This window comes from Thamnophis elegans, chromosome 3 (assembly GCF_009769535.1).
Source record: "Thamnophis elegans isolate rThaEle1 chromosome 3, rThaEle1.pri, whole genome shotgun sequence".
Classification (NCBI taxonomy): Eukaryota; Metazoa; Chordata; class Lepidosauria; order Squamata; family Colubridae; genus Thamnophis; species Thamnophis elegans.
In genome coordinates, this window is record NC_045543.1 from 124,368,535 (window position 1) to 124,440,623 (window position 72,089).

Consider the following 72,089-nt stretch of genomic DNA (forward strand, 5'->3'; position numbering starts at 1 on the left):
ATAGATAGATAGATAGATAGATAGATAGATAGATAGATAGATAGATGGATGGATGGATGGATGGATGGATGGATGGATGGATGGATGGATGGAAGGAAGGAAGGAAGGAAGGAAGGAAGGAAGGAAGGAAGGAAGGATAGATAGATAGATAGATAGATAGATAGATAGATAGATAGATAGATTGATTGATTATGGGTGGGTGGTGGATGGATGGAAGGATGGAAGGATGGAAGGATGGATGGATGGATGGATAGATAGATAGATAGATAGATAGATAGATAGATAGATAGATAGATAGATAGATAGATAGATAGATAGATTATGGGTGGGTGGTGGATGGATGGAAGGATGGAAGGATGGAAGGATGGATGGATGGATGGATGGATGGATGGAGTAGAGAGAGAGAGAGAGAGAGAGAGAGAGAGAGAGAGATAGATAGATAGATTATGGGTGGGTGGGTGGTGGATGGAAGGAAGGAAGGAAGGAAGGAAAGATAGAAAGATAGATAGATAGATAGATAGATAGATAGATAGATAGATAGATAGATTGATTATGGGTGGGTGGGTGGGTGGTGGATGGATGGAAGGAAGGAAGGAAGGAAGGAAGGAAGGATGGATGGATGGATGGATAGATAGATAGATAGATTGATTGATTATGGGTGGGTGGTGGATGGATGGAAGGATGGAAGGATGGAAGGATGGACGGATGGATAGATAGATAGATAGATAGATAGATAGATAGATAGATAGATAGATAGATAGATAGATAAAAACAAGCACACTATGAAGTACTTTGTTATATCTGTTCATTATATTGATAACCCATCTATTATCTTCGCACTTAGGGCAGCTTTCTTTGATATAGGTTGGGGGGAAAGAGAGGCAATTGAGCTAGTGAGCTTCAAAATGGTTCATTTTACCATCTTTGGATCACCATTATTTTATTTTTTCCCCTTTTGGGGAAAGTTGTTATATGAGCCCACTTCTAGAAAGGGCTGCTCATCTATAACTTCAGTAGCAGGAGTGCAGTTTTTTCAGGGGAGGTGGGGTTAGGATGTTTGCATGTAGAAAAATTGATTTGGTTCATATCATGATTTGGCAAATGAAAAATCAGTCAAGATTCTTCTCAGATGAACTTACAAATTTAAGCCATTTATTTCCCCTACTCAGAATAATTTGGAGGTCAAGAAAAAGCCATATTTTTTTTCTATTTGACAAAATTGTATTAAATTTCAGACATCCCTTTTGCTTAAGAACACCAAGCCTGCAAAATTAAAATTGTGTGTGTGTGTGCGTGTGTGCACACCTACATATACTAAACACTGTTAAAATATTGTGGATTTCTCCCCATTTTTATGTGTATCTGCCTATCTTGGTTCACATATTTCTCAGCAAACTTGATTAAAATTTGCTGAGACTTTTTCTGAAGAGATCAACTCTGCGAAATTCCATGTGAATTGTTCACATTCATCATTTAGATTATTTTTTTAAGTTTCATTTGTCTCATGATGAATTTTCTTATGCATATGACATTCAACCTACAACTACCTCCATTAAGAAACTGCATAATTTCATAAGAGTAAATCAAAGAGTTAGGAAATTATGATGGATGAAAATCAGTTTAATTTTATGTCAGGTAATGAGGATTTAATAGTTGCCAGCTAATGTAAGGTTATAAGCTCTAAACTCTAAGCTGAGACAATGAGGATGATTCATCAATATAGGTATAGCCTCTTTAAGACTCTGATGGGGTCCACACAAGTCATTTACCTTTTTAAGAGATGTCTATATATAGGAGGCCATTAGAGGGCGTTTTTCTCTCTCTCTCTTGTCCTGTATCTCATTTCTCTCCTTGTGTCCCTAGCTGAGTGATAAGGGATTTATCTCCGTGTATATGTCTGTATATATTTGTATATAAACCACTATTAATTGTCTAAACGCTTTGTGTGTTGTATGCTGTGTTTTGCTCTTAGGTTGATCTCATAATAATAGTCATGCTGCCAAAACTCTGCAATTTATTGTTTGTTTTCTCCCATATTGGCGTCACAGAAGGTGTAGTAGTCAGTGATGGATGTGGGACAATTGAAATGAAGCATTTGTGTAAATTCCTCATTTGCACACCTGGAATGCCATACACATTTTCAAGAACTTAGGTACATGTCAGTGGTGGGTTCTGGATCCTGTTGCAACAGGTACACTGCAACGGGGCCCGGGGTCCACTATATGAACATATGCAACACGCACGCAGCACTCACATGTGTACTTACTGCCCGTGATGCTCCAGCTGCTCAGTGGAGTGTCACGCAGGCACTGTATGTTCCGTGCACTTGCGCGAAAGCCCTGATCGGCCTCAAATAGCGGTAAGAAGGCGAGCGGGTGGGCCCTCTGGAGCACCGTACCAGAATGGTACCTGGTGCTCCCAGCAGGCACCAGTACACCCATACCAGGGCGTACCGGTTGTATCCCACCACTGGTACATGTGATTTAAAAGCTCAACAAGAAAAAGGATGATTCTAAGCAGATAAGTGATCTCTCTCCCTCCCTCTCCCCCACTCTCTCCCTCCCTCCCTCCATCTCTCCCTGTTTCTTTCTCTACTTCCCTCCTTCCCCCCTTCCCTGCCTGCCTCCTTCTCTCTCCTTAATAGGATTTGGTGTTTCTGTACCTGCAAAGTAGAAAAAGGAAACGAAAGCATTGAGGACAATTGGAAGTTATTTTTTTGTGCTGCTAGAAATTAATACAGAGCTAAGTGACTAGTTCTGGATATTCTATTTCTTTCCTGACCAGTCAACCTTCTTGTTCTCTCCTTCACATATATTTCCATGGATCATATGCCATTCCATGTATGAAGCAGAATAGGGATTGGACAAGATGATTTCCAACATCTCTTCCACCTCTTATGTTCTACACTCCCATCTTCTGACAAAAAGTCTGGGCTGAAATCTCCCAGTGATAGAAACTCTAACAATACTTTCAGAAAACCGAGTCTCTGTGGCACAGTGGTTGGAGTGCAGTACTGCAGGCTACTTCTGTTTATTGCCAGCTGCCTGCAATTTGGCAGTTCAAATCTCACCAGGCTCAACGCTGACTCAGCCTTTAATCCGTCCGAGGTGGATAAATAGAAGAGCCAGATTGTTTGGGGGGGGGGCAATATGCGGACTCTGTAAACTGCTTAGAGAGGGCTGCAAAGTACTTTGAAGCAGTATATAAGTCTAAGTGCTAGTGTTTAGTACTAATGGTCCAAAGTAAATGTAAACAAAATCTTCTTCAGAAATAAGAGTTTGATTTCCGAAGATTACATGGTGATTACTAGTTTTACATTTTAAGGACACAGGAGTATCTTTGGGGTCCAGGGCATCTTTTATCTAACTCAACCTTCTCCAACCTGGCACCCACCCAAATGTTATGGGACTACAACTTCCAAAATTCACAGCTGAGGTAGCCAAGATGTTGCTCTGCAAGGCTAGCCGGTGACTTAATTCTCCAAGTGTTCTCTATTTGTTGCCCAAATATTGTGCTGTTACTATTTGAAGAGGGGTGAGGGATGGGATCCAAAGCAAAACAAAAAGACAATCCAAATATATTGTTATTGATCCAGCTCACTCAGCAGTCTGCAATCTCCTCCAGGATGAAGAAGTCCATCCAAAGAAATGCAATTTCCAGTTACCAAAGATCTCTTGTCTTAACCAGACATATCTCCTCTCCTCTTAATTGAATTGGTTCGATTGCCATTTAGATGATGCAAAGGGAGGACCTAAAGTTTCTTTCTTCCCAGCAGATGGGGAAGGAGGGAGAGAGCCAGAAATTGATCTGTGGTCTGTGTTCCACATTGGGGGCAGGGGAATTTTCAGCTATTGAATCTGAGGAATAGGTAAGATGAGAAATAGAAGATACAATGCATTTCAAATTGCCTTCTTCCCTTCCATACTGCAGGGAACTAACACATGCACCTCAATAGAAATGTTTTTATGGAAGCCAACACTTGCAATGAAAGCATTACAGGTAGTCCTCGACTTACAATCATTCACTTAGTGACCATTCAAAGTTAAAATGGCACTGAGAATAGTGGCTTATGATCATTTTCCACACTTATGACCATTGCAGCATCCTCATGGTCATGTGATTTACATTCAGACCCTTGACAACTGACTCACATTTATGACGGCTGCAGTCTTCAGGAGTCATTTTGCTACCCTCTGACAAGCAAACCCAGGTTCACTTAACAACCATGTTACTAATTTAAGTAATATACAGTAATTTGCTTAACAAATGTGGCAAGAAAAATTGTAAAATGGGACAAATTCACTTAACAAATGTTTAACTTAACAACATAAATTTTGGGACTCAATTGTGGTCATAAGTTTATTGTTTATTCACTTGAGTCTTCTCAGAACTACGTTCTATGAAGCTCAGTCAAGTTGTTTGATTTGGGAACTCTCTACCTTTGACAGTTAAGTCTTGATGCCAAATGAATGACACAACTTAGAACTCATCTAAGCAGCAAAAGGGCTCCTTTCTTCCTAACTGAGCCAAGATTTATTTATGACTTATTTAGTTCTCTATTCCCAAGGCACAAGGCACCACAAACTAGAGCAGCCATCCTTTCCCACAATTCTCCTAACCAAGTTGATTAAAGATATAGCAGTTCCCTTTATACAGCCTAAACTTGGTTAGCACTTCCCTAAATTCTTTTTGTGCTTTGCATGTGAGCATAAGAGAACAGCCACATTAGTCTATGTTGGCAAAAAAATAAAATATCTGAATGAATCTGTTAAGACCTTTTCGGATGAATAGATTTTAAAAAAAGAAATCAACTTTTGGGAGCAATTGGCTTTTAGTAAGATTTTCTAATCAGGAAAGGTGCGAACAGATTCAGTTTTGCTTTTTGCCAGGTTTTGCGGGAGGCACGATCCCAGCCGTTGGATAACTTGATTATTCAAAGCGCAGGAATTAATTCTGGGGCGAATGAAACCTACTGTGGGCACTCGGGATTTAGTTCCGCCGCTCCCCCCACCCTCCCCCGAGAAGGACCAATAAAAAGGTATCTGCAAGGGAGGCGATCTGATCCCCCCTCCCCGGTCCCTTAAAGCAGCAAAGCCAGGCCTTCACAAGAGTCCAGGTGGTGCGTTTGTTGTCGGCCCCGTCTGCGAGGTGTGGCGGCTCCCGGCCTGGCAGGTCCGAGAGCCGCCAAGGGACGCGGGGGAGGGCGGGGAGGGGGGAGTCTCTCGAAGAGCCGATCCCAAGGCGAGATAAGGAGCCGCCGAGTCACCGGCCCTGTCTAGACTTTGGACCTCACACCAGTCAAACCGGAGCTGTTTGGATTAGCCTGGAGAGATCGACCAACCTGAGCGAGCCCCTCCCCCAGTTGCTCCGGCGTCTGAGGACTCGGAAGGGAGAGGGCGATCGCGCCGGGTCTGGAAACGCCGGCTTCTGCACCCACTCACCCCCGCCAGGGTCTCTCCCTCTGTGTGCGTGTGTGCGTCTGTCTGTCTCTTTCTGTGTGTGTGTGTGTGTGTGTCTGTGCCTCTGTCTCTCCCTCTGTGTGTGTTTCTCTCTGTGTGTGTGTGTGTGTGCGCCTGTGTGTGGTTTGTCTGTCTGTCTCTATCTCTGTGTGTGGTGTGTGTGTCTCTCTCTCTTTTTGTGTCCTCTGTGTGTGTGTGTGTGTGTATCCCTGTGTGTGTGTATGTGTGTGTGTCCCCTCTCTCTCTCTCTCTCTCTCTCACACACACACACACACACACACACACACACACACACACAAAAACACCGTTTCCTTCCTGCCATCTCGCCCCAGGCCAGGCACTTCTACTGCGAAGCAGCCGACCGCAACAGAGCGCAGAGAGCGCGCGGCTTCTCCCGTTCAGACGAGACCAGGAATGCCTGGAAAGAAAGAGCTGGGAAAGAGAAGGCGGAGGGTAACCTTTCTTGAGGAAGTGGAGACGTTTAGGAGGCCTATATAAGTATCAAAACGCCAAGCCGGGATGACGATGACTAATCCAGATGGGTTGAAAACATTTCGGGACAAACCGCGCAATTTATGACTGAATTAGTCAAGCGGAACAAGTTGAGAGAATTTTAAGAGCGGCCAAACTCAAACAGGTCGCAAGCCCTCTTTTACGTTAAGGGGAAAGGGTAGCTTTTAAATAAAGCTTTTTTCAACTATGCCCCCCACCCCGTTTTGAAACCACGGAGCCAATGCTGTTTCTGATATAATTCTAATAAAGATGCTGAGGAAATGAGCCCATCTGAACAGTCCCGCTGAGAGAAGACAACCATTTAAACTTTTTATCCATGGGGATGGTAAAGACGCGCCCTGCTTGAATTCCTTCAGGTTGCTTTTCACGCCATTGAAGATAAACTGGGCCGAGAAATAAACCTCACTTCCACTAAAAAAAAAATGGAAAGAAGAATTAAAGATCAAATCTAAGCAGAAATCCACTGTGAACCTCGTGATTTCAAGAACACACAATTACTAAGCCGCCATTTGTTTTACTGGATTGTTAAACGGTTGGCTGCGTTTCTACCATACAAGAAACCGCGATTTCTCAGCTACGACGACTGGATTCACACGAACACACCGAGGAGAAACAGCGTGAATCTGACCACTGGGCCTAAGCGTCTTTTTCCCTATGGGGGCGTCGAATTGCCACTTTACATCCCCCCCAGGCTAAAACTAAACCCAAAGCCGGTCAGCAGAAATGTTGCTATTCGGATTGACGCTCCCGATGCGAGGTGGTAGCCGGGGACGGTGGGAATTGAAGTCCTGGATCTCGGCGGGTAACGGCCTAAATAGGAATCCAGCAGAGCGTCTTTTGGGAATCTCCTCAGGGCAGGGGTGTCCAAAGTTGGGAACTTTAAGACTGGTGGACTTCAACTCCCAGAATTCCCCAGCCAGAATGGGGAATTCTGGGAGTTGATGTCCACCAGTCTTAAAGTTCCCAACTTTGGACATCCCCGCCTTAGGGAGAGCAGACTCAGCGGAGGCCCGGCTATTTTTGGAAACACTTTTTTCGCGTTTAATGCCAGGGTCATCGCGGGGTAGAGCCCCGCGCCAGCGCTCGGGCCCGGATGGAAGGGTCCGGAAGACCTCCTACCGATCCCGTCCGATCCCCTGCCCGCCTCCCTCGTCCGTCTCACCCACCTCCCTAGTTTCCCCCGCCGTTGGTTGAAGCGAGAGATCTTCCTTCGTCCCACTTTACCCGCGACGCTGCTGAGGCCCGGGGCGGCGTTTGTGGCGCCTGGACTCCTTTTCAGTCGCTCAAGCTCTGTTATCAAGATAACGACGCGAAGGAAAACAAGCCGCGCTGAAGCGGATCTCCTCTCCCAGCGCCCCGCATTCATGCCTCGCCGTCCAGCCTCGCCTCCAGCCCCTCCCACCCGAGCAATTGGCCTGGTCTCATGGAAAGACTTACCCCCCCCCCCAATTTCTATTTTGATTAGGCGGGGGTGATGATAAATCCCACCCCTCCCCGCCCGGAAAACAAGGCAAACAGACGAGGCTGTGGATCGATCTCTCTTCCTTGCGTTGGACGGGTCCAGTTCGACTGGCAGTGTCTTTTCTTCAAACCTCTTTCTTCAAGTTTGAAAAATAGTTCTTCCTTGTTTATGTAAAACAGATATAGCTTGTTAGGCATGGGTCCCAAACATCAATGGATTACAGGTTTAAATGCCTTTTTTTTTTTTTTTTGGCTCTTGATCCTTTTTGGGGAAAAAGGGCCGAAGAAAAATCTGCGCACAACCTAGCAGAGTTTGGGAGCTGCCACGCTGCAGTTTGGATAACTATCCAGCCAAAATGTTGTCATATTGATTTTAATGGAACTGCAGACCGGTGAAAAACCCACGCCTTGAAATGAAAACAGAAACCACCTCTTCAATTAGGTCTCTGAAGTTTTTCGGAAAGAAACAAATAAAATTAATTACAATTAAGTTAAATTAAAATAAAACTGCATGGTAAGTGGGTCCAATATCTTGCAGACATCCAAGGCTGAAATCCATCGCTATAGTGTGAAAATTCTCCATCTATGGAGTACTTGGCGTTCGTGAGAACCCCCTGCTCATTTAAATTAAACTTGGATTATTTATCCAATTCATGCCACGATCGAGACACATTAAGAATAACAACAAAGCAAACAGTTCGCCTACAATTCAAGCAGGCTGAAGTTAGAACGGTAAAACTGAGGTCCTTCAACTCGAGATAAAAAGAAAGCCTGCTGCAATAAAAATCAAATTGGAGGGCTCAGCAGGAGACCTGTCTCCAACGTCTGCGCCTTGCTTCGGGATCTTATTGGATTGTGTAGTCTCAGCCTACTTGGTCCATCTAACCCAGATTTCTCCATCTTTTCCCTTCCCCACACCCCAGCTCACCATGACAGGAACTAGCAAGTTATAATGAGGAATCAGTCACCCAACACACAAAGCACCCTGATATTGAGCTAACCCCAACCATGTTCCTCCAGAAGTAGACCTACTGCTAGGAAGAAAGGAAGGAAGGAAGGAAGGAAGGAAGGAAGGAAGGAAGGAAGATCTCTTTCATGCCCCACAACCCCACCCCACTCTAAAGATGTTCTGGATTGCAGTGGCAAATCTTCAAGTTTCTAACCCCACTACTTTATTTTGAAGGAGAAACACATCTTCAAGAAACCACAATTCTGAATGGATAGAATGCAGCACTGCAGGCTACTTCTGCTGCCTGCCAGCTGCCTGCAATTTCGCAGTTCGAATCTCACCAGGCTCAAGGTGGACTCAGCTTTCCCTCCTCCTGAGGTCTGTAAAATGAGGACACAGATAATTGGGGGCAATATGCTGACTCTAAAAACTGCTTTGAGTGGGCTGTGAAGTACTGTATATAAGTCTAAGTATTATTGCTATTGTCTCCTTGGGACTGTTTTGCTATCCCTTGCTCTGCTTAGGATGGTCTTAGATAAATGTATACTATGAATCTTGTTGCTATTTTTCAAGATGCTTGTTTTTTTCAGGCAAAGCTAATAGCGTTTGACCTGATTCAGAGGACACCATGTCTGAAGAAGTTTCCTTAGAGTTAAGGTAATTACCAAGCATGACTAACGCTCTAAGCACACTTCTTTGGGAGCAAACGCTGTGGCACCCAATGAAACATTGTCAAGAAGAGAGAGAGATTAGTAGCTTTGGTTTCTACTCTATTTACATTTACATATACATTAAATTCATCTCTACACTGAATTTAAGTACTTTGGGGGGTGGTCTTACTTCCTCATAGGTGAACACAGCACTGCAGCTTTAGACAACTAATATCAGCACTGAAACCATATTTTTAGATGACATTGATCTTTGATGGCTGAAATGCTTGAAATGAAATCTTTTCTAGGAAAATTTTTCACTACAGGGAAACAGCAGCTGATGAATCCAACACACTCACCTGAAACTGAAATATAGTTGCTGTCCAACAATGCACGTAAAGTGGTCCAGCTTTAGGAGGTTATTTTAATCAAAGCCAATTTTTTTTGGGGGGGGGCTCCCTTCATTTTTCATTTTTGCATTTTCCCTTGAATTTTTCATATTATCATCTTTGGATTATCTCCCGACCTTCTGTGTATTCTGAATACTCTTCATTATTTCATGGCATTGTTATTCTAGAGTTACTTTTCTACAACAAATTCCCTAGAATTCAGCATAATTATTTTTGAAGATAGAAACCCCACTCTATTTAGCTAAAAAGCAATAAGGGATCAAAGCCTCCCACCAAAAAAAGCCATATAAAAACACTGAGAATGTCCCTTGCTGTTATTCTCTCTCCCTAGCATTTCAGGACAACATAGTGATAATAACAAAATAAGAATGTTTTCAGAGTGAATTCAATCTAAATGTAGTTTTGGTAGCTATAATTTGGAAACCCCTGGCTTGCTGTTGCTTTCTCTCAGATGAGTTTTCAATTTCTTCATCTGTCCTATAAGCTAGGGAATTCCAAATGATATTTCATTGAATTATTAAGCAGGCCTAAACCCGTATCAGGTATGTACATAAGAGATTCCAGGAGTTAATCTGACACAACCTCTGATCTTCAAACTCAATTTCCCAATCAGGTAAGCTAAATGCTCCTTCTCTGGAAGATAGAATAATATTCCTTCATCAAATCCTCAACATTTAGCAATTACCTAAACAAAAAAAGGGAAAGCAATCCCTCCAATAAATCAACAAAAGAAGAACAGACAGAAAAAGTGGTCCTCTCTGGTCCCTGGTCCATCAGATCAAAATGTGCTTCACATTACAGAGCAGACATCTAGTACCAGACCTAAGAGGTTGGCCATATGTCTAAATAAAAAGCATTAGCTAGCATCACACCCATTCAAGATCAATCCTGCACATGCATGGGGGCAGACACACACGCACACGCAGAGAGAGAGAGAGAGAGAGAGAGAGAGAGAGAGAGAGAGAGAGAGAGAGAGAGAATCTCTGTGAAAAACCCAAGTTTTTACTGCTTCGTTTTTAAAGGAAGCCACTCTATTGGGCCAGGGAGGAATGGGAGAATCAAAAGGCCATGAAATATTTATTGCAACAGAACCCAACACTGAAGCAAAGGCCCAGGGGCACAATGACATTAATGCAGCAACCTAGCTTCGAGCTACTTGCTGCAGAACTGAGACACTCAAAAGAACCTGGAGTTCTGGGAGGTCACAGCAGGCAGCCAAAGGTCCCCTGTGTCAGATAGATTCTCTGGGAACATGTTGGTTCGTTGGGATGCTCATGAGATAATAGTTTGCTTGGTGCTTTACCTGCAAGAAAATCTTTCTTGTAGGTTTGTTTCAGAGCTATGCTAGAAGGATGCTTGAGGCATTTTTTTCGTTGAGAGAACTCCCTGCACGTTCCATATTCAGAAGTCTGCCAGGAAAATGTTGAAGGTTCACACAAGACACTTTATCTGGTCTTTAATCCAAATTGAGCTGCACAATATCTTGGATCGTAAACTAATCAACTGGCCTCAAATATCTACAGACTAAGTATACAGGAAAGCCTTAACCATGATTAAAGCCAGCTAAGTTTTCCAAGCTCTATTTGACCTGGGTAAGCACCTTTTCTAAATGCAATGAGTCACAGTCCCTTTTACACCTAGAGGGCATATCTCCTCCCTTACAGGTGAAGTCTACACTCAATAATATCCAAGACAAAGAGGTCAATCCCAGCTCCAGAAATTGGTGGAGCTGGAACAATTAGGACAAATAATCTCAGGAGAAATGATCAAATTGGACAGGTTACAACTTTGAGATGTTAGAACAAGGTGGTTGATTCAATGCCAGAGAAAATAGTTAAAAACAACTAATTATGCATTTTACTAGATAGCCCTGTTTGATTTCCAAGGGAAAACCATCATTGCTCCCATATAAAAACAAACCCCAGAAAATTAAAATCTGGGTGTTTTCCACTTGAAAGGTTATGATCCTGCCACAAGCTTAACCAGTTACTCAATTATCTCAAGTTGTTGGCATTACTTTCTGGCATAATAGCATATGTATATATGTATGCCTATATGTAAATATCTGTGTTTGGAGTTCACCTGTGTGAATCCAGACATATATGTACAAAACTCTTCTTCCCTCCAGACCAACAAAAGTGTTATGCATTGAGCTCTTGCTAACTTTTGTTTTTGACTGTCTAAGAAATATTGTGTTAGCTCTCCGAAGCATCGCTACTTCAAGCCAAGATGTCCGGGCAGTCAAGTTATCACCATTTACACTCCAACTTTTACATCCGTTTATCAATTCTCCCTTTACAACCATCACTCTGTTAGATCTGCTCAAGCCCCTCCGATCCCAACCCAGCCATCCCCACCAATGAAACGCTGCAGAGCCGATCGTTCAAGTAGATCTCTCTGGAAGGCACAAAATCTTCTCAAAAGGAAACCATTTGTTCTGCTCTACTGCCATGCTAAGAACAGCCCTCCGTTGGAAGTTTAGGGGGCTGACTCGAGAGGACCAAATCCTTAGTTTGCAGCTCAGCTCAACTTTCTCACGCGAATGCCATTTGCCAGGTTTACTCAGGAGGAGAGAGAAAGCGAAGCCGAACGCGCGGTTCTTGCGTCCTTGTCTAAAAAGGAGTTTAATACGAGTCAATGAGACTCGCAGGAAGATGGCCATAGGATGCGCCAAATAGAACTGCAGCCTTCAAAAGCTCGGGGTCGGGAGCCACGCTGTCAATCAAGCTAGCAGGTAAAGAAGCAAAGAAAGAAACCTTCTGTTTATCTGAGCCGGTATGTATAAAATATGAATAAGAAATATTTGGATTGCCCCGTTGCAATCATCTGTCTGAAAACTCTGAACAATTGGCCATCTAGAAAGTATCTATCAGTGCTATCCGCAATAAAATGAGCGTGTGTTTTGTTTTGTTTTTTACACAGAAAAGAATCGACTTGTGAACGCAAATAACATGCGATTTCTAGTCGTTGGAAACGATAAGGCAGAGAGACTGGACTGACGAACGACTTCATCATCAATTTTTGTTTTTGTTTTTTGTTTTAAAAAAAAAAACACCTACTTAGAGGAAAATTCGATATACCATACCTACATCTCGCTGTCTTCAACCAGCTGTGCTGAGCTGTTAAGACGCAGACCCCCTTAAGAGTCTCAAATGGAATAAGAGCCCTAGTCTTCCGTAGGACTTCCTTCAGCCTGGGCACACACCGGACTGCATTTCTCAACGCGCAAAGTCGCAAATCAGAAGCGGAGTTCAACCCCTCTCTCTCCCCAAGCAGAACATTGTGTACATCCCGCGCCATCAAGTTGAACATAGCACCAACTTCTCCCTTGTTTTTTTCAAAAGCGCTTTTTAAACGCGAAGGCTTTTATTCCCCGGGATTTTTTTTTCTCTTTATGCCCCAACGCTCCCCCGTGTGAAAATGCGCTCTGAACACCCCCATGGGTGGTTAGATCGTTTCCACTTACGCTGCTGAGATAAATGCTCGCGCATAGACCGACCCTCCCTCTCCCCTCCGAAATCTGTAGCGCCCCACCGATCCGGAGGCTACTGACCAGCAATATTCCGAACATACTTAGGAAATGCCATTTTCAAACACTCCGGCGAGCTAAGCCAGGTCTTTTGAGACGCTCTCCAAAGAGTCATCTCAGGCCGAGGAAAGGCAGCCGCGATACCTGCAACGCCGAGGAAGGACAGCTAAGATACATCTGCAAAAGGCAAAAGAATAATTTCCGCGGACGAAGCCCACCGCGAGAGTCCAAAGCTCTTCCATTGCAGCTGGGCACAGGTTGGGAATCTCCGAGATAAAAGTGAGGCGGGGGCGCCGGTGCTTCACGAGACACTTTCAACGTGGTGGTCGGGTCCACACGATTCACCTAACCGAATCCAGTTGAAAACCCGCCGGCCGCATTCTCATAACACGCTCGGCTGGTTTTAACCTGGCATCTGTGAGAAGAACTCAACTCCCAATTTAGTTCGGTTCGGTGGCTTGTGTTGTTGCCGCTGTTAGTTGCGCGTGTACATGGCAGAGATACTGGAGTTGGGTTGCCATTTCCTTCTCCAGTTGATCACGTTTTGTCACAGCCCTCTGCTGCGACCTGTGCGTTTTGGGTAACCCTGCGCGGCATAGCTCATAGCTTCATTGAGCTACGCAAGCCCCTTCGCCACGACAAGGCAGTAACCGATGCAGGGGATTGTGCTAACCCCCAAAATTGATTAATTCAAAATAAAGGAATAGTATTGTGTGACCGCTGCCGCAAAATAGGGGTTGGGTGCAGTATCATCTTGCTGTTTTATATACATAGATACATAGATACATACGTATGTGTATGTGTGTATATATATATAGCCATTTTTTTAATGTTGTCTTTGTTACATTTGTGTTGCAATTTATTTATTTATCAGCACAATTGCAACACACACACACACACACACACACAATACTTTCTAAAAAAAATAAAGATCTATCGGTTCTTCCAATTTCTCTCTTTTATTTCCAAATTTCCTTCTGATGCTCGTTACTATCAAACCGGTTCCCCGTCGTGTTGCTTTTCAGATATATTGGACCACAGGTCCCATTGCTCTCAGCCCACTTGACCGCTGAGATTTTAAACCACGCACGTGGTAGGAAAATGTTGCTGTAAAAAAACCAAACCCTTCTGTTCCGAGAGTTAGAGCAAAAGACGGGCCACGATCCTTGCTCTCAGACCAACCTCAGCAGGGTACGTAGATGCTGCCTGTTTAGCCGCGTTCTCACAACGCGTTTCACCCGGTGGCCGAAATAAGCTCATTTTCTGCGTTCGCTCAATACAGGGAACAACAACAACAAAAGAAAACGGCAACGATTCCAACAAAACCCGAAACAAGCCAACAGACCGCTCCCGCTATACACGCGGCTTAACTAATTCGGGAGTCTCGGCCAGCCCAAATGCCGAAATCGCTTGCTTACTCTCTGAGGGAGAAGCCGGCGTCCCAAATTCACCTTCGCTTTTTGCAAGATGGGAAGTGAAAAGGATTTTCAATCAAGCGGAAGGAGAGGGGGAGATTTCCACCCAGGGTTGTGAAGTAAGCCAAAAAAATCAGGGCAATCTCAGGTACTCCCTACTCGGGAGGAAATCCCCTGGAGTCCCCCAGGCTGCAATTGCAAGCGTAGCTTCTATCCAGAAGCAAATCTAGAAAGGTCCCACAGGATCGACGGACGCCCAGAGCGCGCGTGCATGATTGCAACCTAAACCACGATTTTAACAGGGGTCGGACGCGAAGGGGAACACACACAGAGACCAGAAACTCAGGCCGCCAGCTTTCAAGATATGCAGAGCTCCGGTTATTCTGCCCCTCCACCCCCACCCCGCTTATCGCCTACTGAATTTTCACCACTGAGCTCAGCCTGTGTCCCACTCCACACACACCCCGCTCCAACCTAAAGAGAGACGGGGGTTGGGGTTGGGGTAGGGAAGGAAGCCGAAAGAAAAACAACAAACCCCTCCAGCCAGAATCCCCCTGCAGCATTTCCAATTCTGTTGACAACAGACAGTGACAAATAACACTCATTGTTTAGCTGCTGAACAAAAGCCACTTCCACCCACCCACACGCACAGACCTTTCCCGGGGGGGAGGGGGTAGAGAGAAAGAGAGGCAGGCAGACAGAGAGACCACGTAAACAAAAAATAATGAACCGATAGTCCACGATGTTTCTTAAGATGCATATATATTTTAAAAACTCTACATTTTCCTTGAGTTTGGGGTAGGGGAGGTGGAGAGGAGGGAGGTACATTCTCAGGTTCACATTTTCCTTGGGTGGGGGAAAAGAAAGGGCCACTTCCCACGACCCGGCACCAAACCGGATTTATTGAGTTGTAAACAAACATGAGTTTGTCCCTTTCAATGCTTTCCTTTTCAGTTTTAAGTCTTCACGTGGTTTGCGGGATAGTCCCCGTTTTTTGAAATTGTTTCTACGGATCTAAATTGGTACAAGGTGACAGGAAAATAGCTAACCGTATTTAGTCCAAAATACTTTTCCAGGACGACAATTGTTAAAGGGAAAAGGAGAAGCTTCTTGTATTTTTTTTTTTAAAAAAATCTCTGGTCTAGAAATTTATAGGCTAGCTCTTGATGCACTTCATAAAATATTACACAGAGTTTATTTCAAGCTTAGAATGTAATATTTTGTATTCAGTATTTAGCAGCTAACACTAGTGCATTCCTATATATATATATGGGTACTTTGGTAATTCTTAATTAGTTTATTGTTTCTCTATACCAAATGTGTACGGAGTGAAATACTTCTTTCCTGAAGTTATCATTCTACATATGACACATTTATTTCACAGAATTCTTAGCAAGAGAGAACTCAAAAACAAAAAAACCCCAAACCATTAGGACAGTGTTTCTCAACCTTGGAAACTTGTTGGCTGGGGAATTCTGGGAAGTCCAGACATCTTCAAGTTGCCAAGGTTGAGAAACACTGCATTAGGAAGTTTGGGACAAACCTGACATAAACATTCAAAGACAGGGAGGGGTGACAAAATAACTCTCCCCACCCTTCATACTTCCTTTGGGTGAGATCCACCAATAGTTTCTCCTGCATAAATGATGTCCCACCTTTATTATGTTAGCATTTTTTTTAACCCGGTTTTGTGGAGAAGAACTATCTCTCATGAATCCCACCCTTTAAAAAAAATCAGCCAAAAAAAAAACAATCAACACCAATCAGGACAATAAAAAAAGTGGCAAGTCTTTGGATAATAAATAATAAATTACTTTATATATATTTTTTGCAATGCAAGAGCAAACAAACAACAAAGTTTAAGAAAGGGGGGGTCAGGGGAGAGAGAGAGAGAAAGAAAGAGAGAGAGAAAATAGAGACAGAGGCAAAAAAAACTCTGTTCTTTATTTCCAGCAAAGAAAATAGGAAGAAGAAGAAAATATTTTTAAAAAATAACAAAATGAAGAACTATACACATCTTTGGGGAAAAGGAGGGGGAATGTTATTGAACAGTCGGAAACAATACCCCAACATACTTTTTTTTAATAGCCAAAGAGAGGTATACCTTGTTGCAAGGGAAGTTTTTGACTGGATTTTAAGAAATAAAACAAACATTCTTTTTAAAAGAAATCACTTGGAGAGAGAGAAAAGAGCATCTCACCAAAACTTCGCCCCCCCCCCCCAAGCAGGTGAAAAAAATAAAAATAAAAGGAAGGGGAATGAAGAAAAAGCTACAGTACATGCTAGGGAAAACCCCAAAAGTTGGAATACGTCTGAGGAAAGAAAGAGAAGGAAGGAAGGAAGGAAGGAAGGAAGGAAGAAAGAAAGAAAAGATGTGAAAGAAAGAAGAAAGAGAAGGGAAGGGAAAAAAAGAGAGAAGAAAGAAAGAAAGAAAGGAAAAAAGAAAGAAAGAAAGAAAGAAAGAAAGAAAGAAAGAAAGAAAGAAAGAAGAAAGACTGAGCTCCACAGCTTCATAATGGCTCATTCTGTCATAAGGGGGGAGGGGAGAAGCTACAGATGGTCCCTTCTTAATCTGGGAAAATGCAACCTACCAGGGCTCCTTCTGGTTTCTTTTTAAACATTAGTTTAATTTGGCAAAGGAAAGGCCAGTATAGAAAGAGCACCGTTCATGTTAGGATAGTTACTACTAATAGATTCTTTCTTTCTTTCTTTCTTTCTTTCTTTCTTTCTTTCTTTCTTTCTTTCTTTCTTTCTCTTTCTTTCTTTCTTTTTTCTTTCTCTTTCTTTCTTTTCTTTTCTTTTTCCATTTATTTATTTATTTACTTATTTATTCAATCCTCCAGAATGTGCAGTCACTGAAATATGCCAATTGGGGCAAAAATAGGAGATCCTCGTGGGTAAAAAAAAATCCTCTCTTGTTTCTCAAAACATCTTTTTCTGGTTTTCCTTGATCCGCCTAGGATTCTTTTGCGTGGATATACTGCCGTCGTCATCGTCATCATCATCATCATCATCATGATGTGAACAACATTTTCATTTGTTCTTGGAGTATTATTAGATCCCATGATTGTCTTCACAGTGTTGCTACCTTATCATTGCAAAACAAACAAACAAAAACCGAGCAAGGCTCCCCAGACAGTTCACCGAGTTTTCTTGGCTTTAGGTTCATGAACAAAGTTGTCTTAAATACTTTTTGTTTTTCCTTCCTTCCTTCCTTTTTCTACATTTTTGTCGAGTCCCCAAACGTGACAGCTTTCCCACTCTCTCCAGCAGGGGGCGAAAGGTTTCAAGGCCCACAACAGCGAAAGGAAGTTCCTCATGCCTCAATTGGACTGGCTACCATGCTGTTAGGTGTATCCGGGAGTTGGGAGGACATTGATGCTACCTCACTTCCAGTGGAATTGGAACCTGGGCCTCCTTCTGAAAAATTAACCTGCCAAACATGTTTAAAGAGAGAGAGAAAGAAAGAAAGTTTACAACGAAGAAAAGGAAAAGGATTGGATCCAGATTTAGTTGTACTGGAGATCACTTATTACTAGTTTCCAAAGATGTCATGGATTTATGACAAGTGTAAGAAAACTTAGATCAAATCCAAGGTCTTTGTTTCTCTGGCTTTCAAAACATCATTGGTTGTGTTTCTTCAGGGCAAATTCTTACTTAGAGGTATCCACATTACGTAAAGGTTACCCAAAGGTAAAGGTTCCCCTCACACATATCTGCTAGTTGTTCCCGACTCTAGGGGGCAATGCTCATCTCTGTTTCAAAGCCAGCGCTGTCCGAAGAGTCTCTGTGGTCCTGTGGCTGGCATGATTAAATGCCGAAGGCGCATGGAATGCTACTACCTTCCCACCAAAGGTGGTCCTTATTTTTCAATTTGCATTTTTACATGCTTCTGAACTGCTAGGTTGGCAGAAGCTGGGACAAGTAACAGGGAGCTCACACAGTTACACGGTGCTAGGGATTCGAACTGATGAACTGCTGACCTTTCTGATTGACAAGCTCAGTGTCTTAGCCACTGAGCCACTGTGTCCCGGTTACCCAAAAGAGTCATTTAAAAATGCACTCATGCTGTTTAACTGTTAAACTACTCATCCCATGTGAACCTCTTATTGTTTTGTGTTTGGCTTCTTTTTACATGCGAGTCACTACATTTTTCTCCCCAACCAAAATCCCAGCATAAGAATAGAAAAACAATTAATTAAACCGCTTTTATTTATTTATCTACTTATTGACATAATTAAACTGTTATTTATTTATTTGTTTGTTTGTTGCTTTTCATTCCACAAAGTTACCCTGAGTTAATCATGAACTATACCAGTAGGATTGGGAACACATTCCAAATGGAAAATGGAGAACATAAGGTAAAATCAACAGTTATCACTAGAATAAAGAGAAATGGAAAGGCAACATGAAGCAATTCCCATGCAGTAAAGGCTACTAAATTTGATATGTAATATTTTCCAAACAACCTTGGATTTCACCGAATATTGAGATGTCAAGATATTAATCCGCATGTCAGTTCTAGTATTGCTCTCTAGTATTGTAGTGACTGATGAAAAGAACATGACTCCAAAACAGAATTCTCCAAAGTGGTCAGTATTGACACCCAAGGGTTGATGAGACTAGCCAAGAGGCAGTTGTTTATGTTACTCGAAGTACTGTAAAAGTACAATGTATTCAATTACTTTCATATAATAAAGGTTGGGGCCCAATGAAGAATCTGAAACGTCGGGAAAAAGTTCATGAACTGAAGAGTTTGGCGATCCCTGCTCTAAAGAAAAGGTAAAGGTAAAGGTTCCCCTCTCACATATGTGTTAGTCATTCCTGACTCTAGGGGGCGGTGCTCATCTCTGTTTCAAAGCTGAAGAGCCAGCGCTGTCTGAAGATGTCTCCATGGTCATGTGGCTGACATGACTAAACACCAAAGGCGCACGGAAAGAACACTGTTCCCTTCCCACCAAAGATGGTCCCTATTTTTCTACTTGCATTTTTACGTGCTTTCAAACTGCTAAGTTGGCAGAAGCTGGGACAAGTAACAGGAGCTCACTCCATTACATGGTGCTAGGGATTCAAACCACTGAACTACCATCTTAGCCACTGAGCCATTGCATCTGTTGTATACACCCCAGAAATAGCATTGATTATTAAGTTAACAAGTTGCACTAAATCCCAAGGAAGGGGTATCAAACCCACATTATCACAGCGGTATCACATGACATATCGCAACTTTCCCCCCCCTTTGCTAAACCAGGAGTGGGCATGGCAGGCATATAATGCACCTGGCCTGCGATCCTAAGGCCTCAATCCAAATGGGAAGTAACCACCATTAAAAAAATATATATTGAATAGTTTACTCTAAATGAGTTTTGGAACCAGTTCTAAAATTAATGCAATTCTCCTAAAGCTCATTCAATTATTTCCTCTCACTCCCCTAGAAATGTGTGTGTGTGTGTGTGTTAAGATTACTGAGAACAACATTCAAAGTAATGCCATGCTATAATTTTCTGAAAATGTCCTTCTGCTGAAAAAGAGCTTTATCTTTTCTGGTGTTATTTTCTATCTCATTTTCAAGCTACTCTAAAATTTTAAAAGGTGGTGTTTTGAGCAACTTTATGCTTGCAAAGCAAACTGCTCCTATTTTGTCTTTGTTATAGAACTCTTTCTTACTCTGGTTTCTCCCTGTTATCTCCTCTCTCCAACTTCCTATCTGAAAAAAAGCCCAATTCGATCTTCTGGGATATTTAACTGATGTTTAACCAACCAGGGGAGCTGCATTACACTGGAGAGATTATCATACAATGAAAGACAGGAGGTTTACACAAGTTCCTGTACTAATTCCTGGCTAAGGGGAATACAGTATGCACAAGATGCTTCCTAGCTGTGAGAAAGAAATTCTCATCCAGAAGTGTACTGTTGTGGCCCACCCGTGGCCAGAGACGCTGGCAGCAGATTCGGACAGTGAGGAGATTGGGGAGGAACATGGGCCAGTTCTGAAGTCTGGGGAAGGCTCTGATGAAGGCTCTGTATCGGAGGCAGAGAGGAGGCCATAGCGGTATGTCAGTTATCAGCTGCCTTCAGAGTCAGACATCAGTGAGGCAGACGAACAGCTGGAGTCTGTTCCCAGTGTGCACATGCACAGAGTTGCCAGACGAAGGGAATAGCTAAAGAACAGGGGTCGACTTGGGAGTAAGGCCACAGATGGACGATGACTGCCCCCTCCCAGAGGAAATAAAAGAGGAGCAAAAGGGGAATGGAGTTTGCAGGAGACAATTACTTCACTTAATTGGTTCATGACTCTCAGACACTCCTTGCCAAGATTTGCAGATATGGGCCTTTCAGCTCTCCAAGCCAGATAAGGTCTGTGACTGTAAATCCTCCCTTGAAATACTCTGCTGTATATGAATGAGCAGAATTCACAGTAAATTAATAAAAAGATTTTTTGTCAGGACAAGTAGTCTGCTTCATGCTCTTGGAAAGCCTGTACTAACCCATCTCACAGAACTATTAGGGATATGATTCAGGGGGAAGAAAAACATTTTCCCCACCACTTTTCCCCTGGAAAAGAAAAGAATGAACAGAAATGTATCTCTTTTTAAAGTAGAAAGATTTTAAAACTGCAGTGCTAGAATTAAACTACATGAACAGAGCTTATTTTTGTATGTAGGATCATCCTTTCTGAAGGGACACTGATCCCATTTATGGAGTGCTGTACAGTTTTGGAAAGTTAGCCAATGATTCTCAGGATCCTTCTGGATCACTAAAATCAGAATCAGCCATCTGCAAAATGTATTTTTTTTTAACTTAATGAAAGTTATTCCTTCCTAAATGAACTGCTCAATAAAATGCATTGGGATTTTAAATGAAAATTGAAATTCTACTCAGGTATTCCTCAACTTACGACCACAATTGAACCAGTGGTGGGATTCAAAATGTTTTACTACCGGCTCTGTGGGCGTGGCTCTGTGGGCGTGGCAGGGGAAGGATACTATAAAATGCTCATTCCCTGTCCATCCCACTAACCTGCTTTCCAGCTCCATTCTCCTGTTCAGGGCAACAAAAGAAGATCAGCTGGGAGGAAGCAGGGGCGGGGCCAGCCTATTTACCGTTTCTACAAACTACTCAAAATTTCCACTACCGGTTCTCCGGAACCTGTCAAAACTGGCTGAATACCACCTCTGATTAATGAACGCAAAATTTCGTTTGCTAAGTGAAACATTTGTTAAGTTAAGTGTTCTTTGCCCCATTTTATGACTTCCCTTGCCATAGTTGTTAAGTGAATCACTGCTGTTGGTAAGTTAGTAACATGGTTGTTAAGTGAAACTCGTGTCTCCATTGACTTTGCTTATGAGAATGTCACATTGACTCCAGGACACTGCAACCATCATAAATATGAGCCAGTTGCCAAGCATATGAATTTTGATCACATAATCACGGGGATGCTGTAACGGTCGTAAGTGTGAAAAACAGTCATAAGTCACTTTTTAGCGACGTTGTAACTTTGAACAGTTACTACATGAACTGTTGTAAGTCAAGGACCACATGTATAAAGTTAGCCCAAATAAAATTTATATAAATAAACTTTATCAGCTATGGTTAAATCGGTAAGCCATAGGACTTTGGAATAAATGGGCAATGCATTACAGCCTGAACTGCTGACACTACACTATTTCAAAAGTCCTGGGTATAAGCAATACATCCAACATGATTCTATCTGTGGATTAAATTCTTTTATATTAATTTATAAAGAATTGCACATTATTTTAGTCGGGTTGTGATGTATTACAATCCTACAGAGCAGTCATAAGTGTATTACCCAAATAGGTTCTGCTGAACAAAATGGCATTTAATTCTGCCTAACATCACTGTCCTAAATCCACCATAGAGCCCCTGGAAGATAAAAATTATTCTGCCACTCTTCTTCCATGTGATGAAAAATAAATGTCGTTCCCTTCTTCCCCACAAGAGCCACACAAAAATATTAGTACAGTTCTGATTGGTGGAGTGCTTAAATTTTACATTTTCTTTAGTTATGAGATGACTGGAGAATCTAATGTCATACGTGAATGGCTTGTCCTTCATTTGGCAAACTTTTCTCTGATAGTCTGCAGCCACTATGGCTTCCCAAACATCAATTAAATCCCAGATGAAAACATTATGAAGAAATTCATCCCACAATGATTTTTTCTGATCAGAAAACCTGGATCGCCAAAGAAGATGTAGAGAGATGTGGATATTTGTAATAGATCACCAACTATCTACTGTGGGTACATTAGAGCAAGTGTAAAGCCTCACATATAGAAATCCTAAAGTTCCTAGGTATGAAATAGAAAATCAGGAGTCTTTTTTTTGAAAAGGGGAAAAATAATATTCAAAAACTAAAAGTCAGATACCAGTTAGATTGAAGGAAAATGTTATACATGAAAAAGCTATTTCTGAAACAGAAAATTTGAGGGATGACTTCTTTTGCTGCAGACCAAAATTAGGTAAGTCATCAGAATTCAGAATGGGAATATGGGGTATAACTTCACCCTTTTACCCTTATCACATCAATGGAGATGGAGATAGATAGGGATAAAGAGAGAGAGAGAAGAAAGAAAGAAAGAAAGAAAGAAAGAAAGAAAGAAAGAAAGAAAGAAAGAGAAAAGAAAAGAAAAGAAGGAAGGAAAATAGGAAGGAAGGAAAAAGAAAGAAAGAAAAAAGGAAGGAAGGAAGGAAGAAAAATAGGAGGAAGGAAGGAAGGAAGGAAGGAAGGAAGGAACAAACTATACTGAATCAAATCAAAAGTCCTTGTAAACTATCGGTATGTATCCAGAGATGCCCAAGGCCTTGCTTTCTCACAGTAACTGATGCTACTTTAAATAAGTTCCATTACGAACCATTCAAATTAAAAACCATAACTAAGGTGGCAAACTTCAAAAGATTCATTTCCTGGAAGAAATTCTTCTGTGGCATCACAAAGGATTCTGGAATCACACTTAGTATATTGTTGCATCAAGAAGCTGCTTTTGTTTAGCACAACATCAATATGAATGCTAAGACGTTTCTTCCTTGGGCTCAATTGTCACCAAGAGCAAAAGGTTAGAACAGTGTTTCTTAACCTGAACAACTTTTAAGATGTGTAGATCACAACTCCCAGAATTCCCTAGCCAGCATTCTGACTGGTGAATTCTGGGAGTTGAAGTCCACCCATCATAAACTTGTCAAATTTGAAAACCATTTAGTTAAACTCTCTTTTGACAAATTACATAAAAACACAAATTTTCTGTACCGGATCCTCATTATGAATCATTCCATATGGATTTTTCTCCCACGCAAGTCTTTTCCCCTATTTTTGTCATACTGATATATTTTTTCACATTGTACTATATCATGAAATCTTCTACTGTGTTTTGAGTCTCATTTCCTCCCATTAAATACTATCAGTCTCTTTTATCTTTAAAAGAAGCATTGAAATGTCGGTATAATCCCATCTAAGTACACACACAGTCTTGGAAATAAAATATAAAGATTAAAACCTCCCTCCCAGTAAAGAGGGTAGGAAGTCTATTTCATACTAGTAACTAGTACGGGCCTTTTCAGAATGTATTGTATACGTTTTCATTTGTAGGGATGCCCTTTACACTGCCATTACATTTTATTTCTTTTAAAAGTATATTCTGCATATTTCTCTCCGTGCATTTCTTTGGAAGTCAGTTTCTCAAATTTAAAGAGGTCTTTTCATGCCCATATTTGGCAGTTTTGCAATATAAACAATGTCAAAATAATGCTATAAAATTATTTTTATTATTATTCTTGAAACAAACCATTCACTATCTCATTAAAAGAAGCTTGGAATAAGAAGATACATTTCTAAAACAAAAACTTTGATGTTTTCTTTGAATTTGGTAACACTACACCAACCCAATCTCACATGTTCTATGATTCCTACTATGAATTTCAATTCCTTAAATAAAACATATCTTCTTATGTTTAAGATCTGGGCAGGAAATTGAATTACAGCTAAACTTCTATCCTTAAATCACTTTCTTAGACATAAATATTGCAGACAATATCGTCCCATATGAACTACCAAATGATTAAGGGTTAAGAAAGGGAGCTAAGAATAGAACACACTGATAATTTCCTATTGGCTTTTTTGTGAAAATTGGTCCATTAATATTATGTTAATATTACATGTACCAATATTACATGTTTTACATATACCAAATGTAAAAATGTTTCTTTTCCTTTCTTTTTTTAAAAAGGAAAAGGGTCTAGTGGCAATGGAAAGTAAGAAATATATCACTTAACAATGCAGTCCTACAAAACCTATCTGGGAGTAAGTCCCATTGAAGAAAACAAGGCTTACTTCTGAATAGGAATGTATACGATTGCACTATACTGATACATAAAAGAAAGACATAGTCACTTGAAAAAAACTGTCCATTTGAACTAATTGTTATACTGGCTAATATGACAATATATAGAAAGTAATCCCTATGACTATTTGGGATAAATAAAAGGGATTTAAGTTGTATAAAAATACAGCAATGAACATGGGTGGAGTTTTTTTAAAAAAAATAAAACTGCTACCATCAAAACAATGAGAAGAGAAGAAGATATAATCTCAAAATGTATATTTAAAATTTGTTCTATATTCTACACACAGAGTCTACACCCATGATGGTGAAGCTATGGCATGTGTGCCAGAGGTGGCATGCAGAGCCCTCTCTGTGGGCCCGTGCGCCATTTCCAGCTGCTCTTCTTGTTTCCAGAGTGCACATGCACAGCTGGTGTTCGCCGATGCTGGACCGCTGGAAAGTGGCCTGAAAACACCCCCAAAACAGCCAAAAAAACCAGGCCTTTTTCGGGTCATTTTCAGACAAAAAACCGTCTGAGAAAAGGCCTAAAAATGACCTGAAAAACACCCTGAAAAATGGCCAAAAAACAGCCATGTGCACACCGGACAGCTGGTTTTCAAGTTTTTGCCGTTGCAGCACACGCACATGCACGCAGGTTCCGTTTTGGGCACTCGGTGCCAAAATGGTTCGCCATCACTGGCCTAGACCTTATCAACTTATATTCCATTATTAATGTCGTATTTCATCAGAGTACTCACTTGGTAGGTTCAAAAAACCTTGGCAACAATTCAGCAATGTCCATACAAATGCCCATAATCTTAAGGAGTTTAAGATCTGAGGCAAAAACACTGACAGGTTGAAGCGTCTACCAGGAAAACTTTGTTGGAGTTGGTTATAGGAAATGCAGGTTCAATTCTTGGCCATAAAGACCTGTGGGGGACGGGAGAGGTAGTCCTGTATCACTTGTGCTGAACATACTTGGCCAGTCCATCTCCCACCCCACCTTCGGGCCCTCTCAATGTACAGTACAGAATGAAATTTCCCAGTGGAGTTTAGGTAGGAAGGTGGTGTTTGTTTTGTTTAAATGGGAAGTTGTATATGAAAGCATTACAGCAATAGCATTTAGATTTATAAACCACTTCACAGTGCTTTACAGGCCTCTCTAAGAGGTTTACACAGTCAGCATCTTTCCCCCAACTATTTGGGTCCTCATTTTATCTACCTCAGAAGGATGGAAAGCTGAGTCAACCTTGAGCCTGGTGAGAATCGAACTGCCAAACTGCTGGCAGCCAGTGATCAGCAGAAGCAGCCTGCAGTACTTCACTTTAACCACTGTGCCAGTGGGGCTTTACTTTAATAAATAATAACAATTTATTAAATCATAAGATGAGAAAAGGCTATAAAGCAGCACAAAGCTAGGTTTCTTAAATACCAAAGACATTAATAAAGTAAAAGTATTCTAATTACATCCAGGATGGGCCCTAAGTCTTATGAGGTAGTTTTAAGGTTAGAAAAAGTATGGCAATTTTTCAAAATAACAACAGTGATTGCCAAATGCCTTTTAACTGCTCAGCCTTATTGATCAATTAGATCAAATTTTCAACTAGGGGGATCAGGCTTTCTTTCAAGCCACCCAAGGATCCCATCCCTTATGAACATAAATACCTTCTGAAAGGGGGCAAGGGGTATATTTAATTTGTTAGAATTGTAACAGGTCTTATCTTAAGAGGGATCAGTTTTTTTGCAATGTTGGAGGGGCAGTGAAGGAAGAAAGTCGATGTGAAAAGTTTCTTCTGTGATATTGTCCGCTATCTATCATTTCTAAAAAAAAGTTCATTTGCAAGAATATTTTGAAAATTAATAGAAACTGCCTTCTGTCCCAATTCATTTTAAAAAAGCAGGCAATAACCATGACCCAAGTATCAATAACCAACAATAACAAAACACAAACTCTGTTCTTTCAATAGCACAACCAGATCCTAGATTTCTGGGCCTCTTGGCTTTGGCATTTTGCTGTGATATAGTGTCAAATGGCTAATAAGACACTCCTAACTGGATGCTTCTACTCTGTGTATATCTCCATGTCCTTCATCCTGAGCAACCTTCCCCACCTGGGTGCCCTTCCACATGGATTGGACTCCATCTCCCAGGATGCCTAGCAGCAGCAGGAACAAATCCAATTAGATTGGCAAAGGCAGAACATGGAGATGAAGAGAGCAAAGCGCCTGCTTCTTGCTACAGAAAAGGGGAAACACAGGGGAATTGGTATTCAGGGCTTGAAGATGTGGCAGCCGGGAGGGTGGGGAAGGGGTTAAACAAGGATACCAAAGTGTTTCAAAGGAATGAGCACCAGAACTCGCTTTTGTATACACAGTGGGCCATTCATGGCTGCAGGGAATTGACACTTACGAGTTGTTGAAAAGCCGGTTGATCTATGTCACTCTGCAAGGCGAAATCGCTGAGGACTTTCCAGGGCGGCTGGTAACTCTGCACCTCCACCGGATTCACCTGCAAGCCACCGTCATGTCTCTCTGGACTGGCTGCCACCATGGGGGTGCCCGTCATCCCCTGGATGTTCTGCAAACAAGGCAGCACAGGCAATGAGCAGCCATACTAAAGGCACCCTAGATGCCTGGTGCATCCACACACACACAAAGTTACCAGCTGTGCTTGGCTTTAATACATGCCCTCCCCTGATCCTCTAAGTTTCTCTACCTTCCATAGCACCTGGAACAGGTTGTTGTTGTTAGTTGCGAAGTTGTGTCCGGCCCATCACCATCCCTTGGACAATGTTCCTCCAGGCCTTCCTGTCCTCTACCATCCTCTGGAGTCTATTTAAGCTCATGCCTACTGCTTCAGTGACTCCAGCCAGCCACCTCATTCTCTGTCATCCCCTTCTTCTTTTGCCCTCAATCTTTCCCAGCATTAGGCTCTTCTCCAGTGAGTCCTTCCTTCTCATTAGGTGGCCAAAGTATTTGAGTTTCATCTTCAGGATCTGGTCTTCTAAAGAGCAGTCAGGGTTGATCTCTTCTAGGGCATCAACTAACAAGAGGGCTACCTATTTTATCCCCTTAATAAAAGTAATACTATTTAGGGACAGACCCATTTCTAACATGAAACAACCCCAAAGAGCACATGCACATGAGCAAAACTTCCATTCCACATCATTTTCCAGTTGCATTTAGTATCAGAAGGGTCCTCTCTAGATCTGCAATCTATGTTGCCCGTTCTATATATCTCCAACATTCTTCAAACATGTGGCATTCCCCTTTTTCAACTAATCCAGAGAAAGCTATTGTTCTCAGAGATCTGTAGAACAATGAGTCGACTAGGGGAAGAAAATGTCACCACAAAGTTGAAGAGAAGAGAAGAGAAGAGAAGAGAAGAGAAGAGAAGAGAAGAGAAGAGAATTCTTTATTGGCCAAGTGTGATTGGACACACAAGGAATTTGTCTTTGATGCATATGCTCTCAGTGTACATAAAGAAAAATAAAGAAGATTGTTCCAGTGCCAGAAAGGCAGAGAGAAATCCTTGTCTATATTTTCAGAGAATCCTAAACCAGTTCCCCATTTAAAAGATAAATTATTGGAGTAGGGTCCTTTCATTTAAAAATACAGCTGAGAGCAAATGCAGTTAGGCATTATAGTGAGAGAGCCATGACAGTCAAATGACAGCAAAAAAAAATCAGGAATGATTTTTGATTTTATTAAAAGGCATAATCACAAAAGCATATACCATTTAATAAAACTGGCTAGTCAAAAGAGAAGCCAAAAGATTCCTCTTTATTTTGAACCCAGAAATGAGAGCTGTTGTAATCACATTCTAGGATACACTTTTACCTGAGAGTAAGTTCCACTGTTCTTAGTGAGGCTTACTTTTGAGTAAATTATTAGTAAGGAAGGCTTTAGAGCCACCATGCATTGAAAAGGCAGGAAGATTCAGCGGAAACATAACAGCCTCTCCAGATTCTGAAAATTTTTGTTTGGTTGCTTTCCTTTCAGCTTCCATTTTTTCTTTGTTTGGTTGGGGGGGGGGGGCAGAGGGAGGGAGAAGACCAAGGCTGAACAATGGTGAATCTTCCATCTATACTACTCAAACACACTTGCTACCTCTTACCCACACACACACTATTTTCTTTGACATCCTCTTTCCATCCCCTTCCACTTTCTTTTGCTGTCTCTACATACCCTGTTTCCCCAAAAATAAGACCTCCCCAGATAATAAGCCCAATCAGGCTTTTGAGCGCATACCCTAAAATAATCCCTCCTCCCCAAAATAATACCTCCTCAAAAATATTGCAACACAGCAGCAGCCATGAGGTGACCACGCTCACCACCTCCTGCACCTCAAAAACAATAATACCTCCCTGACAATAATGCCAAGCACTTATTTTAGGTGTCAAAAGAAAATAAGACCCTGTCTTATTTTCAGGGAAACACGGTAGCTAGTTCAATCAGAAGGAAGCGTAAGGTATTATACCACAATACTGACTTGTTCACTTTTGAGACTTCCTTTTGAGTAAATGTGTCTTAATACTCTTCTTCACTAGGAAACTTGGTTTCATTAGTTGGGGGGTGGGGGTACATGAGAGCTACCAGTTCCGGCCTCTAAACATCCACATGGAAACAACATTCTCTCTTTGCTCCCATCTTATGATCCTCTGGATGTGTGCTGTCAAGGCATGTTAGCTGTTAGCCGTTGGTTACATTCATATGTAAAGTCAAAGCAAAAACAAAGCCATAAACATTAAAATTTCAGAATCATGCAGGAACTATTCAGCTACTGCCAATCCAGCATATGCGTAAGCTCTCAACTTGTGACGTGAATGATAAACCGGATCTATAAATAAAGTGGGAGTAAAAGAATGAATAAGCAAAGCGCAAAACTTTCTTAACTGCTTGGGGACTGGAGAGGGAGGAGAAGTGCAAAAGAGCAGGAAAAGACTTCAAGGTTCACTCTAGAACAGGGATGTCCAACGTGGCAACTTTTAAGACTTGTGGACTTTAATTCCCAGAATTCCCCAGCCCGCCATAGGAATTGAAGACCACAAGTCTTAAAATTGCCAAGGTTGGACACCCCTAGATTGATTATGGAAATTAAGTCTGAACGTGCTTGGAATCACCACAATTCTCTCTTCCCTACTCACACATTGATTCTGGATGAAACCCATGGGATAGCTTGAGCTTAGTCTTAATTCCTAAGCATTTTGAACACACAAATAAATGGCATTGTTCTTAAGGCCACCCTAAGAGGGAAAGAGACTGACTTTTTAGTTTCTCTCCTGCCTTTATTACTATTAACCCTTGACCAAACTGACAGTTTTGGTCCTTTCCTGGCTGTGGGAAGAAGCAGTTGGTTACAGAGAGATCACAACAGGCCTCGAGTTAGGGGCAGAATTCAGAAGCCACCAGAGGGTCATCAAAACTGACTTATGATGTTTGGGAACAGAAGAGTCTAAGGAGACAATACAATTCCAGTGGAGTCTACAGCTACGGTGATTCACTTCTAAATGTAGGAACTACCAATTGTACTGCTCAAAAACAATCCACACCAGTCTGGATTTAAGCAATGCTTGATACCTTATACTGCAGCACTAAATGAACACATTAGGCTGCAAATTTATTTTTCTTTTTTTGTTTTTACTTATATACTGCCTTTATTAATTATTATTACTTTTATTGTAATTAATTTGCCATGATTACTGTATTTTTCAGAGTATAAGACGCTCCAAAGTATAAGATTCACCTAGCTTTTGGTGAGAAAAACAAGGGAAAAATATCTGCCTCTGCCTCCCAGCAATTTTTTTTTATACTTTATTTGTATGCCGCCCTTTTCCCTGGGGGGACTCAGGGCGGCTCACAATTGGAGGGAGGGGAAAGACAGACAAGTTACAAACATAGAACCATACATCGTTAAAAACACAACAGTCATACCATTCGAGTGGGGTTACAAGTCTCTAGCCCCAGGCCTGTTGGAACAGCCAGCTTTTAAGGGCTATGCGGAAGGCCTGGAGGGTGGTGAGGGTACGAATCTCCATGGGGAGTTCGTTCCAGAGGGTCGGAGCAGCCACCGAGAAGGTTCTCCTCCGAGTAGTCGCCAGTCGACATTGGTCGGCTGATGGAATTCGGAGGAGGCCTAGTCTATGAGATCTTATTGGTCTAGTGGAGGTAATTGGCAGTAGGCGGTCTCTCAATTTGCCTCCTTGCAACGAACAACAAACAGTACAGACAATATACACTGTTTGTAGTGTTAACATTTTAGACTATACTTATACAGTTGCTGTTAAAATTGATGTGTTTTTTGGAAGTTCACACTCTTTTGGGGGGGGAGTGTGTCTTATACTCCAAAAAATACAGTAGTTATTGATAACTATTAATAATTCAAGGCAGCATAAAAACATAATAACTAACAAACCTTCCTCCAGTGAAGTAAGTTGGCCTGAGAGTGAGTGACTGGCCCAAGATCTTTAGTTGGCTTTTCTGGCTAAGATGGAACTTGAGTTCAACTTGGCTTCTTGCTTTCTAGCCTGATGCTTTAACCCTTAGGCCAAATTGGCTCCCTTTATTTCATTAATTTAAGTCACAATCATGCCAGTGAAGGTTTATTTTTATGTGTTGTTTCTGTTTGGGAGGGAAGACCAAAACCCTATAGGTATTTTAAAGGACTTGCATCCAAAATAGCTTCCAAATCCAGACCAATTTACATTCCTTTAAATTGTGGGTTTGTGCAGTGGTGAAACGCCACTCTTTAACCAGAGCTTTCAGCCTTTAAAACAAATTCATAACTGCTTCCCACATTTGAGTACTAAGTTGTGCAACTAGGGTTTCTTCATGAACATTTAAAAGGGAAAGTGGAAGGGGAAAATAATCTACTTTTCTCATTTGATTCATAAATAGCCTTTCACGATATTCACTTAAATATTGCAACTACTAATTTAAACAAGTTTAGGCCCACAACTTATTCCTTTAATAAATGCCACCCTGCTCAACAAGGAATCTTCCCTGTGCCAGTGTGATTTAGAATTACAATTTTGGACTTTATTTTGGTTCCACCTGGTTCCAATAAATCCCTGATGTGGGTGGGGCATAATTTGGGGGTACATCATCTCAAATTTTCTGGCACCAACTTCAGAGTGAACATTCAGCCAGATTTAGTTCTGCTGAACAAAATAGGCCAAAGTATAGATCTAATGTTCCCAAGTTAAAGTTCTCTGAATCAATTCTTTCAAAAAAAATGGAAAAAGTAGGAAAATATAGAAGAGTTAAGAAGACAAAATGTCAACTCCTTTTATATCCAGATAATGATTAAAAAAAAAAACTTCACAAAGGTATCTCTATCTGGAGAGAATAACACACTGATACTGATAATCCTTGACATTATATTGCCTCCAAATTAACATTATTACCAGGACTATATAATATAATTATAAACTCCTTTGGTCTCAACTAGGACTTATTCTACTTCATGGCTAGCCCCGGTTATTGGGTAGAATGACACCATTTCTGTAGTTACATCAATTTATTTTCTAACTTATTTTGTGGTATTGCATTCTGTTCTGCAAATCAGTGCAGCTCTAAGAATGAATGTAAAACAGAGACATAACCAAAAAGTTGTAAGGCTTCCTGTCATCAAAACAAGCCCTTTTTTCAAAATTACTGTTCTTTTACCTGGGAGAAAAGGCCCTTTTGCTATGGATTCAACCACTCCCTTTGCTGCTGGAGCTATTATAAAAAGCACAGGACTGCCTTCAAGGGAAGAAATGGGTAGCAACCTTTTATCTCCCTCCCTCCCTTCCTTTCCCCACTGCCACCCCCCCCCCCCCATTTAACAGGATTGAGAGCATAATTAATTGGCACTCAGAATGTTTCCAGCAAAACAAAACACCCATTGAAGCAACATCACACACACACTCACAATATCCGCCCCTAAATCTCAAGGGGCTTTCAAGCAAAAATAAAAATGGGTGAGGAGGGAAACCAAGACCTTATGTGCAAATCATCCTAAGGTGGTGTTTTTCAATCTTGCCATCTCTTTAAATTGTGTGGACTTGACTGACTGGGGAATTCTGGGAATTGAGGGCCACACAGCTTAAAGAGTTGCCAAGGTTGAGAGCACCCTGCCCTAGGCTGAGCCATGTGGTTGAATCATGGTTAAAGCCACACATACAACAGGTTACAGCTAAACCAGAGGTGGGTTGCTCCCGGCCGAACCGGTAGTGGAATTCAGGCCTGGGTCACAGAACCAGCAGCAGCAACCCAGGCCTGCCACACCCCCGGACCGGTTCCCTCGCTGCCGTTGGGCCACCGCCATTTTGGTTTTTAGTCGTTCTGCGCATGCGCGAAGAAAAATTTACATTGAACAGTGCACGCGCATGCAGCACGCGCCTGGTGCACACACGAGCGAAGTGAGTGAGCACGTGCATGTAGTAAAACTGGAAGCAACCCACCCCTGAGCTAAACCCAAACCACACTATAGCCAAAATCAAAACTGAACAAGCAATCTTATAACTGAACACCAAGCAGGGAATCTTAGTTTATGGCTGTGTTCACCTACGTATTTATTTTGGTTAGCTCAACCTTAGAGTAATCAATGTCTTATCACAACTTAAGGAACTGTAACTATCCACCCTATAACAAACCACACAGGCAGTTTCTTCCACTAAGCTAAAAATGGGAGGAGGTCATTTGTGGTTCGGTGTGTTGCACCAACACATCCTCTTTGGAATACACAACCCATTTAATTCAAGAGAACTGGGGGAAAAATCCGAGGGGCTGAGCTGCAGGGGAGAAGCGTTCCCACGGTCCCTCGAACCCAAAGCCCTCAGTTCCGCATGGAAAGGCAAGCCTCGTGCGAGAACGGCTTCCCCCTAGAGGCTGGGAGGGGAAGGCGCCGCGCCCGCTTACCGTCTTGTCGTTGGGCTGCTGCTGCTGCAGCTGCTTCATCATGATGCTCCGTTTCTTATCCTTGCAACGCTTATTTTGAAACCAGACTCGGATCACTCTGGGGCTGAGACCGGTCATTTCCACCAGCTGTTCCTTCATGAGGGCGTCCGGCCGGGGATTGGCGGCGTAACAGGTCCTCAAAGTGTGGAGCTGCTTTTCGTTAAGGACAGTCCGGACACGGGTCGTCTTTTCCGGCTGCTTATGGACGTGGGGCCGGAGAGCCGGCTGCCTGGCAGAGATAGGTTCTGCTGTAAGGGAGGGAGGGAGGGAGGGAGAGGCGCCTGGTCAGTGGAAAGACCAGAAGACAAACAGACAAAGAGCAACCCTGAAGCTTTTGGGAGACCTCACTCCATGGGGAAGACTAGATTCTGCCCTGCGTGGATAATCCTAAACCTCCAGACTCCAGGAAAGACCCCCCCCAAAAAACCCCTCATTCCTTTTTTAAACACTCCTTCACCTTTAGTCTCCTCTACTAACTAAACTATATACAGCTTTAGTTTGAGGCTTCACCTGTTAACCAATTGTGCCCTCCCCCTTCTCAAATGAATCCAGATGGCCCTTCCAAAGCAAACCCCATTTGCCCAATGCCTTGGGCTACATAATTCCAATAATATAATAATACTATAATTATAATATAACTAATATTATGTTACTAAGTTATAATATTTATATTATAATAGAATAATAATAATAATATAACAATAAGAGGCATAGATAAGTGCACCAGCCAGCCTAATGTCCCTGTCCTACTGTCCTCATTTATTTGTACCCATTTCCTGTGTTCTTTCTCATTTTTTTCCTTATTCCTGTTATCTTGTACATGAGTGACAAACTAATAATTATCTTATTAGTACAAGATACAACAACTGCAATATATATATTGCATTTGTGCTGATAAATAAATAAAGGGAGACTAGTATAGATCTATTTCAAGCTATTTAGCTCTCATCAGATATATGTATGTATGTATGTATGTATATGTATATATATGATGTGTATATATATATATATATATATATATATATATATATATATATATATACACACACACACACACACACACACACACACACACATACATATATATATATATATATCTGATGAGAGCTAAATAGCTTGAAATAGATCTATACTAGTCTCCCTTTATTTATTTATATATATAGCCAGGCTGTCTCAGTCTAGAGAGCCTGTTCTGTTAGTAGCTGGAACCAACCCTGCTTGGCCATAGGAGCCTCTAGTAGTTAGTACCTAGAGTGTTGACTAAGCAGAGGTCCGGTCAAAAAAGTCAAGATGGCAGACACACAACTACCGTTTTCACTTTTTTTTTTTTTTTTTTTGCAATGCCCTTATTTACAAGAAAAACAGTGCTTTTAACTTCTTGGGAAGGAATATTCCCCAATGACATGCATTTTTCTTAGTGAGCTCATCGTCCATTTAGTGGGCATCTCGTCAAAGTAAAATTTTTGCCATATTAGCTCAGCCCCAACCACCACCGCCATCACCCCACACGAAATCTTCTTTCTGGGGGAGGGGGATAGAGAGAGGGAGGGAGGGAAGGAGGGAGGGAGGATTTTAGAGAGTTGTAGGAATCTGAAAGGCGATTACTGGAGGTTTCATTTATTATCTGTGGCAGATGGATTTGAAAAACTCCAAAGAAGACGGGAGGGGGGGACTGCTACCACATCTATCTTCTTGGTGGGGCCCTTAATCATTACTCCTAACACTCAGAATATTTGTCCTTCCCAAGTACAATGCAGGCCAAGGCTGAGTTCACACAACCGCCCCCCCCCCCGCCCCTGTTTAATTGTGGATGGCTAGATTGTGCTTCAGTGCATTGTGTGAAGCCAGATAGGCTGATTCCCTTATTGTTCAGTACATTTTTTGCAGCCTTCAGTAATTGGGTTAAATTGGTAAACAAGGAATTAGTCTGAGGAATGCAACCAGAGGAATACCAAGACAATGATCCAGCTGCTTTGTTATAGAATTCCATGCTTCCTTTTCACTGTTATGAGGGCTCTTCCACACCCAGTGATGCACTCTGGATTTTACCCAGAAACATCTATTGAAAATGAGTGTTTTTTCATGCCAATCATCGTCCCTTGCTAGAAAAAAAAAAGGCTTAAGAAAACTGTGTTCGTTTAGCAACTTTTTCTGAAAAGCTATTTCACCAACCCAACCAGCCTAACCAAAAATCCTGCAGGGGTTAATTCAAATGTTAAAAGATAAATATTTTCAGCGGACATCCTTCTTAATATTGCAGTAGTACAGGTAGTCCTCGACTTACAACAGTTCATTTAGTGACCGTTCAAAGTTACAACAGTAGTAAAAAATATGACTTATGACCAGTTTTCACACTTGCAACCTTTGCAGCAACCCCATGATCAAGTAATCAAAATTCAGATGCTTGCTTGGCAACTGTTTCATATTTATGACCATGGCTGTGTCCCATGTTTATGGGATCATCTTTTTGTGACCTCCTCCCAAGCAAAAACATTGGGGAAGCTTAATTCACTTAACAACCGGGTTACCAACTGATCCGCTGCAGGGATTCACTTAACATCCATGGCAGGAAAGGTCGTGAAATGGGGCAAAACTCATTTAACAGATGTCTCATTTAATGACAGAAAGTTTGGGCTTGATTGTGGTCATAAGTCGAGGACTACCTGTATATGCCCTTCATGAACATCCTGGTCTTTCATTTCTAACTGAACACAGATAAATACATTTTTTGAGAACAATCCTATTCATTGGAAAGCAAGTTGCATTGCTATGCTACATTTACTCAGAAATAGCTTCTGCCCTGATCAGCTGGTCAGTAAACCATCCTCGGAGGAAGAAAGGTTCCCAGTCTGATATTCTTTTCCCTTGGCAGAAAATGCTACAGAAAGCTATAAAACCTCTTCCCATCAACTTTTTTTCTTGAAAAAAAATTTTTTTGCTTCTAATTTTAGATTACAAAGAGATTAAAATCAACCATACCTACCAGTAAACAACTTGATGTCAAATAAACTATCATAGGTTTAGCTCTGGTCTATGTTCTTTCTTCTTTCAAATACCCACCTCTTTTCTCAGATTTGTCTATTCCTCAAAGCAGAGTGTCTGGTATAGAAACAAAGAAAATGTAGTCCAAATGTGGCGCTCACTTAACTCTGTGGTTTTTAAACGCACATTTATTGGGAAGGAAATTGTGCTGCAACCAGTGAGGCTTACTTCCAAGTAAGCCTATGAAGGGCTAAGGCTGCATGCTATTTTCACATTTAAAGGGGCCTGACTGAGAATAGATTACATCACACTGTTGTCATGTCCCAGGTTAGTCATGGGCATGTGAAAGGAAAACAACAGTAAGACCTTAAAACTAGAACCACCTTCTTTGCCTACTAATCCCGCCCCCCCCCCCCCCCAAAAAAAAAGATATCTAGGGCCCTCTGGATATAGACTGCAATTGTCTTGGCCACTCAATACTCTCCATTGCCAACAGACTGGGGAAAAAGGTTGGTTCAGGGGTTTTATTTATGGGGGAAATGCCTTCTAAAATAAATAAATAAATAAATAAATAAATAAATAAATAAATAAATAAATAAATAAATAAATAAAATAATAATAATAATAATAATAATAATAATAATAATAATAAAATTGACAAAATCACCATCAGTCAAATGCAAAAAGCCGCACTGCTTGGATCTGCACACATATTACGAAAATACGTTACGACGTCCTAGGCCCCTGGGTGGGGCCCGACTAGTAACCAATGCCAAATCCGGCAAAACAACTGGCCGCTGTGATACAATTGTATAATAACAATAATAATAATAAAGCATGTAACAGTGATACCCACTGTCATTGGGGCACTTGGTAACATGTCCAAAAATGTTGTAAGATACATCAACAAATTGCAGCTTCCTGCAATAACACCAGCGGAACTGCAAAAAACTGACCTGCTTGGAACACCGTATATTTTAAGAAGGTACTTGGTTGATACCTAGGACGCTGGAAGCAAACTGTATCAACCATTAGCATCAGTCAATGGTATTTGTAATGAATTTTTGAATATTCAGTTGGCTGAGTTTCATGTTTAATGAATAAAGTTATTTATTATTATGATGATGATGATGACAACAAAGAGGATGACAACAAAGAGGCTGGAAAGTATTTTTTTTCTTGAAACTTGAGTTGGGGTGGGAATCAGGCACAGGTGGAAGAGAAGTGAAACAAAAGAATGCCAACTTCCTAAACTCACTTTAAAACTTTCAGCTACAATTTCTACTCAAATTGTAAAAAAAAAGCTTTGGAAAGAGGCAGCAGGAACTTCTGGAAAGCAATTACCAAAGATTAGCTTGTTGACCTTGTAAATTGCTGCTGGAAGAGTTCCCCTCCCCCCCCATATTATGAGTTTTCTTGTTTGTAGCAACTTTCCCCATCCCAATGCTTCATTCATCCAAAGAAACATCTTTGGAAGAGATCAGTGGCTGATTGACATATTGGCAGCATCCCACTGGGAGTAGACTCCCTCTCCACTCTCTCAATCTCCCCCTATCCCCCCATTGGGGGAATGCTGAAATAGAGTTATTCAAATATATATCTATAGATATAGATATATATCTTTTCAGGCAGCTATTCTAGGAAGCCCTATTGACCTAACTGGAACTAATGTTTGAACAGACATCTAAGGAAATTGCACAGTACTCCAATAGAGGCCACTGTAGTTTTCTAATATAAGACCAATAGTGGTCTCTATGATTCCCCTACAATTAGTATTTGATTAACCTACACCATATACCCAACAGCACAAGATACACACAAAGAGAAAGGGCAGGCGCGCGCGCGCGCGCACACACACCCACACACCCACACACACACACACAGGGAGTATGTCTGTTTATCCATTTAAAATATACCTAGTAGCTTAATAATCAGTTGATAAGCTCCCAAAGATAACACATTATTTACCTTTGGACTATAGTAGACTTATGCTCCCCATCAGCCAACTGAAGTTTTGTATTGACTTCAAGGTGAGATGGATTGAACCTCCTGTCTCTGACAAGCAAACTCTACCAATTCAAATATGTGTCTCCTGAATACCTTCAGGTTCACACAGGTTAACTTAATATCAACAATGTTTCATCTCTGGATCCTAAGTACACTTACTGGAGGAATTGTGATCCCAGTCGTATTTTCTCATAAGGAAAGTCTACTAAATACAGGGGAGTTAAGGCTGCTGTTTAATTCACGTGGAAATAAATCCCATGGATATTTAGTAAAACTTACTTTGAAGTAAACAAGCGTAGAATGACACTGTTACTTTCACAGAAAAGGGTGTGCAAACACACTGAATACGTTGGATTTATGCACTAACTTCAACAGGTGCAGAGACTCACTTCAGTGTCGGTATCTGCACCTGTTACCCCCCAAAACACAAGCCCCACTGATTGTTCTGAAACTTCTGAAACAAAAACTATGTTATTTTTTTTTTCTGTAGGGAATAAAAGTCTTTAAAATCACTGGAACGTTTTCTAAGCAAACGTCAATAGGCCTCAATTGTGCAAAAATAAAAAAATAATGTGAATGCAAACATAATGTAGTTCAAAATGTATTTGCAAATGTTTGGGTTTGTCAGGCAGAGTGCCTAATCTTAGGGATAAGACAAATTAAACGGCAACTCTACATTTACTCTTCCTGGGAATAAATCCTACTGAACTTAACTTCCTGATGAAGTTGATCCATAAAAGCTCATGCAGCAATAAACATGTTAGTTTTGGAAGATACCACAAGATTCTTTCCTGTCCTGTCTTTTCTGCATAAACACATCTAGAATTGTTCTTTTCTGCGTAAACACATCTAGAATTGTGTTACTGGTTCCACCAAAATCCTGACACCAAATACCACGTCAACTCAGGCCTTGGGAAGATGAGATTTAAAAAGAGTATGGCTATTGGACAATGATTGTCCAGTCTAATGAATCTAGTATATTAGACAGCAGTAAGATAAACTTGATAAGCTCGTGGGTTCAGTATTCATGGAAACCAGACTTTCAACTGAAGGACAATTTGTTTGATTGAGGCTTATGTAAATAAAACAACGGTATTTGTTTAACCCTGATTTTGGATTTTGCCACTAATTTTCATTGGATTCCAAGAGATTTGATACAGAGGGAAGAAAGTGATTTGGAAAGAAACTTTTACTCTGTATAGAGGGATTTAATGTGGAGAAAACTATTTGGGGTAATGGTTAAGGTGCTGGGCTAGAAGCCAGGAGCTTGTAAATTGTAGTTCCACCTTAGGCACAAAGCCAGGTGGGTGACCTTGGACCAATCACACTCTCTCAGTCTTAAGATTAAGAGCAGGGTAACATTCCAAAAATCTTGCCGAGAAAACTGCAAGCAGTACAGCAGAAGTCGAACACTTAATTTTGAAGGCCACCCAAAGTCTCTGTTGTAAGAGTGAGTGGCCATATAAATGATTTAAATTTGTAGGCACAAAAAATATGTAAAAAAATTCTGTTGTACATCTCCTTGACTTGAATGGAGTCCAACAGTCAAGCAGAACTTATTCCTCTCGATCATTTTTCAAGGGCATCTTTCTTAATGACATATCTAACCAAAACTAAGCAAACCTTCGTGCCCTAACCCTAAACCTTTAGTGTATGTCTTTTCATTTACACACCTGCACTATAATTATAACTGCTTAGAAATAGTTTCATCCTATTTATTTGTTCTGAAGTTAAAGCTCAGAGGGCAATGGAGTTTGCTCTTGAGTACCAGACCCGTAGATTTCCCCTTCTTGGATGGAAAAATGTCATGCTTTTCCTTCCACCTCTAATTCCACGCCTTTGATAAATCAAGACTAGCGAATAATGGAAGCTTAGGACACAATGAAATGCCTTCGCTTTTGAAGAAACCCGAAGGCTGCTTGTATTGTAAAGAAAGCTACCCCCAACTACAGGATTCCACGCTTCCTTGAGGTCCATCTTTTTGAACTCCTGCAGAAAGGTCTTTTTTTTCCTGTAAGAAGCTAAATACGGTACAGAACCGGGCAGTGAAGGGTTAGGCTGGGTCTGGCAAGACATTAGGTATAAAGGAGCGCAGCACCAACCCAGCTCCTCCCGGAAGAGCCCAAGAGTACCTGCCATCTGGAGCGGCCTGGCGGGGTGCAAGGGGCTGAGGGGGTCTCCGGCGCCGAGGCTGGCTCTTTCCACCACGTCGTGGTCCGCTCGGCAAAAGAGGCCGTCCTCCCGCAGCGCGAACTCGTCCCCGGGAATCAGCTGGCGGCTGCAGGCCACGCAGCGAAAGCACTCGATGTGGTAGACTTTGGAGCGGGCGCGCATCACGAAGTCGTTCTTGCTGAACCCAATGTTGCATTTGGCGCACTTGATGCCGTATAACCTAGGTTCGGATCCCGCCGGGGAGAGGTGAGGGAAAAAGAGAAGGGAAGGGAACGAGGAGGAGGAGGAGGAGGAGAAAGACGGAGAGGAGAGAGGGAAAAAATATTTCATTTCAGGCCCCGGTTCAAATCAAGCCCCCCCCCACTTTTTTTGACCCGATCCGCCAGACCGCGCATTTTTAGGCGCCCGTCCAAAGCAACCTTTTTCTATTGAGCCGGTCCAGCTGGCTCTCTCACCCGCTTAAATGGAGGGGGGCAAGTGAGGACCCCCAACCCAGATTGAGAGCTGCTGCTTTTCGATCCTCGAAGAAAGCATTGCGGCCAGCGACGCACTGCCTGCCCGGCAGGAAGAAAATGAATTTTGGGGGATTTGCATTTTTATTTTTTTATTTTTTATTTAAAAAAACCTAATATATACATATATTGATTGTAATTTATTTTTCTCTTTCCCCCACAGGGGAGAACTGCTCTACAAGATCTCTGGAATCTAGGATTTTCCCGCGAAGGTGCAGAGAACGGCAAGGAAGGGAATCACCTACGGTTAAGTCTAGGCCAATTAAAACGAGGGAGATTAAAGTGTAAAGTCCTTTTTAAAAAAAACAAAAAACCTCACCCCGTTCTTTAAAAACACACAAAAAACTCTGGTTCTGGCCGGGTCGACTTTAAAGCAAAGCTCTGCGGAGCTTCTAATGTGCCCTCTCTTATAAGGACGCACAGAAACCTATTAAGCCTTTGAGTGCTATCTTCGCCAAGATCGCCGCACGGGCACCAAAACCCGGGCACTAAAAATCTCAAAGTGGAAAACATTCCTCTTATAGAGCGGGCCAGACACGGGATTTAGGAGGCAGCCATTGCGCGGGTAGTTGGGGGTTCTGTTTTGGAGATATTTAAGACTCAAAGGGTTAAAAACAGGTCTGAAGATGGCCATTCGTGCGAAAAGGCTCCAGTTGAACTTCTCCAGTGTGTTGGGTTTGTTGCTCGTGGAAATCCCGAAGTTCGTCTATTAATTTGTGGCGGCCGCTGAGGCAGTAGTCTCTCCGGCTTCCTGGTTCCGTATTGGCAAAAAGCGAGTGGCGAGGGAGGCCTACCTTTTCGCCAAGGCTGGGGTTTCTTTGCTTGCTTACACGAGTGCAAGGACGCCCACCCAAATCGGGTTCCCACCCAAATTCGGTTCTTTCGAGGAGAGAATGGCGGCCGCGAGAAAAATCCACGATTTTATTTTTACACTCCCCGATTTATCTGTAAGGGCAACGAACCGTTTTTAGTTCGCTTAGCCTTCTCTACCTTATATTCGAAGTTTATATTCTGGAAGGGAGGAGAAAAACATTCCCCGAATCTTACAAGCTTTCCTCCAAAATAACATATGAATATGTGCTTTTAGAGCAGGAACAGGCCAGAAACCTGTCGAGCACCGCTCAACCCAGCGATGGGGTTAGGATATTATTAAAAGGCGGATGGACAACTTTCTGCCCGCTTCGCTCCCTTGCTCGCCATTGAGTATAATTTCTGTGTAGATCTGGGGCGCGGTTATCTATCTATCTATCTATCTATCTATCTATCTATCTATCTATACCAATTGGATATACTATATCTATCTATCTATCTATCTATCTATCTATCTATCTATCTATCTATCTATCTATCCATTCCTTATCATATATACTATCTTAACACTGTGGATCCTCTCGTCTTAAACGGGGGAGAAAAAATAATAATGGATAATAAAATAATTACAAAGCCCCAAAAACTACCGGCTGCTTTTTCTTAGCGAAGAGAGAAATGGCAGAGCTCACTTCGGCCCTGGGCCAGAAATGAACTATTGAAGACGCGAAAAGCCCCCTCCCCCCGTCGGAAAACGTTTCTTGGGAGCCGGCAAGACCCTCCAAGGTCCATGAACTAGCCTCTCAAGCCAATGGCCTTCCATCCAGCCCCTTGAACTTGACTTTACACTTGAGTAAGGCATTTCCGAAATAACGTTTTTGCCTGAGCTGGAAAGATAAAGCTGGACGTTTGCTTTTCAAATAAAGAGATTTGCAAAAGAGCGAGGCCGAATGCTGCAGTCCTAAGCAAAAGGGACTAGGACAGTCGTACCGAAGGCGCCAGTGACATTTACTTCCGAGTCAACCGGCTCTATAAACCTAGCGAGGGGACAAACTGATAGCTGGGAGCTACCGCGCCTGTTGCGTAAATTATTTGTTCCCGTTGCCCAGCCCCGGATTTTAATCCCCAGGTTCGGAAAGCTCTGGATTCTGAAAACGCATTAAGCAGCCGTGGCCTTCCCGAAGAAGGCCGCCCGAAGCTCTGGGGTTTAGCCGCCTTTCGGGAACCACGGCAGGCAGGCAAGGAAACTGGATCTCGTTCTCTAGCGGCCTTTCTTAGGGCGAATATGGGGAGGGGGATTCTCGTCTGCGACCTCAGTCTTCACCTTTCAGAATTGCGCTCCAAGTCGTAAATCGAGTTGGGGTTTTTGGGGGGTGGGTGGGGTGGAGAGGGTAGGGGAATCCAAAAGGAACTCGAGAGAAGAGTTAGGATCCAGCGAAAAGTTGCTACCGAAAAAGAAAAAAAAAATACGCACACACCAAGACTGAGCGCCGTTTTAAAACGCCACCCTCACCTCCTCCTCCTCCTCCTCCTCCTGCCATTCCTGGTTAGGGAACCTTAAGCAGCCCCCTCGCCGTCTGGATTGTGTCCTCGGCGCAAGCCCGCCTCAAGTCGCCAACCTTTGCCCCCCCTCCTCGAAGATCAAACCCAACCAAGGGTACACAGTAGCTTCGCGTCTCCTCATCCCAGCCCCCCCTCACCCTCACCCTGCCCCCGCGATCGCCGAAAAAAATCCCCGAAATAAGAAATAAAAGCTTCTTTCCTTTCTCTTTTTTTAAAAAAAAATATTTGTCGGTTTAGCTGTCAGGTCGAGCGGTGGCCAGAATTTTCTTTTTTTTTTTTAAATCAGCTCCCAGATTTTCAGGGATAGGAAGGAAGCTGCTTCCATTATCTAAATGTAGCGATTGTTCGCTAACAGCTGAGGGGGCAATTTGATCTCCTCTCTCCAATTCATCAAGACAGATAAGATAAGAAAGGAGAGGCGGTCCCGGAGCTCCCGAAGGGTTAATATTTAAAAAGATTAAGGCCTGTAATCCTACCCACACGCTTACCTGAGAGTAAATCCTACTGAAAAGTCTGGCTCCCGAGTAGACCTACCTACAAAGTCTTTGTGTGGGTTCTCTCCCCCCACCCCTTCGAAGCAATTTGTTTTTTTTTCCCCAGCATAGAGCGGACTTTATTTAATTACCATTGCTAGTATTAATGATAAAATTCTTTTATTTTATAGTTGTCTTCTACCTTTCTTCCAAATGGCTTAGGGGCTGGTTTGTAAGGTGGGGAGGGAAACCCTTCCTCCGCATCGGTGGTTTATTTTCTAAGAGGCGAAGGGGCCTGGCTAGAATGGCTACCAAAGGGGTGGTTATTTTCCTTTCCTTAACACACTTCCCTGAAAAATAGGGGGGTGGGGAACCCTGCCCCGTTACCGCGCAAAGAGAAACCTTTTCCCCTTCCCTCCCCCTCCCTCCCACCTCATTTCAATTATACACTTAATTAGCTAGAGTTCAAGGGAGGGGCTGGATTCACCTGAATGACAACAAATTGCAGCTGCCCCCCTAAATATCACACAAGCTTCAAACTAGACCTCAGCAGAACAGTGGAAAAAGAAGAGCCGGGAGACAATCTTTTCCTCCCCCTTCCGATCAAACCCAAATTCTCCAGATATTTATTTGGTGCTTTGGATCTCTCTTTTTTTTTTAATGGAGCTTTTGGGCCAGAGACTCCCCGAGTGTCAGTATCTCTCCTCTGACTGCCCTGCAGAGAGGTTCCTATTAACCTTTCCAGCCAATTTAGTGGCCATTTTTGAAATAATAATAATAATAATAATAATAATAATAATAATAATAATAATAATAATAATCGGGAAGTAAACAATTCTAGGAGACTTTTGTTCGGCTTGTTCTACCTAGGAGGAGCATTATTTCTTTTTCTTTTGAGGTTGTGAGGTGAGATAAATAAATTTAATTTCCCACCTTCATCCATTTAAAGTCAAGAAATTAATCCCGACTACGGCAAAAAGCAGCCGGCCGCAAGTCCTTCCTCGCTTACCCAGGAAGTAAATACACACACAGGCCAGACTTCAGAAGGAGGGCGCCTTCAAACAGCGCCTGACTGATCCCCTAAAACCCCCGAAGATATTTACTCGGGTGTATGGAGACATTTACTTCCAAACCGGCCTGTTCGTAGAGAGCTTTTTTTTTAAAGGGGGACATTTTATGCAACAGCCCCCACCTAAGATATATAAAAACCCATCACTACAATTATCTGCATCTCTTTAATTTCCTCGACCTTCGCTGTTTACTATGCCCCCTTCTAACCACAGGAAATCCTTATGCCTCAGACTTCTCGTGTGTGTGTGTGTGTGTGTGTGAGAGAGAGAGAGAGAGAGAGAGGGAGGGAGGGAGGGAGGGAGGGAGGGAGGAGAGAGGAGAGAGAGAGAGAGAGAGAGAGAGAGAGAGAGAGAGAGAGAGAGAGAGAGAGAGAGAGAGAGAATTTGAGCCTGTGTGTACCTTTCTTAATAGATTTTTCCAGGCTTCTGAAGGCATAAAATAGAAATCGCTTTGCCCTAAGAAACACGTTCCCCCCGTAAGACTGCAAGGTTCGCCTGTAAAATCAGAAGAATCTCAACCGCTCGGTTGGAAGCGAACCAAGCGCGGACGTCCTCCCCTCTTTCCGCCCCCCCTCCCGGATCTACAGTCGCCATATCTCCCAGCGCGGTGGCGGAGGGGGAGGGGAGGAGACAAGGGGCCTGAAAGAGAGACTCCTTACCTGATATAGTCTCGCTTACAGTAGGTTTTCCCATCTCTTACAAAGCACGTACAAGTCTCGTCCAAGTACTGGTTACACTCCGCGCACTTCAAACACGCCGCGTGCCATTCCAAATCCGGGGAAACCCGCAGAATATACTGGTCGTGGATTTGATTGCCGCAACCGACGCACAAGGAAATCAGCCGCTTTTCTGAAAGGCAAAGGAGGAGAAGAGACATCATAATTGGCGAAGCGCGCTCTCTCTCTCTCTCACTCCCCCACTGAGATAAACGCGTTTTATTAAGTCCCCGTCAACCCCGCCGTCTGAGCCTTTGGCGAGCTGCTCTTTAGGAAAACGCGCCCGCTTGCCCCGGCGGTTGTTGTGCCGCGTTGCATTTTCGGGCAAGGAGGCGGCGGAAGGGGGGCGAGAGAGAGACCGAGGGGAAGAAAAAAAAAGGAGAGGAAGGGGGAGGGGTGGATGCAAGAGAGAGAACGGCGTTTCAGGAGATCGTGTGTGTGTGTGTGTGTGTGTGTGTGTGTGTGTGTGTGTGTGTGTGTTTCTCCATCAAAGGCTTCCCTGGCTGTGGGAGAAGGCGCAACGCAAAGTTAAAAGTAGATTTGCGGAGAGGGGGAAGGGAGGGAGAAGTGTGAGCATTTTCCACGCTTTTCAAGCCATCCACATAACCATAATTTGGAATTGGGGGTAGGGGAAGGCGACGAATTGGGTCGGAAACACAGAAGCCCGGGTAGTAGGCTTTTTTACATGTCTAGGGAGCAGACTATCCCAGCCCGAAATCTTTGATTTGTGGGTTTCACTTTTTTCCCCCTCCCCAATTTTCTCCTCCCTTTGGCCAGAGACTGGATTCAGCCGGTGTGCAAGGCATTGTATAGTTCCCAGCTGTGGTGGGACCGCAGTCCCCGGAACTCGTCCCGAATCAAATTTGGTGGCGGAGAGAAAAAAAAATCTCCCATTGTCAGAGAGAGAAAATTTGGATTCTTCAGGGTTTAAGGCACCCGAAAGATTGGAAGCGCGGCCGCCAGTTTGCTCAAAGTCATTGGCGAGGCTGCGACGGGCCTCTGACACGGGACCCTTTCGCTCCCCTCCACCACCACCACCACCTCAGGCAAGGCAGCCAGATCCCTCTGCGCATCGAAGGGGAAAGGGGGATTCCCATTGATCTTCCACCGATTTTTCAGCACAGTCAAAATAAGGAGTCCTCTTCCCCCACACGATCCGGTTTTCACGCTCCCTCGTTTTTATATCCCGGACTTTCGAAACGGCAGTTTTTTTTTCCTGGGTACCCCAAGTCCCACTGGGGTGGGGGGTGGAAGCCCTTCAGCATGACGCCCAAGGCGAAGGGATCGCCAACAAGGCGCCAGGCTGTCCCTGCTTTCCCACTCGAAACGTTTCGCTTTGGCTCCTAACTTTCGCGATCGCGAAGGAACAGCTTTTAAAAACCGACCCGAAGCCCCGTCGCCCCGTCGCTTTCTTACTTTTCGGTGGGTCGCCCATATCGCCCATCTCTACCGAAGGGTATAGGGTCCACAGTGAAATGGTGCACGGCTGCCCAGGAACTTTCCCCGAGACGATGGAAAAGAAGAAGAAGAAATAAAACGAATAAAGCGGCGGCTCTGCTTTTTTGCCCCGTGGAGGAAGGGGGAGAAGATGCTGTCAAAGGGACGGCAAGGGATGCTTGCTCGTTCCGCCGCCGCCGCGCTGGGAATCGGCCTCAGGGAGGATGGATGGATGGATGGCCGGGTCGCCCTTTCTTCCTACGGTGAGAACGGCTCCGTCCGAAAGAAAACCGCCCCCGGGGTCCAGGCAAGCGAGAGAGAGAGAGACAGAGAGCGCTGTCGGAGGCGCTGCCCAGTGCGTGGAAACTCCGCGCGCCTCGACCACGAGCCTCTTCCTTATCTCTTACTCAAACTTCTCTGCTCCAACTCAGCTCGCTCGTCATTGGCCGACGTCGGCCGCGGGGACGTCAAATCTGCCGTCTCCTGATTGGCCGGAGGGAACACAGAAGCAGCTGTTCTGATTATCATATTTCAGGGGGCTGGCGAGCTGGCCAGGCGGCTGCTGGAGAAATCCGCGACAGACGCAGAGAAATACTGGGGGGGAGAGGGAGAAGGGGGGAAGGAAGGAAGGAAGGAAGGAAGGAAGGAAGGAACCAGAGGCAACTTTTCCGCTCCTCATTTGATTTCTCTCCCCCACCTCTCCCTTACACACACAAAAAAAAATCCGTTTTTACTCCCCCCCATTTGTATCAACACACCTCCCCTTTCATTGGCTTAAAGCAAGCAGCTGCCTCTCTCTCTCTCTCTCTCTCCCTCCCTCCCCCTCCTCTCCCTTCCTTTACTACAGTCGCGCAGGATTTTTTTTATTCTTTGGGGGGGGGCGAGAAAAAGAAAGAAACGAGACGTTTATTCTCTGAACAGCTTCTCCTCCTTTCAACTATGCAGGCTTGTGAAGGGATTGGGGGTGGGGTGGGGGGAGCAGAAGGAAACATGGATCAGGTGACTGATCAAATATTGTGGGAGGGGAAAAAAGAGCAGGAGGAGGAGGAGGAGGAGGAAGGGCGGATTAAAAGCCATGCAATCTGATTTATGCCACAAAAAGGGGGCAATAAAGGCTTAGCCGCTTAGATTTTCGCCCGCTGTTTTTGGGGGAGTGGGTGGGGGAAAAGGGTCATTTTTGTTTGTTTTAATTATTATTTGAGGCGAAGGATAAAAGCGCCAGCGAGACTCCGCTTGACAGGACGTTGACAGCGGCTTGATTCTGCTGCCCGTAAAGCTTCAGTTTCCCCTCATTTCTTTCTTGTGGCTTCCCCATTCTTGTAGTGGTGGCCCGGACGTCAAAGGGAAGGTGGGGAGTACCGCAGCTACTCGCAGGTGTTTAGCACTTGGAAGTTGTGTGTTTTCCACCACCATCACCCTGGTCCCAGCTAGTCGTTTTTATGCAGGTAACAATTCCCCCCAGGAATTTCAGTGGAATTTACTCCTGGAGTAAGTGGGTAACTAGACGAAGGAAAAAAGCTAGACTGAAAAAATTCCTCCGGCGACTTTACTATGTTGAAGGAAAACCTTATTACAACTTACTGCTATTGTGTGTTGCCTGTCGATTTTCACAGGAACCTGGCAGCTCCTTTCCCCAACCAAACCTACAGATGCTTCTAGTTCCCAACTATTGCTTTTGCTGTCGGTAGGAACCTGGAAGTACTTTACCGTTTCAGCTTCCCGCTAGGAAGCGTGAAAATCTTGCAAGGCCGTTTCTGTCCCCGTGATTAATAATGGCTTCTAGACAATCTCTATGTGAGTCTATGTCTATGTCAAAGTCTGTGTGTGTGTAAACACCACTGGCGTCTCACATCGAGACTCGAATTGAATCTTCATCACTATTAAAAGGTTAATGCCACCTGATCCTAAACACAGGAAGAAAATACACGTGGTGCTATGGCGATTCACCTTGAATGAAATATAGCGATGCATCCTTTTGGTGATAAAATATAAAGCACGTCGGCGCTACTGTTCTATCGACACAGCGATGGTTGGGTGACGCTGTAAAGACTTCACAAATCACTACTTTAGGAAGTGCTACCGCTCACCTTGGGAAGGTGGGCGTTGATTTCTCCTGACACGGCAGAGAACCATCCTGTTAAGTGTGCAAGAAGTGAGGTTCAGTTAATGGTCTCTTGGTAGAAAGTTGATTAGCTCATATTCTAACTTTCGGCTCCTTCCTGCGCGCACAGATCCATGCATACATGCACTATTTGCTCCCAGGCCCCTCTTCTCTCTCCTTCTTAAGCACCAAAGGAAATTCCTTGTGTGTCCAATCACACTTGGGCAATAAAGAATTCAATTCTATTCTATTCTATTATTCTTCCCTCCAACGATTTCAGTCTTAGTGGACTTTTTGATTACTAAAAGTGTGTTTATTTTTTTAACGTTGCGTGATTCTACCCAGCGGTTGGATAAGACTCCAAGATCGGGTGCTCTCAACCTCCTTGACTTGTCTATCTTTCAAAGGAGTTGTCTCAAAAGAGACGGAATAAAGAATCAATCCAGAAGGAAAATATCTAGTCTGACGGGTCACTTTCTGGAGTGGTTCGGCTCGATTGAGGGGAATCAGGATAACCCAACTCATGTCCAGCTTGAGAAAATAAAATCATCCCATTTACCAACTACTTTAGAGGAGGTTAAATGTAAAAAGAAGATGCGTTCGTCACGTCCAACCTTCGTTGCTACTGATGCAAGCGAATTTTAAAAACGTTCTAAACAAACAAACAACACCCCTCCCCAAAAAACCCCGAAAGAGACCATCAACAGCATCGCTTGAAAGTCGCCGCGAAAGTTGTTGTTTACTGAGGTTTGTAAGAAAATAGAGCTAACCCGCTTTTCAACCCAAACAAAAGGGGAGGAAGAATTTAGCGTCCAGCGGCGGTGCTTACTCAGTGGACCGTCTTGAAAACGATCCTTCGTAGAAGGTCAGAAGGCGAACTTGGGCTATAAACAAATATGGCTGGTATATTTCAAGATTCAGCATTCCCGGTGGCAGATGATGGGGGCCGGGGGGGGGGGAGGCAGGTAGCCGTGGTGAATTTTATCGCATCCAGGAAAGAGGCGGACAAGGAGCAGAGTTTCTTTCTCTCTCCCCCTTCCCCCCCCACTCCCACATTACTAGCTTTAGTCGGTAAAACCATAGCAGCAAGATGAGTAACACTAATGGTTTAAGCGCGAGGGACCCAAATCCAAGGGGGAGGGGGGAGGCTGGTACGCTGACACCCGCCAAAGAAGGAGGGGCCTTTCCTGCCAGATAATCTCACCAAAATAAATGCCAGCTAACCCACTCACAAGCTTCAACTCGACCGGCAGAAACGACTCCTCGGATTTCCTGACTAGGAAGACGCGCCAGCAAGGGATCCCGTAGGCGAAGAAGATGGGAAACGGGGCGAACCTTTTAGGTCCCTGCAAGCTCCGCAGTTGAAAACCGAGGGGGGGGGGCGTAGTAAAGGGGGGGGGCGTCTTGCTCTCCGCCCTCTCCTGGAAAGGCACAATAAGGGCAAATGCCAACCCCGTTCGGGTTCTCGGAGGGGAAAGGAAGCGCCTTGGCTTTAACTCAACCTTTTCCCCAACCTAGTTTAGAGTCGTGCCTGAATGACTTAGTCCCATATCCCCCCGCCCCCCCGTTACATTTCAGCGTTTGCGTCCCGAACGACTAACTACGGTTCTCCTTGAAGAAGTCTCTGCTTAGTTCTAGCAGAGAACTCGATTTTTCGTTCATTGTCCCCCCCCCCCCCAAAAAAAAAATTAGGGGTAATAATACAAAGGTTTAAAAAGTCTGTTAGTGTAGCATCTCTACGTCTAATGCAGAACGTTCCTGCGTTCGCATTGGGCTCTGAGACAGCAAATCTTTGCAAGGGACTCTTTGCATTGTCCCTTTAGTGTCAACGAGCCTCCCCCCCCACCCCCACACTCTCCCTCCTATTCTGGACGTCTACTCTGGACACGCAGCTTTTGGAGCACATACAAGGCTCGTGTTTATTCCATGTATATATTGGTGCCTCGAATTCTCCCACCACCTCGGGCATCACTGCAATAGCCGCGCCGGGAGGGGAGGTTTTATGCGGTTTCTGAGTTTGGCCTTCAGGCGATCGCAACAGCGACCCCTTGTGTCCGAAAGGAGAACGGTCCTCTCGATCGGTGAGCAGAACACCCAGACATTTCTGACAGCCTTTTCCCTTATTTCCCATAAACATTAAAACACTCTGGGATAACGAACCGCTTCATTCCAGGGTACCGAGAGTGATAAGGACTTTTACAGGTAGCGAATAAAAAAGGGGGAGGGCTCGAAGCGTTTATAGGACGACGCTTGATAGTAATATAACGATCGACGGGCGCTAAATATATATAGAGCTAGAAAATCGCCGTTTCCCTCTCTCCACCTTCGGACGGTTATTTCTGTACTTTCAAGGACTTATTCCCGGGGTGGGGGGTGGGGAGGAGGCGAGCGTTGGTAGAGGAACGTAAAGAAAGGATGAGCAAGAGCGGGGAGAAGAGAAATGGAGGATTCGGGTCTCGGCAGGACGCCTCAACCGCTTGGTTACTTGCTTTTTTGCCTTTTGCCGAAGGGACCGCGGGAAAGAATGTTAGCGCAACGCTAGGTCCCCCCCGTCCCCCAGAGATTAAAGTAAAAAAGAAAAGAAAATGTTCAGAGCAAGTGCAAATATATCTTGCTCGTGGTGGAAGATTCCGGAACCGGACAGATAAGTGAACAGAAATGTTGGGAATTAGGTTGAACGGGGTTTCCCCCTCCCCTTTCCTCTCCTTTCCCGGTGGTTGTGGGGGGGAGATTTGCGCCAGAATGGAAGAGTGGAATGGAGGGAAGCCTGTAAAAGCCATTCTCTCTTTGCCTCCTCCGGACTAAACGGAAGACTTCAGTTTCAGAATTCAGAATATTCCCAACTCAGGTGTTGAGAATCAAAGCCAACTAACCAACCAACCAACCAACCGGATTTTGTTGCTTTTGTTGATGTTTTCAGTGACTGTAGACTTGCTAGTGGTGGGTGGGGTATGAATGCGGGCTACTCGTTGCGATTCTCTGCTGTGGAGGTGGGGATAGCTGAGAGTTAACCCTTCCTCTTCCATACAAAGCATCTTCTCCTCCCCTTTTTTCCCCTAGTAGAAGTTTAATTTCTTAAAAAAAACAAAAAACGGTTTGGCTTAGGGGGAAGGACCGCGTGGGGAGTTTGGGTGAAAAATCGCATCCTCTCCGCAACTCGAATTGAAGAAGAGTTGCAAGTCAGAGAGGCCAGAAGGACAGCGGGAGAAATTTAGGGACGGGATGAAGCAGGTCGTTGGCTGTGATTGAAATAACACTCGTCTCTCGTGGACAGAGAAAATGCTCAAAAGGAGAAATTTATTTCAATCGAAGTTGATGTTATTAACTAGTTAGACTGGATGGGTGTGTGTTAATATGTTTTATTGGGTTAGGGATTTTCTATCTTCACTGTGAATTGTATTGTGTTGGGGTGTCATGTGTATGCACACTGCAGGAGCTCAACCAATCTCATTGTATATATGTTGTGCTCTGACAAATAAATAATTATTAAATTATTATTTGGTCTTTCTCTCAAGCAAACTTTTTTACAAAAAGAATTCAATTGAAAAAACAAACCATGGCAGTAAAGTTTATTACTAATCCTGGTATCATCACCATCGGAATCATGATCCCCATAACCAACAGTTTTGTGTTACTGTTGTTAGATTGCACAGGATGCAACTTTTAAGAGAACAAATTTGCCATTCCGTTCCAAGTCGAATTTCAAAGTCAATAGCAATTCAGGGTCCCCGTCCCCCTTTCTATTCAATCATGTCCGATTCTTACAGACTTTTTGGACAAAATCCCCTGCAGTTTCCTTGGCAAAAGTTTTTCAGAAATGGTTTGCTATTGTCTCCTTTCTTGGGCAGAGAGAAAGTGGCTGGTCACCCAGCTGGCTTTGTGCCTAAGATGGGACTCAGTCTATCGGCCTCTGCTTGGCTATAGGTTTCAGCCTTCACCACAGTACCAAACTGGCTCTCAGTTCCTAATTGCAATTTCTTGGATGCACTTTAGAGATTTACAATAAAGGATTTAGCTTGAGATTTGGACCAAGCAAGCTGACATATGAACTTCTACTTAGAGATGAATCTGACTAGGCTTATTGCAGAGTAAATGGAGAAGGAGGGAGTAGGTGTTTTGGGTCTTCTGCCAAGGCAGTCCCAGCTACCCAATTCAATGCCTTTCCAGGTTTATCACCACCACTAGCAGCTGGTTCTGGTTAAGAAATTGTAGCACCACTAGTAGTGATGATAAATAAAAACCAAATAAGTAGAGCAGTGGGGGGGGGGGGAAGAATCTGAAGATTTCTACATTTTTTAAAAATTAATATATTTTGTAATATACAAATCAACCAAGATATATAGTTAAACTTTTGGGACAGGACTAAAAGGTGTGACCTGTTATCTTTATCTTTGGGATACCCTGAATGGATTAACTGGCACTAGATATGTAATTAAGATATATTCGTCCATTGACAGACCCCCCACTCCTCTATTCTCATTGACAGACCCCCCACTCCTCTATTCTCTATTCAATAGTTCTATATTGTTTTATCTGGGTCAAATTTACTCTTGAGTGAATGGATATATCCGTTACATCTGCTGCTGCTTGTCCCAGCACAAACCCAACTATTACACATTCTTATCTCAATCTCAAGAGTTGGTAGATGCCTTCAGCAAGTTAGAGCTTGAGATAATCGGTTTCCCCCTCCTTAGTGTGAATGTAGACATTTGGTCCCATTTTGAATCCGGAGCTCTCTACAAGCTAGCCCTAGTAGCATTCCTACCGAGCTAGCCTTCCCCTAACATCTTCTACTCCACAGTTAAGTACAAGGAAAGACGTACAAGGAAAAAAGCCATTTACATCTGTTCCAACCTATTAGCTCTGCGATTTAGATGGGGATCCCGGCCACAAATGGGATCTTTCCATCTGGTTAGATCAAGGAGATAGGACTTCCTGTGTCCTGTTTATCATTTTCAGAAGCCCTGCTCGGGTTTAACCTTCCCTGCGATAGCCCTTTCTATAGGAGCAACGTCTTCAGTACACAAAAGGCTGCCCTCTCCTTATTAGTAACCCAAAAGTCAGTTAAGACCTGGGAGTCCAGGGATACCACCCAAGGAATGGTAGTGGTGGCAATATTTGCCCAGGTAGCGGGAGATTGTCCAGTTCCTGATGTGCATGATCTTCTCGGTTTTAACATGCACATTGTATTGTGGAAAGTGTAAGCTGCTTAGAATTGGTTAAAGGGAAGTAGCATATAAAACCAATAAATAACCAAAGCCATAAATGACCAACAAACTATCATCATTGTCCACTGATAAGGACATTCCATAAAATTCTCTATTCAAGAAGCCAATGTTTCAATTTCTTTCTCCTCTCCCCTTTCCCTCCTACCCTGCTTTTGGAGATGATCCTAAGCCTTGCTCGAGGCTTGCATTCTTTCACTTCTTTCATAGTATAAGGCTCAGTTCACTCTATCTCTGCCACTTAAAAGTATCCTCCTAATCTGCCTCCCCCCCCTACTTTTCAAAGCGCATCAGAAAATCTAGGCAATTCTCAGTTCGCTTGGGTTTAATTCCATAGCAGTGTCTATAGTTAAGTGGGTGGTCGGATTTTAGGTTTGTAAGATATACTTTTTAAAAAAATAGAGCTTAGGTTCCAGTGACATAAGATTGCACCTAAACCTGTTTAGGTCTAGCAGATCTTACCATTCACCCTTCTACATATATATGTTAGATTTACATATATATAGTACTATTTTAATTACATGGATAGTAACATTCTTGCAAAAAACATAACCACAGGTTAGAATTCTCTGGTTTCTGGATGTCTAAATAAATGAAATTCTTAACAAACTCTTTAAAACACTTTTAGTTAGCAGCATGAAATAATATAATTTTTGGAAACTTTGGATCTCACCATATTATGCTACAAATTTCTCTTCTCTTCTCTTCTCTTCTCCCCTCCCCTCCCCTCCCCCTCTCCTCTATTCTTCTCTTCTCTCATCTATACTCAAGTATTTTTTTAATGATAAAATGTGTCCCCGGTAAATTGGACATCATATTTTAAATTTCACTTAAGTAGAACGATATAGCAAGAATGACTTTAAAGTGATACTGCCTCTTTCCAAGGGACTGTAGAGGAAAGCATGGTTAGGGATTCCAAATAACTCAAATATAAGTATAACATGTTTAGTTTTTTCTTTCCTGGAAGGCCTGTGATAAAATTTTAAACTAAGTCCAGTGAGGAAAAAATGGTCTCTGTAGTGATACAAATGGATATGAATTTTCTATTTGTAGTATCCTACCTTGATATTGTGGCCATAAAAAGGGGAAAATTTCAAGCATTAAGTGTCAATGTATCAGGCCTGATCACGTAGTTTCATAGCGAAGCACCGGTATTCAGCTAGTATATCTATAAATACAAAATACCATGGAAGGAAAGTTGGTGTGTGGGATCAGACAAAGGTTCTGCCCTTAACCTTCCAGATGTTTTCAAAGAAAAGACAAAAATAGGTCTATCTATATCATGAAGAATAGCATTATTATTCCTTAAAAATACCTAGCATACAGCTGAATCCCTCAGTGTATTTCTTAGTTGTCTTTGTCTTAGATACTTTGTCAATTCTGGTGATACATTTCCATACAAATATCAGGGAACTATATTTATTCAGTATTCATCAATAAAATGATAGCAGTGGAGAAAGGCACTTTCAGGGCTACACTAAATGGCTTTGTGAGAAGATATTGACAAAAAAGTGGTCACCAATAATAAAAGTTATTGAATGAAATGGTTAATACAGCATTGAATTGTCCTGCAGCGAGTTGTCCCACGTGAATTGGCTGTGGTGAGTTGTCCTGTGGTGAGTTGATTGTGGTGAGGTGTCCTAGATCCTCTTTGGACAATGATGGCTTCCTCAGCTAAGAAACAGAGATGAGCACTTCCCCTAGAGTTGACTGGGCAGGTTATCACTTTAATGTCAGTCAAATCCAGGAGAGACTCCACTTCTGCAGATAAATTAGGATAAACAACGCTTGCTGGAATAAGAAAGAGAGTAGCTTTTTAAATTTATCTTTCAAACCAATCAAAATGAGCCGCGGTGGCAGAGTGGTTAGAGTGCAGTACTGCAGGCTACTTTTGCTGATCACTGGCTGCCAGCAATTTGGCAGATCGAATCTCACCAGGCTCAAGGTTGACTCAGCCTTCTGAAGTAGGTAAAATGAGGACCCAGATTGTTGGGGGCAATATGCCGACTCCGTAAATCGCTTAGAGAGGGCTGTAGAGCACTGTGAATATAAGCCCAAGTGCTATTGCTATTGCTAAAAAGGATTTGGGAAAGACAATATGGGAGAGAGAGGAATTCATGGGAGCTATGGAAATGGCATGTATTGGACATAAAACAAGCAGAAGGCCTTCGAACGGAGATGGGAAAGTTTCAGCCTTATCAGACAGGTAGAGCAGACAGGAAACACAACCACACAAACCAAATTTTATTGTACAGCTACATTAACAGAATCTTGCAAGCCAGAAAGTACAATTTTCCTGCCATCTATACAGTCCCCAGAAACTAGGGCAATTCATCCTAAGCCTCTTGCCCAGTCTACTATTCAACAAGGGGCTATGTTGCCTCTTACCTACTAGGCAATTTCTCTTCACCCATCTCCCAAGGTTTTTCCACATACCACTACATGAAGTGAGGAACCAATAGAAGTCTATGTGGATAGTTAGGGTGCTGAGGGAAGGGAGGCTAGTATAAACAACCTGAATAGTTGTTTATGAATTGAACTGAAGAATGTAAGAGAAAATCACATTCTGGACTATATCCCATATTGATTGATTTCAGTAAACAATTTTAAGTCAACTTGTAAACAATTTAAAGTCAAGATGTTTTCTGGAATGTTGATTCACATTTGCTAGCATTTTAGTCTCTTTAAGAGCTGGATATTTGCTTTCCCCATCAGCTGATGTTTTGGACCATAGTTTTTTTGGATAGCTGTCTAATGATACTCCATGCCAGAGGTCACCAAGCTTTTGGACCTCAGGGACCACTAAATTCATAATTTTAAATCCCGCAGACCACTAATATATGGTAATCTGTCTAATGATCAGCTGGCTGGATGTGGCTACATGGCCATATGACTGGGTGGGTGTGGCCAACTTGATGTCACTCATCTTGAGGGGAACCTCGCCACCCTCTACTCATCCCTCCCCTCCCAGCCACTCCTCACCTCCCCACCTGGGCTCCTTAGGGCCCCAACAGGAAGCAGTTGTTGGAGCTAAGCAGCCACCAAGAGAAAGAATTGGCAAAACATCTGGCTCAGTTCAAATTGCATCTGACCAAGAAGAAGGCCCTGTAGAAGCACTTCACTGAGGATTACGACCATGGGCTTTCCAAGCAGAGGGAAAACCTGCAGGAGTCCAAGGCCAGGTACTGGTGCCTGGAGGCTCAGCGGGCTGAGTTGGTCAACCAGTTCTAGGCCATGATACAGTCCCACTGGAACAAGGCCCTCTGGCTCTTTGCCACCAGCAGCACTTCCCTCCAGCCTTTGCCCAGAGCCCTGACCCAGGAGGCCGAAGGAGACTCCAAGTCTGAATTTCTGCCCCTCCCTCTGCTCTGCACAAAAAGTCCCAGAGGGGGGAGGCTCTTTGAAGTAACACAAAAATTCATTGCGCATATCCAGCCCAGGAACCGTAGTTTGAGGAGCCCTGATTTAGTGCAATATAAAAATGCAAATAATTTTTATGCAAACCACCAAAATTTTCTCACGGACCACCAGTGGTCCATTGACCACCAGTTGGTGACCACTGCTCCATGCAATTGTGACTTTGAGGTTGTGAAGTGGGAATACATAAGAGCACCTCCATATTTTAGAGCAAGGTGGAAGAGATTTTTAAGGATGTGAAACAAATATTTATTTATATTTGGAGTCTGAGTTCTAGGTAAGATTTGATCTGGTTTCCATGACAAGATCAAGGGATTGACTGGGGCAAATCCAGGTCCTTCACTATAACTAGTAAATGAGCTTGGCTGGTTACCTGAAAATAAATCATATGTGAGTAACCATTAGGAGCGGGAATCTTTGAGAATCCTGTTATTTTAGCTTAATTGAACTATGATGTGAGGGTTTGATGCAAACTTGCTTGCAAATAAGCATTAGTAAGTGTATCTCTGAATAAGCATGTTTAGGATTGCTCTAAACAAAGGAACAAGAAAGATTCTAATATGCAAAGCTACCTGATATGCTTATTACTGTCTGTCTCAATGTACAGTGTAATTAATGCTTCAGTTTTGAGATACTGTGTGTAATTGTTAACAGATTACACCAGTGAAGTTAATCAGTTCTTTAAATGATTAATTATAGGCTTCCACAAAGAGTCTTGTTTTAAAGAAGAAGAAGAAAAACATTGCTGGAGTCACTATGTTACGAGACAAAAGAATATACTACAATAACTTTTAAGGTGGTGAAATTTATGTAGATTCATTGTTGGCAAGGCAACTAAATACTGAAGAGAATTCCTCTTATTCTTACTCTTTTCCATATCAACTCTCCTTTTCAGAAGACTTTTTAACTTGTATATACTCTGCTGAATTGTTACATATCTGGAGATACAGAGAAAAATATAAGAATAAGATTTTGAACAGCTCTAATGCTACCTTGTATTTGTATAGCACAGAATTGTTCAAAGCACTATGTGTAAATTACCTTCTCCTATAGCAACTATGTAGAATAGGTCAGTACTATTATTCATCATTTAATGCATTATCTATATTGAAGTGAGTGATACAATGATTTCTAGAAACTGAGGGACTTCATCAAAGGCCACTTAAAATGCAAGTTTCAAACTCAGATTTATATCAGTATCTATATATATATCTACTCAGATATTAATCTCACTGAATTCAGTTTGCTTTATTCCTTGGTCAATGGATATGGGATTTATTCATAACATTGTTGGCTCTCATTCTTATTTTTGAGTAAACCTGATAGGACTGTATGCTAAGACTCACAAAGGTTACAACAAATTTTTATTCGGATGGCACAGGTTTTACTGCCAGCTTCTAGGTACAGGTAAATGTTCCCCTTGCACATATGTGCTAGTCATTTTCCAGTTCTAGGGGGAAGTGCTCATCTCCCTTTCAAAGCCGAAGAGCCAGTGCTGTCCGAAGATGTCTCCATGGTGATGTGGCCGGCATGACTAAACGCTGAAGGTGCATGGAAGGTGCCTGTCAGCTGTCTGTAACCTTTTCAAGACAGTGAAGGTTTTGTCAGTCTGAGACCATTGAAATAGGTATTACAATTGTCTTCATTTCAACCTGCAAGAAGAATGATGGCCATCAGATTGGGAAAGAAGTCCAGTCAATCCCTCCCTCCCTCCCTCTCTCTCTCATATGTGTGTGTGTGTGTGTGTGTATCAGTGATGGGTTGCAGACAGTACGCCCCGGTACCAGAGCCAGCCTGGAGCAATGGATACCATGCACGACACTCCGCTGAGCAGCTGGAGTGTTGTGGAGGCTTGCAGAAACCTTGCTGACAGGTAGGATGCATACATGTGTTGCGCGCATGTGTGCGCTGCACGTGTGCATGTAGTGACGCCGGGGCCGTTCCAACCCTATCGGTTGGAATGGAATCCGGAACCCACCACTGAAGTATATGTATATAAATGGCTCTGTGTGTGTGTGTTTGTATGTGTGTGTGTGTGTGTGTGTGTGTGTGTGCAGTCCTCAACTTATAGCCATTCATCTAGCAACCATTAGAAGTACAACTGTACTGAAAAAGTTATTTACAGCATAACTTTGGAGCGCCTCGAGAAATTTAACCAAACTTGATGCACAGATGAATTATTGTGGGGGTAAGACACCCCTAAAATCCCTTGGTGTGTGTGTTCTGTTAAGATACAGCCTGTTGTACCTTAAAATGGCTTCTACTGTACTGCTGTAAACTGGCTTCTACTGTGCAACGCAGTGGAGTTGTCATGGTAACAGCTTCACAGTACTCCAGAAACACTTACCAGTCCCTCTGGCAAAGTGGAAAATCCAACATTAGAAATTACATTTGGTCCAGACATTTTCCCCCCTATAAATAAATACTCAGGCAATGCCGGGTTATCGGCTAGTACTTCAAATAAAGAAAGAAATGGAAGAAGTGGAATATAAATCATGTAAGCAACTTGAAAAAGAGACAATCCCTTCAAACAAATAGATTTCCTCATCCTTCCAAAGTATGTGGTTTGCATGCATGTGCATTTTTGATTGTTAAAGGGAAAAAAAAGACATTATTGTATTTGTGTATCACATTATGGGAGGATCGATTATATAAGTGCTTTGCAGATCAAAGGGAGAGATGTACTATAAAAGGAAGGAGATGGGGAAGCCCTGGAGAAGCTAAGACCACCCATAATGTCAGCAGCAGTGCTGAGATTTTAAAACCTGGAGTTTATAGATTCTGAGTTACTGCTTGTGCTCACTTGCTAGATATTTAAGGATGTAATCAGCTGAGACTGGCAGAAAAAAAACCTTCTTTGCGTAGAGATTGAATGTAATTTTTTTCTCACCAAACAACCCTAGGTCTCCGTGGCAGAGGTGGGTTTCACAGAATTTTACCACCAGTTCGCCGTGCACTGAAACTATGAATGCACATGTGTTTTGCTCATGTATGTGGTTTGCATGCATGTGCGCGGCTTAGAAAACGTGGCTAAATAGGACGGCAGAGAGCTGGGGTGGGTGGGTGGGTAGATGGGCAGGCTCACCTTCAGGTTATACTGGTAGTTGCCACTACCAGTTCACCCCAACTGGTCCAAACCAACTGAACACTACCACTGCTCCCTGAAATGGAAGAAAAATCAGAAGAATGCTTCTGCCTTGTATGTCGTTCCACATAAGAAGATCTCAAATGAAGAGCTCAGCTGACAGACATGCACTTGTGGGCAGATCCTGCTTGAAATCCTTTGTGTAGTATTTAATTATGGGCTGATATTCATATGATAAATAAAATAAATGGGCTAGTATTTGGACATATTGTTCTGGTGTGTGTGTGTGTGTGTGTGTGTATGTGTGTGTGTGTGAATGCATGTATATGCCTTCAAGTCACCAATTTTCTACAAGGAACAATATATAAAAATAACAGGGAATTCTTCTGAAGATTTTTTTGAGCACGGAATGAACCTATGTACTGCATCAGTTGTTGAAACTCAACTGGCAGACATGTCTAAATAATCTGCCTATCCCAGGTCCCTGGAAAGAACTTAGGTGTTAAAAATATCAAATCCAGTATAAACATCCGGTTGACTCTGAGACCAATCATAACGTAATATCCGCCCCCCAGTTTTGGAACCCAGAGCAGGCATACTTTGACATTGCAACAGATATATTATGGACACTGGTTCACTAAATGGGAAATCTTTGGCATAAGGTTTCACCACATTTTTTAGTAACAGAGAAGTTGAAAGTAAAATGTTTAGAACTTTGGAGACATAGGACAAGGATGGCAGGCACGCTGGTGTGCTTATGCATGCCCCTTACAGACCTCTTAGGAATGGGGTGAGGTCAACATTAGACAGTCTTAGGTTAAAATTATGGGGATTTGGGAATGTAACAACAGAGTTAGGTAGTGAATTCCAGCATTGACCACTCTGTTGCTGAAGTCGTAATTTTTGCAATTGAGTTTAGAGCGGTTTATCTTGAGTTTGTATCTATTGTTTGCCCGTGTATTATTGTGGTTGAAGCTGAAGTAGTCATTGACAGGTAGGATACTTTTGTGTACTAAGTTTAGGTCAGACCATAGACAGCGTAGTTCTAGGTTTTCCAAGTCCAAAATTTCAAGCCTGGTGGCATAGGGTATTCGGTTGCAAGTGGAGGAATGGAGTATTCTTCTCGTTAAATACCTCTTGATTCTCTCAATTGTATTAATATCAGATATACAGTGCAGATTCCAGGCAGATGAGCTGTATTCAAGAATTGGTCTAGCAAAGATTTTGTATGCCCTAGTTTGCAGTGCAATATTACCAGATATTTGCAAGATTATGTTGACAACTCTTAATGCCTTTTTGGCAATGGTGTTACAGTGACTCTGGCACTTAGATCATTTGAGATGAGCACTCCAAGGCCCTTGACAGAGCGAGGGTCATCTACAAGGTCATATCCGCCTAGCTTGTATTTGGTGTTCTGATTTTTTTTTTTTTTTTTTGCCAATGTGTAAGACGGAGCATTTAATGGCTGACTTTGTCTCATTAGTGTTATGAAACATGTGACCAAGTGTAATATTCAAATGCTTTCTGTAAAAACTGCACAGTTTTATGCAAGTGGATTGAATGCAAGATGTTCCTTCAAACCCCAAGAGTATCTTCCACGCATGAAAAAATGCTCCCTGCAGGATTGAGGCTCACCAGCAGATACATTTCAGACAGGGGGACCCTCCTCTTTGCCAGTGGTCTGACATGAAAGAACAGTGAGGGGCTTCCATTGTAAAACTGACAGGGATGGATGATCTGCGCCCATCCGCACCAGAATTAAAACATCACTCCAGTGGATCCCATTTTAAATTACCCAGAATTTCCTAAACAAACACTGCATTGGATGTTCCACATACTGTGGGAAATTTACAAATAGCTAGCTGTGAAATTATTATTATTATTATATCTTGTATGCTGATTCCAAAAAACTGTATGCAGGCTTAGAAGGCAATTCAGACAATTATTAGATATAAGAGATAAATATGGAATAAAAATGAGCGTCATAGTTTTCATTTATTTTATTTTATTTGTTAGATTTCTATGCTGCCCAAGGTGACTCTAGGGAGCTAATTATCCATTAGTGAATAGGGGGAAATCCAGAAGCTCCTCCAAATGTTTATACCAGGGCAAAAGAGCTATTCCTGCCTTTACATTAGCATGAAAAAGTTAAGTTATACCCAAAGATGTACAAATGAAGGAGTAGAGATTAGTATAAAACAGGGGTGAAATTCAGAAGGTTCTGATTCCTATTATCTTCATTGTTAATTAAAGACATCTTGCACTTATTGAGAGTTTGGAGTTTGGTGACAAGAACCAGTGTCCTAATACAGAATAAGTTCCTTTTCCTTTTCCTTTTCCTTTTCTTTTTCCTTTTCCTTTTCCCTCCCTTCTTCCCTTTTTAGATGGGAAGAACACAACCTGAAATGTCATGGTTTTGTATAACTCTCTCTCTATATATTTATTTTATTTCTTTATTATTTATTATAACATGATGGAAACAGGGGTGAAATTCAGGAGGTTCTGACGGGTTTCGGAGAACCAGTAGCGGAAATTTTGAGTAGTTCGGAGAACCAGCAAGTACCACCTCAGCCTAGCCCCAGAGTGGGGTGGGAATTGAGATTTTGCAATATCCTTTCCCCTTGGAGTAGGGAGGGAATGGAGATTTTGTAGCATCCTTCCCCTGCAACGCCCATCAAGCCACGCCCACAGAACCGGTAGTAAAATAATTTGAATTTCACCATTGGTATAAAACTTACCTTTTATAGTGTTGTTTGAACGCTTGAGTCAGGATTTGCCTAACAAGCTAGCATCTGTTTTCATGCCATGAACAATTGATGAAAATTACTGATAGTCCTCAACTTATGACCACAACTGGACCAGAATTTCGATTGGTAAGCAAGGGGTTATTAAGTGAGTCATGCTGATTCTACAATATATTTTTTTGCCACAGTTGTTAAGTGAATCAGTGCAGTGAATTATGCAGTTTTTAAGCAAATCCAACTTCTCCCATTGACTTGCTTGTTGGGAGCCAGATGGAAAGACTGTAAACAGTGACCATATGACCCTGGGATGCAGCAACCATTGTAAATACATGCTTGTTGCTAGGTGCCCAAAATCTGATCACATGACCATGAGGTTCAGTGGTAGGTTTCAAAATTTTTTAGAACCTCTTCTGTAGGTGTGGCCTGCTTTGTGGGAGTGGCTTGCTGGCCATGTGACCAGGTGGGAGTGGCTTGCCAGCCATGTGACTGGGTGGACGTGGCCAACTTGTAAACTGTGGTGAAACTCACTTAACAATGCTCTTGCTTAGCAACCAAAATGTTGGCTCAGGAACTCTGGCATTGAAGTGTGCAAGTCTTAAAGCTGTCAAGTTACAAGACTCTTGCACCCCAAACCCCTTAGAGAAAAAAACCCCAGGGGTGTTCAAACTTGACAGCTTTAAGACGTGTGGACTTTAACTCCCAGAATTCCTCCTCTCGTTCTTCATCTTGATGATGTGCGGACGGGCGGGGAGAGGGAGCTGGAACCGGTTCTAAACGGCACTGTAGATTTGTGGAACCTCTTCTATAGAAGAGGTTAGAACTGGCAGGAACCCACCCCTGATGAGGTTGCTGCAAGGACCCGTCCTAAGTTACTTTTTTTCAGTGCCATCATAACTTGGCCATTAAATGAGTAGCTGTAACACCAGGACTATTTCTAAGCCAATATTAGTTTTGATAGATTTTTATAAAATTATGAATCAGTGAAATAATTACAATTTCACTCTGACTTTCATATACTATCATTTCTTCTAAAAAGCCCTATCCCCTGGATTTCATTTCCTTTGCTAGCAACACAGTGAGAGCTGTATTTGAAGTCATTACTTACAAACTTCACATACAGACACACCTGCTAATTTGTTTTTTTCTTACAAGCAAAGAAATGTCAGTGCTTCTGCTCTGCCATATTTAGTCTGAATGAATTCAGGTTTTGACAAGTAAACATGTTTTGTTACATCTCTAAAAGCGCACAGAAGTCATGCAAATGCATCAATGTCTGCTTGAGGAGCTATTTGGAAATTACTAATGTACAGCTTCTTAAATAATTGAAACGGTGCGATGTTTCTATCTCTCCAGCAAAAGTGGCCAATCTTAGCAACAAAGCAGAGGGCGGAGATCTCTCTTTCTGACTTTAGTTCAGAAACCAAAATATGCCGATCTGCTGGCTTTGCAGGAAAGCCCAGGCACCACTTGATAGATTATGTACTTCTTCAGTAGTCAGTGAATCAAATAAATGACTGATAAGTAAATAAACTGAGGACTGAGTCTGATCCCTGAAAGGTGTTATCGTTAGCCCATTGGTACACAAATGTAGAAAAGTGACGTTCTTTTCTAAATGCAATTGAAACACTGGATTTTTCAAAGAACATTTATTATTATTGGTTTTATTTTTATACAGTCACCATTCTGAAGAAGAAGTAATACTGATCATGCTGTCTTTGAGGCTTCCTGGTTGCCACAAGGCTGAGGGGGAAAAAGGGAGGGGGGATTAGATAGCTTGGCTTTGCAGTCAAAATAAAAAAGTTTTCTTATGGGAACCAAGGTCATTGTAACAGGTGGCTGAGAAGAGGAGGAGTGGAGTAACCAGGCAACCTGCCAGCACCTCTATTGGGCAATGTGACTGATGACCTGGAGTGGGAAGGGAGAACTTTCACTTTTTAATAAGGTGAAAAACATGGGAACTTTCAGAGTCAGTGGTGCCCATATGATGTGTCCAGTAAATTGTTCTTTGAGGAATCTACCTTCCTCAGAGCTCTGCTTTCTACGGGTGCATTACTTGGAATGCTGACACATGATTTAAAACATCCTGGTGGTACCAGAGAAAAGATTACTGTGGCCAGACTTAATAATAAAAGAACTGAGTTCGGCAGTTTGAATACCTAGTGCCATGTAACGGAGTGAGCTCCCGTTTCTTGTCCCAACTTCTGCCAACCTAGCAGTTCGAAAGCATGTAAAAATGCGAAAAAATAGGAGCCACCTTTGTTGGGAAAGCAACAGTGTTCCATGTGCCTTTGGCGTTTAGTCATGCCAGCTACATAACCACGGAGACATCTTTAAATAGCACTGGCTCTTAGGCTTTGAAGTGGAGATGAGCACCGCTCCCTAGAGTCAGGAATGACTAGCACATATGTGTGAGGGGAACCTTTATCTTAAAATAAAACTACAAAAATTGGTTTACTTAATTTGATAGGATTAAAGCATATTGCTTTTCTTGGAAAAATAATAATGAAATCATTTGTACAATTCACAAAAAAACAAGCCTACCAAAGATGGTTTCATAATCCTAAATCTAAAACTGTAGGTTTTTTTAAAAAAATCATTCTTAAATTGCAAAATTTCAAAAGTAGTATTTGAGTAAAGGAATAAAAACAGAATAATGATGAGGGGGCCAATGTTGCAATAGCAATAGCAGTTAGACTTACATACCGCTTCATAGGGCTTTCAGCCCTCTCTAAGCGGTTTACAGACTCAGCATATCGCCCCCACAGTCTGGGTCCTCATTTTACCCACCTCGGAAGGATGGAAGGCTGAGTCAACATTGAGCCGGTGAGATTAGAACCGCTGAACTGCAGATAACAGTCAGCTGAAGTGGCCTGCAGTACTGCACCCTAACCACTGCGCCACCTCGGCTCTTGCGATGAGATGGTTGTGTGGTCTCAATGTTCTGAGACCACAGCCAATACTTTTGCCACTGGGTGGTCCAAACGGACCTAAACCGTCCCGAAGAGACGGTGAACAGGAAGAATACATGATCTCGGGGATATCGCAAAATCCTTGAAAGAAGCAAGAGAAGTTCTTCAAGCCAGTTACAAAAATTTCAGCCACAAGGCTGACAAAGTCGGGGTGGCCCAAAATGGAAGGATACGGAAAGACAAAGTGTTTCCATCTGGTGAGGAATTTTTATTGTTTTAAAAAAAGAATCTGCCTATAAAAACTCAAAAACCAATTTAAATTAAAGAATAGAAAATCAAGTGGCAGAATTGAATTTGGAATGGTTTTGGACAGTGATTATCTTAATTTTTAAATGTTATTTACATGGATCGAATCTATGCAAGCCTTTTGAAATGGATGGATTTTCTTCTTCTACCTTCTCTTTTGACTCTCTGTAACTTACAGACTAAAGCTTTCTGCTCTTATTGCTGTGGGTATTTACAAAAAAGAAACTCTTTAAGAGTGTCTCCACTCCAGAGGCTGGGAGGTACTCAGAGTTTTGAGTATTCAAAATTGAACTTTTTTTCCTTCTTTCTTCTTTTCCTTCATCTATTGCTTTGACTTGATGCCTCAAGGCTTTATTGTCTTGGCTACATACTGATAAGAATGCATAGATGTCCCTTTGATGTTTGACCAACGTTCTTTGTGAATCTAAGCTTTAATTTTGTTGATCTTTTAAGCTTTGTCAGAATGACACAATCCCAAAATAGAGGTCTTGACTTTGCAAGATATACTTTCAGAACTACAGAAATTATTAAATAGAGAAGAGAAACAACTGGAAAACCTCGAGCACATAACAAGAAAATATGATGAAAAAATTGAAAATGTTCATCAAATGCAAAACAGGGTGATTGAAACTCAAAACACCGAAGTGGAAAATGAATATAAAGAGACTAAACCCACTGATATCTATGGTAATTGGTTTGTTCCTGAAAATGGAAAGAATGGAATACAGAAAGAGGAATTAATTGGATTACTTAAGGGCCAAGATATAGAAGATAAAATTAAAGACCTTATGGACTTAAAGAAAGAAAATCCATTAGCAAAAGTTTTGATAATACTGCTGACAATCAAAGACAAACTGAATAAGGAAACAGAAAGAGACTATCAAGATTATATGAGAGATCTTATAAGCAAGGAGTTGCTAAGAGAAGTCCATACAAAGCTGATTAAGAAGATGTCTAGAGGATTGGTACCACAAACGGCAGAAGATATGAGATTGTTTTGTTATTGGAAAGATATGGGTTGATGGATGGAAGAATAGAACTTAAAACTAGTTAAACTTAGTGAAACAGTAATAATAAATATAATTAAATAAATAATTGATAATGATAATAATGTATACAATGTGTAGTGTTATGATAAGTAATAATTGGATATGAATATTGAATGATACTCATGAAAGGAACATTAGAAATCCTTTTGGATTATATACAAAAGTTAATAAAAAAGAATTAAGTTAGATACAGTTAAATTTTGATTATTAGGGGTAAAATGTTATGATAAAGGATATAGTTAAATAAAGGAGGGATAATGATGACAACCTATATACATATACATGAATATAATATAAGGAAACTAGATGAAAATTGCCAACAGCGGTTTGGAAAGGAGGATTAGAAAAGTCTGTTATTAAATATTATGGATGTTTAGCTAGAATAGGACATAAGGATTCAGTGTTATTGGAGGATTTTAGAAATATTAAATGAAATGCCAGTATGTGGTTATGTATTAAATTTCGGTATATTTTATGATGAAGGACGTTTAAATAATTATAGTCAAACATAAATGGAGGTATAAGAGTAACATGTATAAATATTTGAGTTAAAATACTTGAGTTAATATGAATTATGCTTGATGACTGTGGAAGAGATGCATGAAAACCTTTTTTAACCAACTGATACACTTTCTACAGTATGTATGGATGAGAATTTTTTAATGTTGTTTTTTATTTTTTAAAAAATGCAAAAAAAACCCCAGAATAATATATACCATAGTCTCTGAATAGGGGAAATAATTAATATATATGTAAATGGCTTATTAAAAAGAATAATTATATTCTAATAAACATGTAACATTTAGACTTCTCATAATCTGGGCTACCCCAATATATAATTTCTAATATGGTGGTTGTCCTTTCTAGGTTATTGCATTATATTCCTTTCTGAATTGAACACAACTTTGTTTATGTCATTACTCCAAGTCACATGGTTTCGGTGGAAAAAAAATGATTTTATTGGCCATTGTTAGTAATCAGAGGATGTTAGTGGTGTGACTGAAAAGTAGAAGAGATATTTTGGGTGAAGAACACATAATCTGTTTAGGACAGGAATGAGGAATCTAGTTTCTAGCCACAGATGTGAGATTTTGAAAGATCTCAAAGCAGCTGGCTTGTGCTTTGAAATCAAAATAATGTTTGGCTTAAATCCAAAGGTTTCCTTCGACCCATTAAAAAACCCTGCTCCACTGATGGAAAAGGTGTTTTCATTTTAGCAAAAGAGTGCCCTATTGGGAGTTTTGAATAAAGCTAATAAAGTATTTTGAACTTTAATGTAAACAAATGCAAATATCTGCGTTTAAGAATTAGTCATATGCATAGCCACAGAGATACCTTGTGTTAAATGTGAAGGTGAAATGAATTCTGATTCTCAAAGCAGGAACAACTGTTTGGTAAATAAGAAACAAATGTCGGAGAACTGCAAGTAAAGAAATGGCAAAAGTTTGTTGGCTGAAACATCAGGAGAAAGAGACCTAAATCTGAACCTTGGGACCGATGAGAATGAGAGAGAATGAGAGAGAGAGAATGACATTGCTCAGCTTTGTAGATTACTGGTAACTTTAGAATTACTTCAGATTCTAATTCATAATTTAATGGGTTTATATGCCGCCCGATCCCAGGGGGACTCAGGGCAGCTTACAAATAAGAATGAAATAAAAAATAACATACAGGGGGAGAATACAAACATTAACAAACAGTTTAAAAACCCAACATACATCTGGTTTAATTGTGGGTTGAACCTGATTTGAATCAGCAACCCCAGGCCTGCCGGAACAGCCAGGTTTTGGTGGCTTTTTGGAAGGCCACAAGGGTGGGAAGGGTCTGGATCTCTGCTGGTAACTCATTCCACAGAGCCGGAGCAGCTACAGAAAAGGCTCTCCCCCGAGTGGTCACCAGTTGGCATTGTACAATAGTTTTGTCTAATAGTTTTGTTCTTTTAGCTGTTGGATAGAACAATGAACAGTGGAACAACTTGCCTCCAGAAGTTGTAAATGCTTCAACACTGGAAGTTTTAAAGAAGATGTTGACTAACCATTTGTCTGAAGTGGTATAGGGTTTCCTGCCTAAGCAGAGGGATGGACTAGAAGACCTCCAAAGTCCCTTCGAACTCTGTTATACTAACACTAATGGGCTGCTGAATGTCAAAAATATATTGGGAGAGCAATTCATTATATACTGCATGGGTGTCAAACTCATGGCATCATGTTGCCCTCACGTGACATTTTGCAATGTTTTTCTTCTTTGCAGAGCTGGAGTGGGTGTGGCTTACACATGACGCATTTGGCCCACGGGTCACCAATTTAACAATTAGAATATCTCCTAAAGTTGCTGAGAATCAGCAAGCAAATTAATAAAATAATTATATGACAGTGAATTTGCTTTAGGAGGGCAAATTCTGACTGAATGCTAGAGAAAAACATCCTAATAGTAAAAGCTTTCTGATAGTAAACCAATTCTTCAGGCATACAGTGGATTTTTTTTTTCATTGATGCATTCAAATACACTCTGAACAGCTACTCTTATGCAGCGGTGGGTTCTGGATCCCACTCCAACCGGTACTGTTGGAATGGGCCTGGTGGTGTTCATGGGCCTCCGCGATGCTCCAGCTGCTCAGCGGAGCATCGCACAGGTGCTGTACGCACCGTGCCCATGCGTGGAAGTGCCAAAGACTTAAAAAACCAGTAAGGAGCTCAGGTGGGCAGGCCCTCCGGAGCACTGTACTGGAACGATATCTGGTGCTCTGGGCAGGCTCCGGTATGCCCGTACCAGGGCGTACCGCCTGCAACCCACCACTGCTCTTATGAATATATTAAATGGATTACAACACTAAGGTGGTTGATAAGCTAAATGGTCCTTCCCAATTCTTTGAATTTCTATTTGTTTTTAATCCCCCAGCCATACTCAAAATCTATTCTGGAAATTTGGGAAGGCTATAGACTGAGAGAAGATAAAGGTCTCAGGCCACACATCTTTCAGCTCGGTCAACACAGTATTTCAGATATATTTTATCCAGGGCTTTCCCCCTCCCTTGCCCCTTTCCCTTTCAAGTAAGCCTTAGTATTATTAATCAGATGCCATTCTGGGACCACATCTTCTCAAATGTACAAAGCTCCCTTTTAAATAAATACTTTATGTTATTTTTGGTAGAACATGATCCAGAGCTAGACATTAGGTACCTTTTCCTACAAATATCAGTTCAAACCATTATTCATTTTTCTCTGCTAGCTTCTTCTCCATTCCCCAACCAATTACTTTGGGAATTGAGCATTTTCAGAGTGCAGAAATCCTCAACCTCATGAAATATGATCGGTTGACCAAGAGGATATCTGAATGTTATGGGTTTAATATTTCAATTTCTTATGTCAAGGGTTCCACGGGCTAAAATTTGCAACAGTTAAGAAGTATGACCTTTGCATTAGTCACATGAAATTCAATGCCCAAATGACAATGTTTGTACATTAAATATTTGTTTCAGGGGAAAGAAAGGTAATATGACTGCATTCTACAGATATGGACAAACGTTCCTTTTTATGTGAATCAATTAGTTAGCCATGATTTTAAATGATCACCAGCAATCTACATAAATCACAATCCCAGAATGTAATAATTAATGTTGGTGCTAAGTGGAATTAGAGACAGAACATCGTTATTTCTTTTTGATAATTGGAAGCAGGCACAACCACTCTTAAACAGTTTGCTTTTTAAGTTGCCTTAATCAGATTAAATTGAAACTTTGCATGGTTTTAATTCCAGTGATATGACATTGAAATGTCTACCAGAATGGCTTTCCTTGCAAGCCTGTCAAACTAGTGGCCTGTGGGCCAGATGTGTCACGCACAGCCC

General features: G+C 42.1%; 1 protein-coding gene across 2 annotated transcripts; it reads right to left on the bottom strand.

Annotated features, from left to right (window-relative positions):
• Positions 1-17,562: 17,562 nt before the first annotated feature.
• Positions 17,563-47,414, bottom strand: ISL1 (ISL LIM homeobox 1). Of its 2 annotated transcripts, XM_032214640.1 has the most exons (6): positions 47,387-47,414; positions 45,914-46,103; positions 40,790-41,049; positions 33,630-33,916; positions 27,136-27,303; positions 17,563-17,819 (listed from the first exon to the last, which is right to left on the bottom strand). In XM_032214640.1, the coding sequence occupies exons 1-6, from the start codon at positions 47,412-47,414 to the stop codon at positions 17,703-17,705; spliced, it is 1,050 nt and encodes a 349-aa protein (XP_032070531.1). In that variant the 3' UTR covers positions 17,563-17,702. The 2 variants fall into 2 exon arrangements, with proteins under 2 accessions (XP_032070531.1, XP_032070532.1); XM_032214641.1 differs by lacking the exon at positions 47,387-47,414 and having other exon boundaries at positions 33,630-33,913; positions 45,914-46,148.
• Between the last annotated feature and the right edge of the window lie 24,675 nt (positions 47,415-72,089).

Bases quoted from the DNA above. Each gene is read 5' to 3' on its own strand.
- ISL1 (XM_032214640.1), bottom strand. From the start codon at position 47,414: ATGGGCGATATGGGCGACCCACCGAAAA. The intron at 46,104-47,386 runs GTAAGAAAGCGA...TTTGCCTTTCAG, and splicing joins TATGGGCGACCCACCGAAAA to AAAAGCGGCTGATTTCCTTG. The intron at 27,304-33,629 runs GTAAGCGGGCGC...CCTTGTTTGCAG, and splicing joins AGCAGCCCAACGACAAGACG to AACATCCAGGGGATGACGGG.